We start from the raw sequence: 71,121 nt of genomic DNA, 5'->3' as shown, positions 1-71,121 counted from the left end.
TATAAGACAGGCTTTCCGTTTTGTCATTTTCATGGCTAAAAAAAGAGGGTTTTGGAACTGTTTAAGTAATACTTTTTTTTTAATGAACTGAACTGTTTTTTTTTTCGATAAATAATGAACTGAACTGTTTAAGTAATACTTATCAATGATGGAATGTGATATTTTATCATTGCTAAGTGTGGAATAGTTATAAGGGACTAGTGGAGTTCACAGTCACGCTCGTGAATTAAAGAATAAAAAAATTGATGACAATAGAATATTCTAAATAAAAGGAACAAAGTATAATGGCGTTATTATAGGCAGAAACTTAATTATATGCGCTCATAATCACAGAGCATTGTAGTTAGCGAAATTCAAATTATTAAAAAGGGAATATAAATGAAAGAGACATGGGGTTGGGACAACTCAGTAATGGCATGTGAACAACCATGCCAACAAACTTTGGTTACCTTAGCTACATCCACATATTCCAAAACCGGGTTCTAAAATGTTTTTGTTAATATTTATTAGAAAACGACCCTAAACGACAGCATCTCTCTCTCTCTATCTGTGGGGTTTGGAAGAGGGAGAAAGAAAACAAGGGTGAGAAAATAAGAATGAAAAAGTTGGGGGGTGAGGAATCAAATCTTAAAAGTTAAACCAATAATTAGTGTTTCGTCCACTCTACGTGATTGAGCTCAGCACCTTACAATTACAGTTTGTCACCGAAATATCTGCCCAAAAGCTAGTTTTTTTCTTTTTCCCTGTGATAAAAGTATTTTACCTCCCTTCCTTTGCATTACTTTCAGCTAGTACAAGGTTTAGTAGTTGTGTAATACCAAACCATTTGAAAATAATAATAATTTTATACATTAATATGAAAAATCTTATTTGATCCTCCACGACACATTCTTGGATGTATTTTAAGTGATAAATTTGTAATTCTTGAAGAGTATATATTATTGATTCAAGACGTTCTTAAATGGAAGTAAGAAATGCTTGACCAAATTCTCTTCTCCATTTTTTTTTTTTTAATAAATGTTTTATTAAAACCCAAAAGAATTTACAAGAGAGGAGAGAGCCTAGATCCACCTCTTTCCAAAGCCTGAGAATCCAGTAGGGATAAGAAAGAGACGGGAATTGATCTAGTCAGGGACAGAGCTATGTTATGGCCTGGGGGGGGGGGGGGGGGGCATGGGCATCCAATCCAGTTGTACCGTGTTGCCCATTTGGCTAGGGCATGTGAATTACCTTCTCTAACTACAAACGAAAATGACACAAAATTACAACATTATTGTGGAGGGTGATGCTTGGAATGTAGTTGAACCTTTGGGCAATCTAGATTTTAGACCCCATTGGAGTATCTCTTATTAAGACAATTCAACATATTGAGAAGCTGTTTTGAGTGGCCGCATGTAATAAAAACCGACATTACTTTAGAGACCTAATATAGCTTATCTAAACTTCAGCTACATACAAAGATAGCTCCAAGCCTCCAAGGAGGGAATGTGCAGAATAGCATAGTGAGGAGCGAGTATATCGTAAATTAAGATGCTTTGGAAAGTAAGTTGGAAACTAGCATCTCGAGTTTTATAGACTTGATTTCAATCTATAGATCTCGAGTCTTACAGACTCGAATTTCAAATACTTGGATATCTAAACCAAATCAAAGGAAGAACGATCTGAAGAGGAAGCACGATTTGATCTGAAGAATGAAGAACGAACGATTTGATCTGAAGAACGAAGAACGATTTGAAGCGGCACGATTTGAAGAGGAAACACGATTTGATTTGAAGAACGAAGAGAAGATTTGAAGAGGCACTAGGAAGAACGAAGATCTGTTGTCGAAGGAAGAACGATCTGATTTGAAGAGGCGATTTGAAGAGGCTATTTGATTTGAAGAGGAAGAACGAAGATCTGCCATCGAAGAATGAAGAAGAAGAACAAAGAAAGAAGAACGATCTGACTCTCCGAACATGAGGAAGAAGCGTGAAACTCGAGTGTAAAAAACTCGATTTTTAGAAATCGATACTTATAGACTCGATTTTTATCTTGGAACTCGAGTTTTAAACGCTCGAGATGTTAGTTTTGAACATTGTTTTGAAACAGGTCAACTAACTAAAATTTTTAATATTTAATGTTATTTGGAAATAAAATTCAGCCTCCGAGTCTTCATTTGGGTGAAAATTCAGAGCACTTGACCTCCTTCATAAACCCTATGTTTTGCATGGGACTCTGGCCCACTTAGCAAGACCCATGGTATGGATTTATGAAAATGGTATAAAAAAGTATATTCATATCCTTCAAATTATATCCCTCAAATTTCCATTAAGTCCCACTTCAAAAAAAAAAAAATTTCCATTAAGTCATATGGGCATGGGCCATGTAAAAAATAATAAAATCAAATCAAATACACAAGTTGAACGCAAGAAGCGGTTAAGCTTAGTTGAATTGGGCTTGTGAAAATTCTTCGTACAAAACATTTTTCAATATAAAACATTTTTATGTCAAAACAAATGAAGCTTGCAATTTTGCTTGAGTCCTCCCAAGCACTGTTGCATTAGCAAAATTTCTAGTTGCTATATTAACTTTAAGACTTAGTGACTTTTTGTCATAACGCAAATGAGTTAAAAAAAAAAAAGAAAAAGGAAAGTTGAATCTCTCTCTCTCTCTCTCTCTCTGCAATTTAGTCTGGTAGTTGAGCAACCCAAAATCAAGTATGTGCTAACTTCAGCATCGATAAGATGCCACTATAATTATGGTCATTAGTCTCCTCCACCAACAGTGTTGGCATGAAACCTCATTTTCATTTGCTGCTTTATCAATTTATTAGTCTACTACAAACATTTGTCGAATCCATCAAGAATATGGATATCTCAACTACATAAGACTTAAAATTTCAAAAAATAACATACAAAACCTAGGTTCATTTAAGTGGAACAACATTATGTTTTAAGATTTAATTTATTATCTTTTGAAAACTTGGTTTTTAATATGTTACCTTTTGCAAATGAACACACAGAAAATGTTCCTAAAATGAATAATTCATAAATTTAATTTTCAGACACTAAATATTAAGTAAAGAATTGCTATCCACAATGTATCAAGTATCAACTGTTTAAGTTTACCAAAAAAAAAAGTATCAACTGTTTAAAATCTATTATTAAAAAAGACTATTTAAGATCTATTTCTCAAAAGGAGAAGAATATGTATATATATATATATATATATATTTTTTTTTTTTTTTCTATATGGAATTACGAATTGGGGATATTGGATTTGTGGATATAAGAAGTGGAATTGGGACCTGGGAGTGGGGGACAAGAGAGCGACGGAGGAGCAATGCCGGAAAGCTGGATGACACGTGTGAAGGGCCCATGTGCGCCACTGACATAGTCGTACAACGGTGGGTCCATAGTCCATATTGCAGTTGTTGCAAAAGAAGGGATGTTTTTTTTTTTTTTTGAAACAGCAAAAGAAGGGATGTTGAACAAGAATATCCCCTTCTCTTCGTTTTTGTTTTTCTGTTGTTCTTTAATTGTTAACGTCGTATGGTAATGCAAGTTGGATTGGAAATAGCTTATTTTGGATTTTGAGATCAGTTTATTTTCTTGAAATTGAAATTTGTTGTTGTTAAAAGTACTGTAAATAAATGTAAAAATTAGTTGAAATAGTACAGTAAGACCTATGAATAGTATCAAAAAGTATAGTAAGACCCATAAATAGTAGTAAAAATAAGTTGAATAGTAAGATAAGTTGAAAAAAATAATCCATGCCAAATGCACGCGTTTGGCATTGGCTTAAAAAGCTAGCTTTTTTTTACTATTCAGTTTATTTTTACTATTGTTCATGAGTTTCATTGCACTTTTTGATACTATTCATAGATCCCACTATACTATTTTGACTACCTTTTTATACTGTAGATAGAACTAAAATAGTACAATAAGATCTATGAATAATAGCAAAAAGTGTCATGGGACTCATAAATAGTAGCAAAAATAAGCTGAATAGTAAAAAAAATTGGCTTTTAAAGCCAATACCAAGTGCACACTAATGGTTTGTTTGGGATCTGCTTATTTTGCTGAAACTGAAAACTTTTTATTGAAAATGAATACAAATAAAGGTAAAAATTAACTGCAATAGTACAGTGAGATTTATGAATAGTACCAAAAAGTGTAATAAGACCATGAATAGTAGCAAAAAACCAAAAATAGGAAAAAAATAAGTTGGCAATTGTATATATATATTTCGAAATTTTGTTCCTTAACTAATATTTTTTTATATTTTTAACAGATATATCTAAAATTCCAAATTTCCACATTTAACTTTCAAATTATTAAAAAAAAAAAGAGCAATTTGAGTTTTTTTGCCTAGCTATCACATCATGATATTTCTATCAAGTTATAAAAAAACAAATAACAATAAAAAATAAATAAATAAAAATTTGGTTAGAATGATAGAAAATATTTGTATTGTTCACTCTCTTTGTTTGGTAGAGAAAAGTAGAGTGTAGAAAAATAAAGAAAAAATTACTTTAAGCTCTTATTAATAAAAGTGGAAGGATGCAAAAGATGGCAATTTTATATCTTTCTTCTTAAAATTATTTTATTTTGTCTTTTCCCTTAATTTAGAAGGAAAAAAAATAGTAGGTCTAAGTGAAAAACTTCTTTCACTCTTATTTTCTTTCATCCTCATTTTCACTTAAACCAAACAATAGAAAATTACATTTTTTGTTGGGTAAAACTTAAGTACAGTATTTAAGTGTTATTCCTTAAGTTCTATTTTTAATATTTTGTCATGTGCATTTTTTCTAATAGGATGAAATTGTATTTTTTAGTTAAGTAGCAATATGGCTAAATCTTAAGAGAGGAACCTAACAAACAGCACCTAAAGTACTGAATCTAAGTTTTGTCATTTCTGATTCTCTTTTTTCACCCTAACCAAACATAGTATCAACAATAGAGTCTAGTTAATAGATACTTTTAAAGTATTTATTAATGAACTATTTTAGAAAATTTTTATGAAAGTATAAAAAAATAGTTACTTTTTTCATCCTATAAAAAAAAAGTTACTTTTTTCATATATCTTTTTTAAATTAATGTCATCAAATCGTTAAGGATCTATTTAGTTCATATGTTTAAATAATAATTTTTAATTTTTTAAAAATATATATAGGTAAAAAATTATATAAAAATATATATAGTGTTAATTAAAAATTAAAAATACGTGTTTAAACACATATAACAATCGCGCCTAACTTTTTTAGTGTAATATTTAGGTGGGTAATAATGAGTCTAATGACTAATGAGTAAGAAGCGAAACCAAGAAAGAAAAAAAAAGAAAAGAAAAGTTTGACTAATAGGCACAAGCAGAGTGGCCGTTCGTGAATTGCATGTGCCTTCTCTCACAAAAGCTGCCTCGCCTCAGCTTGAACGAGAATAGCTGCCAGCTGGAGCTTTAAATCGTACTATTTAGAGCAAAAAGCTTCCGTTGAAACGATGACTATGAGTCAACAACCCGTTTGAGGTATGAAAAAATAATACTAATAATAAAAAATAAAAAATGTTCCCTTCCTTTTTCCTATCCGTATTCCACCTTTTTTACACTCCGTGAAGAACGGGGACACCTTCGTAATTTCATCAACGCATAATGGGGTTTCAAGTACTTGCACCAGTGGCCCGCACTAAATCCATGCTTGTCTGTGTGTGCAGACACAGAGAGAGAAGAGAGAAAGAAAGATGTGCAAACAACGCATCACGGACAAACGACACCGAAACTGTGAGCGATAAGAGGTTGAGAGAAAAAGAGAGTAAGGTAGGGGATTGATTGAGAGAGTTCTCTCTTCTCAAGTTCGTCCAAAAACTCCACACGAAGCAGAAGAAATTCGTGTGCGCAAAGCAATGCCTGTTAATCTCAGAATTCGATGCTCTTTCTCCTCTTCTCCTCACGGATTTTGACGTTTCTTTTTCACCTTCCATTCATTATAACATTCCACTCAGAAACCACCACTCACACACACACTAGCCACAACCGAACCAGACAAAAAATAAAAAGTTTTTCGCGGCAGGTGAGAAAGTTAATGTGCATTTACAGTTTTTTTTTTTAATTTTTTTTTTTTTACTATTTCTACATTGTGGTTCTGAAGCTTTGAGTGCTCCACAGGTGTTCAAGCCAAAAGTTGAGTCTACGGCGAGTGAAGACTCTTATTTTCAGAAGCTGTACGTGCATTAAGAGAGTTATTTATTTTTAAAAAATAGTTTTGATTTTATAATTATAGATATTTATTTTCAATCATATTTTTCCTCTTTTGCTTTTTTATCTTTTTTTTTTTTGTTCGTTGAAAAGTTGGTCAAGAAGAGTGACGGACAATCTTCAGAATATTCGTTATCTGATTTTGCTGCAGTCTGTTCTGAGCTCTGAGCGTTGAAGATCTTGAACAACAATGCCATCTCTATGAAGATCCAGCTTCAAACCAAAAAAAATCGTTAATTTATTTATTTATTTTTTGTTTCTCTACAAATTGCCGTTGAATTCATCTGCAGAATGAGCTCTTCATTCAGTTTGGCAATGCAAACGAAGGAACCTGTTGCAATACATTCAATTTCTCTCTAAGTTTGAGACCTTGGCTTAAAAAAAAAAAACTAAAAGATCTCTGAATTTCACCAAAAAAATCTTAACGTATTTTCAGTCAAGATTACTAGTATATATAATACCACAATTTTTGTCTTGTTATGGTTTTTTTGGGCTTGGATTTGTGAAAAATATTGTGTTGTGAGCTGATGTAAGAATGAAATTTAGGTTGGTTGAGAGGAGAAGATGGCTACGTGGGAAGCACTTGGGGAGGTTGCGACGGTGGTCCAACTCTCGGGCCTTGATGCCGGGAAGCTCATTTCCATGATTGTGAAAGCCGCGAACACGGCGCGAATGCACAAGAAGAATTGCAGGCAATTTGCACTGCATTTGAAGCTGATTGGGAATTTGCTTGAACAGCTGAGGATCTCGGAGCTGAAGAAGTACCCGGAGACGCGCGAGCCTTTGGAGCAGCTAGAGGATGCTCTTAGAAGGTCCTATGTTTTGGTCAACAGTTGCCAGGACCGGAGCTATCTGTATTTGTTGGCAATGGGGTGGAACATTGTGTACCAATTCAGGAAGGCTCAGAATGAGATTGACAGATACTTGAAGCTTGTTCCATTGATCACTCTTGTGGACAATGCTAGAGTCAGGGTATTGGTTCTTTGTTTTTGTCCTTATTTCTTTTGTTTTTGCTTTGTTAATTTCACTATCAAGCTATTTGAATTTCATCTAAACCGCTAAACACTCATTATTGAAAATTCCTATGACACTAAATATCTTCAATTATAACAGTATAGGGTTATTTGGAATTTTGAATAAAGTTAGGGGGTTGATTGCTCAGTATTTAAGTGCAGGGAGCACGCTATAACTCGAGCGATAGTTCAGGTTTTTTTTTTTTTTCTCTCTTCATACAATTTACCCTTTAGTAAGAGAATCATTTGTTGAAGCAACAAAGATGGCTAAATCGTGGGCGATTAGGTCAGGTCCGTCAGGCACTTAAGCTTCCTAATGGAAGAATTAGTTGTTTGGAATATGCCTCTTCAATACATGTTATTGTGCTTGCTGATGATGGGTATAATTGTTCAGATTGGGCCACGAAACCTTGATTGCCAGTGGCAGACATATTTGGAGTACTAAATTTGTGCTTTTAACTGAATGAATTTCAAAAGGCTGGCATACAGACTTGATCCCTGGTTCTTTATTCAGGAGTGCTGACGAGTGTAAGATCTAGGTGTAGGCAGCTGAATCATGTGGCTTGGTATAAGGTGATACACCAAGTAAAAAAGGGTTTGAAACTCTAATTATGAAATACTAATTGGCCTTACATCCTTCCTCTAAAGGGTTGGTTTTTGTTGCTTTGTTTTGGCTTGAAAAATGGTTCTATAATTGGAATTGAAGCAATGGGTTATGAGTAAAAAACTGGAGCAATAAATAATCTCAATGAGTCACTGACCACCTTTTTGGATCCCCTACGCCTTGATAAATTTTCTAACCATACATGGTCATGCTAAAGTCTCATGCATTTTCATGTTTCAGCTGCAATTACATATATTTTTTTGGTCTAGTTCATGCAACTCAATTTACTCTTGCTTTGCCTCTAACTGGATCGGAACTGCTCACTGTTCTATATTTATGTGTAGTTTGACAAATTTAATTAATATGTCAGTATAAATAATATAGCTCAATTAGGTTTATACATATTTCTCCCAAATCCACAGGAGAGACTAGAAGATATTGAAAGGGATCAACGAGAATACACATTGGATGAAGAGGACAGAAAGGTGCAGACTGTGATCCTGAAACCATCACCATCACAGCATGATGCTATGGTGTTGAAGAAAACTCTTTCTTGTTCCTATCCAAACTTGCCTTTTAATGTGGCACTTCAAAAGGAAAGTGAAAAGCTTCAGCTTGAACTACAACGCTCACAAGCTAACTTGGATGTGAGTCAATGTGAAGTAATTCAACATTTATTAGAAGTAACAGAAGTTGCTGCTACTGTTCCAGAGAAGAAAGTGGAGCGGAATTATTCAGATGCCAGTGATGACAAGGGGAATTCATCTGATGAAGGCTATCATAAAAGAAGTGATAATCGTACAACTTCAAGGTTAGTTTTCTTATGATTTTATAGCATATGAAGTTGAATGCGGTCACAATCAAGGAAATTGTTAGTTCCAATGCCATATCAGTGTAGCTAAAGATTTCAATAGTGATGCCAACCTCAAGCTACATGCTTGTAAATCCAGGAACACTGAAAATCCCCCCTGACCAGATTTTGCACACTGGAATTCTGGTTTTACCATCTCTAATATTATGTTTTCAAGCTAGAATAGACTTCCAAAAAATATCTTGTTCATGCTTTATGATGCCATATTTATCTGTGCAGAAACACATCTTCTGTTTCATCCGGACATGATCTGCTGTCGACTAGAGGCTCATTCCGACATGAAGAATGGCATACTGATCTACTCGGTTGTTGTTCAGAACCTTGCCTGTGTATGTCCTCTCATCCTGTTAAAATCATGTCTATTAGATAGTAGCAAAATCTCAAGTTTGTTTTTGTTTGTGTAACTATTATAAATTTTTATTTTTATCAAACCATGTACTTAGTATGGATGATCGGTTCTAAATTGCCCATTTCTGCTTCACTCTCACATATTTTATAGTAGAATGTCTCCCAGTTATCCTTCACCCGTTAAATCATTTCCCTTCATACAAAAATGAAGACAAACCCCCTTGTTACCTGTTATAATTGCCTTCCATATGACATGAAAGAACTCTGAAGCTGTGTCTGAAGAATTTTTAACTAACATTTCTGTAAATATATTTAACATCATTTTTTGGATGTGTCTTCCTTTTCCACTTAACTTATGATTCTAGTTATGTTCAAATGTGCAAAAATAACCTAAAATACTGCTTTCTGATCTTGTTTGATTACAATATCCTTTTCTACATTTTCCTTTCTTGTGAATACCAACTGGCACACAAGCTGCATTCATTCTTGACTAGGTCTAGGTGGATCTCAGTTGTAAGTTCTTTTGTAATTCAGATCAAATTTGTCTTGCTCTGTTTTGACTTTTGATTAACAAAGATTTAAATACAGTCCGGTTTTTTGTGTAAGTGGGGTGGGGTAGTAAATGTTGAATGCTCCGCTATAAGTGGTTGCTACATGGGGTTGCTTTGGAAATATGCTTAGGGGCTTGGCTCACAGGATGAGCATGTTGATGCAACAATTTTAGTACTCCAAAATATTAGTTTTATCCAAGCTCTTAACCAGATTAGAGAGTGACAGTTATGATAACTGAGTTTTTTTCCCTATTCTTTTTAAATGATAAGAGTGAATAATATGGTCATGGAGAGGGTGACTCATCCTACAATAAGTCTAGAGACACAATAGATTTCACAACTATTGAGGTGGTAAGTTGTTATTAGTACGTAAAAAAGTAATGTTAGAGGTGGGTCCAAATGAGAACTAATAAAGGCTGGCAAACTCAATTATTGTGAAAATTGTTGTGTCCGTAGCATAGCATTACTCTGCACCATTCCTTTTGGTAGAAATGGTGAGACCATCTCATCATACTAAATTTTTGCGTGACCCTTTACTGAACTGCCTTTGCCCAAAGTTTGCTTGTGTTCTAAATGTAAAAGTCATTTTGCAGGTATCAAGACATTCTTCTTTCCTTGTGGGACATTTTCAAAGATTGCTACTGTAGCAAATAACAGGCACATCTGTAAGTTAGCTAACTTTTACAAATTTCCTAATAAAATCTTATCTAGCTTCTACGCGTTTTAATGTTTCTGTAAATTCTTACTTTAATAATGTAAACTTTTAGCAAATTGAGTAACATGAGGTCTCAATAAGTTAGGAAATTTTAGTAGGATTTAGTTTTAGTCTTCTGGTTGGAAAAATTTGCCTTTTTTTCCTTGTCCAGCATGGATGTTTGGATGGATTATGAAATCATAATTGGGCTATTAGCCTGTTACTTTACTGTGGCCATGAAAGGCACTTTGCATCATATTGAGTATTTCAAATGCCCTGTGGAGGATACAGTTTTCTTCTCTTTCAGAATTGAAGACCACTAGTTGCACCACAAAGTTGGACAAAAATATTTATATATAATAAATGTTTAATTAATAAGTATTAATAGCTAAAATGTCATATTAAATATTTGTATAACGAAAATTACCTAATTTAATTAGAATTTGTTTGCAGAATACTAAACCTAATTAATTTGAAATTATTTAGAGTTGAGATGCTTTATACAAAAAGACAATAACGTCTAATTAGTTTAAAGTAAGGTAGTTTAGTACTATTTGGAACTGTAAAAACTAAATTAAAAATATATACTCTAATGATGACATGAAAACATGTAAGCTTTCACTTGTGTGGAAATATAAGAAGAAAAAAAAAAGCTGTTTTAAGGCTTACACATACTAGCAGAAAATGGGAAGTAAATATAGGAAATTGCGTACTTTGTTGAGTTTTTTTTTTTTTTTTCCACATCATACATAACAAATTCATAAGACAATATGATATACCATTAAATATGAAAAACAATACCTAACTGATACCTTAATTTTAATGGCAACCATTGCAATTGGTGAGATGTCAATTTAGATTTGATTTCTTCAAATAATTTCAAAATTGGAGTATGACATGAATAAATGTCCGCATATGGTATCATAACTCAAAAGCCTAAATTACAAGTATTTATACACGATATATGTTTAATTAATAGGTATTAGAAAATAAAAAGTCAAATCAAAGAATTTGTAGAAAAGAACATATCAAATTTAATTATAAATTTATAATTAACATTAGAGAAGGTAAAATGTAATTTAGTCAAAATTTGTTTAGTTCTAAGTTGTTTTGTCCAAAAAGATGATACGTTCTAATTAGTTTAAATTGATCTATTTGATGTGGCAAGAATCTAATGGAGAGTTTAAATATAGGAGGTTTTATAGAGAATCGTAATAGAATTTTAACCCAATTTAAAAATATATATTAGAAAAATAATGTGAAAAACTTGTAAGGCCTCAAAAGCTTATGTGGTACAATTACATAAGGTCAACCAAAAGTCAAACATCTTCGATTTTGCATAGATTATGGATTATAGATTTGGTCTAGAACAATGAGGTAAATCTTTTATAACAATGTTGATTGTTTGTAAACCTGGTTGTTTAGTATGGATTTTAGTGAATTGGCTGAGTTGTGTTTCCTAGCACTGGAGTAGGCCTACTGTATGATATCCTGTTGTTAATCAGTTGTAAATTTGTGACCTTACACTTAACTAAACTAGCAACAGCGAGGCCACTTATATGAAATTATGAATACAAATCTTCTATTCCACCTTTTGTGTTCCACTTTATGCTTCACTAATTTTGGTATGTCATGTGCCTGATTTTTTTTTCCCATTTTAAAACTTTGGTTATTTTATTAAAAAAGTAAAAAGAATGCATGTCAAGTTGTGATTGATTGAGTATAAAGTGAGACGGAGGATTTGTATTCCATATGTATATATTGGTTTGTGGAATTACATAATCAAGAAATGAGTCGATTGTTTCAGTAGCTGAATATGTTCAGGCTATGACTACTCAATGTTTCAAATATTTTCCTCACTTCTAAATCTATCGAGTTCAGTTGCTAGACTTCTATGTTGAGATTTTACACTTGGATTTTGTATTGTTTGGAAGCTTACCCAGAAAATGTTGGTTCTATGATCTTCAGCTCCAGCAGAATCCTGTAACGAATTAATGGCATATTCATTGGTATTGTCATGCTGTTGCTATACTTGCTACATCAGAAGAAAGCTTCGTAAGATGTTGAACATCACGGTACTCTCTCTCACTACATGATTGGTATCTTTTCTTGTAGTACAACATGAATTTGACACATTAACCCGCTTGGATAACCCTCACCTTCTAGTTTCCTGCATTTTGTTTAAGAATAAGGCTCTAATGCTGTTACCTTCGTTGAAAATTGATAATGATAGATAATTTTCGTGAAATATACCTCTGGCAGTGCTAACCTTATTATAAATAGTTTTAAAATAAAGGTTCGGTTAAATTGTTGGGAACCATTTGATGTGTAGATTTATAGGGTAAGATGAAACACATCCATGTAAGACTAACTTGGTAATATTCAATATCATTTTCTCCCATATCTCTTTTGTCGGAGGGTTGGGAGTTGCGGGCCAGATATATTAATATACTTATGTCTATACCTCTATTGCAATACATAAAATGGACCTGATATTGTCAGTTTGTAAGAAAAATTCACATTAGAAAATGTGTTTGTGCATGGATAAGTTGGGTGCAAGATATATAATTTTACTGTTAACAACTAGTCTTGTTCTCTTGTATTGTGATTTCTCCAAACTGTGCTCTCCTCATTACCCCTTTCTTTGGTAGGGAGGCTTTGTTGATGATTTCCTCTCACATTTAATGTGTTGCTGCTGTGCACTTGTCCAAGAATGGCGAGAAGTCGAGATCCGTGGGGTTTATGGTATGTCTTAAGCTTTGAGCTTTAGCTTAATCTTTTGGAATGATACAGTTCTCTGATATATAAACTTAGTGCTATAATCCCAGAATATTGAGAGGAAAAAAAAAAGTGTCTAGGTGACTCTTTAAGTCTTAAAAAGAGTTTGAGAATGATCAACTATGTTGCATTATGTGTCTCGGAAAAATTTACCTTGTTTTCTTTTAAAATAAATTTATTTTGGTGGATTAGTTTTCAAGTCAGAATAATCTATTTGGTTGGGCTTCCTTATATTACTTAGGTGCTGGCTGATCAGAGCTTTATGCAAAATATTTGATATAAAAACAACTTGCAGGTCCTGAGAAGACAAAAATAAGCCCTCCACCCTCTCAATACATGGAATCCTAAGTGATAGAATGGAAGCGTTGTTCAGTGGTTTTAAAATTTATATACCTTGGCAGCCATATATAGGGGCAACAGTTAGTTGCAAGTGTTACAGGAATTTGTATTGGTATTTCTGCCATAAATTTACCCATATGTAAATTAGCTGTCCCTGTCTTTTAAATTCAGCATATTGTGTATCTTATAGACTAATTTTTAGTGTTGTTTGAGTTGCTTTTATCTAATCTTGTATGATAATTTTGTACGATCGTGCCAATAACCATTGCCTGAAGGATTTTGATGGGATCCATATATTATGGGTTGCCAAAAGCTATTGTTCAGTGACACTTTTAACTGGGGTAAGAGGAGGACCACCTTGCCACTGGTGAACAGAATAGAATTCATTATACTGCTTGTACATGTATAGTTTATTCCTCGTTGTTCATTCTTCATATATTCATTTCAGTACGTCCACACCAATGTGCTGATCTATTCTACATAACTTGTATATGAACAAGTGGGGAAATACACAGCATGATGGAAGCATGGGGCGAAAGTTTATGAAGGTTTCCTTCTTCAGAGACTTCAGCTACATGATGACTTGTGTCATATGCTTGAATATCGCCATGTGAAATACTCACAAACCTAGCGTTGTAGTGTTTAGTTGGGCTAGATGCATACTTTGTTCATCTTCAGAGCCCTCATGAAAACAGAGGGTTACTTTTGGGTTGGTATCCTTGGTAAAAAACATTTGCCCGGATCATGTGAAGACACCGGAGATTAGTGGATCCAAATCCTGGAGATGATTGCATGGCACAAGGTTGCAAAAGCCTTGCCCAGAGCCAGTGTTTCAGTTCAAGGGGGGTAGCATTAAAAAAGAAAAGAAAAAGAAATTTATAATAAAATAAATAAACAATTGTAAATATCTGTAATTGTCATACAAAATCTAATAAAAACGTAAGCTATAATTTATTTAGTAATAGCTAATTTAGTTTACTCAACAGCCCTCCATATATATATTTTTTTCATATTTTGAGATCGATGTTTTTTATTATCAGTAGTGTTTCTTGATATATGTGGCCAAGTAATCATTCATCTTTTGATCTTAAATTCAATTGTGTAATTAATTTTTTACAACATTGATCGTTGAAACCCAACAATCGTTTAATCAATTTTTTACAACATTGATCGTTGAAACCCAACAATCGTTTAACATTTCTTTCACTATTCTTCTAAGTATTCTTTTGATACAAGACAGAATTTCTATTTTAATTTAATCTAAGTGTATGTGTGAAACTCCCCCTTGGAGATTTGAACTCCGGCTCTTGTCCCCTCACACCCCACAAGCATTTATACTTGTGGAGTGACTATCGCACCAAGGGTGTGTGGTGGTTATTCTTCTAAATATTTAAAATTTAGGTTTTTAGCAAAAATCTAAACTTTGAAACTATGAAAAAGTAAGAGGTAGAAGAGGGGAAAAAAAAAATAGTGGAGGCTTTAGGATTTTAGTAGTATACAAGGACATTAAATATTTTGTATAAAATATGGGATTCACAGTTTAGTTGCATTGAGAAAAATAAAAAAATTTGAGTGAGGGGAAAAAGGTGTCTTGAGCAGTGGTCGAAATGTGTGATAGATTTACTAAGTGTCCGTTTGTTTTAGCATTTTCAGTCCAAAACGCGCGTTTTCAAAAAAGCCAGCTCGAAAATAGTGTTTGGTAAGTATAAAACGCAACTTTTTGGAAAAAGTTGCGTTTTATATTTGTGAAGAAACGCGCGTTTGAGTTTATAGAGCTCTGGAGGTTCATAAACAAAAACTTATGCGCATTTTGATTTTGATCCGTTGGGCTCTTCCAAAAATTACCAAATTATCCTTGATAAATCATCAGTTCTCATCTCATCTCTCTGCTCTCCCAACAAATTTCCAAATCCAAACACAAAAAAATCTATAACAAATTCCCAAATCATCTCTCTGCTCTCCCAATAAATTCCCAAATCCAAACACAAAAAAATCTATAACAAATTCCCAAATCAGCTAAGGAAAAAAAAAAAAATCAATCCCTTGCAAATTAGGATTCCTCAAAATGCAAAAAAAAAAAAAAAAAAAAAAAAGAATATAGCAAAATCTTTCAAATGGAGTTTGTACCCATCTTGCGGTGGATGAGTTTCGGTGGAGAAGATCTCCAAGAGGACGGATGAGTTCCGGTGGCTCTTAGAACACGCCGGGAACGCAATTATCAAAGCGACCGGCACCGAAACAGTCCCCGCCATCGCCATCTCCGTCGGAGCGACCCTTCAAATGCCAACAACCACTCGCGACTCCACCACGGCCACCGCCACCTCCACAACCACCGCCGCAAAGAAACGTAAACGACCGTCAAATAGCGAATTCGTGGATGTTGTAAACGACGGCAGGGAAAAAAAATTAAAAAAAAAAACAAAAAAGAGGAAGAAGGAGAGCTTGGAGCGTTCTGGAGTTTGGAAGAATAAACAGAGGAGGAAAGAATGATAAAAAAGAAAAGGGTAAGGGTACGTGTGTGGAGGAGAAAAAAAAAGAAAAAAAAAAAAAAGGAAATGTTATTACAAGATTTTCACTATTTTTTTACAATAAATCTTAAGTGATAGGTTATTATTAGCTAATATTGGTGAGAAAAAAATAATTTTTTTAGAAAGAGAAAAAAATAATTTTAATAGTACGTTAAAATTAAAATCAATATGAATTTTTATCACAATATTTTCACAATACTTTCACAATAAATTTTAAGTGATAGGTTATTATTAGCTAATATTGGTGAGGAAAAAATAATTTTTTTAGAAAGAGAAAAAAATAATTTTAATAGTACGTTAAAATTAAAATCAGTATCAATTTTTATCACAATATTTTCACAATACATCCACAATAAATCTTACGTGGTAGGTTATTATTAGATAAAATTGGTGAGAAAAAAATAATTTTTTTAGAAAGAGAAAAATTGATTTTTAAGTATGATGAAGTAGTTGATTTAAGTATGAAAAAAACTCCTTTATATTTACATTGTCCTTTTTAGTAATTTACCACTCAAACCACCACTTTTATAAATGCCAGTTAAACACTCAGCTTTTTCAAAAAGCACTTTTTAACAGTTTTTACCAAACACTCAGTTTTTTGAAAAATCACTTTTTCATTATGCACTTTTTGAAAACTCCACTTTTTAGAAAAAAGCCAACTCTTAAAAAGCTGAACCAAACTCACCCTAAATGATATGGTCTTTTTCTAGTGTAAGCCAATCTAGACTATCTAGTAGTAGATTGTTATTTAAAGTAGGATATGTTTTTTTTTTGTAAAATTGTTTAGTTTGGTCCTCTCTTTTTTTTTTTTTTTTTTTTTTTTTTTTTTTTTTTTTTTTTTTTTTTTTTTTTTTCTTATGATGATGTCAGATTACTTTGTTCAAAATGGGATTTTTTTTTTCTTCTTTTTTTTTTAAATTACTACGTCAGGGGCTGGTTCAATGGTTTGTTTAAAGTGAACTTGGGAATTGCTTCTTTGTTTATTTTCTTATGCAAGAGGGGGTAAAGACCTTCAGTAAGTTGCAGACCTTGAGGCAAAGGCATGCTACTTAGGGGGTGTTTGGTTCATCAATTTCCATAACTCATATCTCTGTTTCTATAACTTATAACTCAAAAATGGTGTGACTCATATCTAGAAGTCCGTTTAGTACCACCATAACTTTGTTTCCATCACTCAATTTTCTGATTTTTAGCTGAAAACACATTTTGGCTGTTTTCAGTTTCCATAACTCATAACTCAATGGCATTTCCGTGAATAACACTACATGGAGGGACCCACTGTCAGATTTTAGCCGAAACTTTTGACCATCTTTTTTTTTTTCTTTTTTCACTAGGTTGCGTTTCTTCATTTTCTTTTTTTCTTTTTCCTTTCACACTAGGTAGCTTCTTCTTCTTCCTTTTGATCTGTTTTTTTTTTTTTTTTCACTGGGTTCGGTGATACTGGAAAAAAAAAAAAAAAAAAAAAAAACTGCACCGAGTAACAGGTATGGGACCCACAAACAGTGTGAAAAATATTGAGTGATGACAAGTGAGTGATGGTGCCAAACAGGTAGGGTATTTTGAGTGATGAGTAATGAGTGACGGAAATTGAGTGATGGAAATTAAGTGATGAAAATTATTGAACCAAACATGGCCTTAAAGACCTAACTAACCCCTTTGGCTCATTCATTTTCTGTGCATCATCAAATATAATAATTGAGATTAAAATTTCAACTTAGCATTATTTTTTTATTATAATAAAATCAAAAGTATAACGAAATTTAGAATTTGGTGAGAGAGAGAATACTTGTTATGCTACCCTCTCACCTCCCATGACCTATCTTGTTTCCTTTCTTCCCCCAACCAGACATGTGGTTACAATTAAGAGTTACTAAAAATAGTAAAGCCATTATGGAGGTGCATTTGTAGGTTTTGTCATCAACCGTCTATTTCAAGTGAAGAGTAATGTTTAACTTAACTAGTAAAATTTTTAATGGTTGAATAAAAGATTTAGAGTTCAATTCCCGTCTATACCAAAAACCAATTGGTGTCTTAGTTTGATAATAAAGAGCTATCATCAGGAGTGGATGTTATAGGTTAAAACTCTCCCCAAATCTTTGGTTATTATCTGTTATTATTATAACACACATCACTTGAAATTATGTTTAAGAAAAGAAACCTTAACTCGCTCGTGACTAGAGATAGACAAAAAAAGCAAAACCACATATCATTTAATTTTACGAGATCAATCAATATATAACACGTTTTAATATTTTTGGTCAACTTACTCATTATTTTATTTTTAGAGCAAATTTTGAACTTTTGAGTCTAACCTAACTTAGGGTTTTGAAAGGGATCATCATAAGACTTTAGGCGCGCCTGGGGGAAGTATTACCCTTAATATTGTGAGAGACCGCACCCCCGGCCCGTTTTTATAGGATGTTGGGCCAAACCCATGTGAATGGGTGGAGTCGTGTTATTGCCTCTCAAAATGGAGGTTCGACTAGTTATATTTTTCCCTTTAGATTAAAGGTTTTACAATGAAGTCGCCACTTATTTAATTATTGGAAAAATAAGAAAACTATAATTGAAAATTTTCTTATTTTATTAATTTGAAATTGAATTTACATCGATTATAGGAAAATTACATGGTTTTGGTCCTAGATACAATCTAAAATAAAGTACATGACTTTGTTTCCTAGTTACAATCTAAAAATCGAAAATTACATGGATAAACATTTGATCTACTAACCCTTGATTTAAGCTCGGAGGTTATGTTACAAGGTGGGAAGATGTTAGGCACCTTACCCGGTGAAACCGGTCTTCTAGACTATGGTGGTCAACATTCATATCACATCATCCAATATGTTATCAATCAATTTACATGTTGAATTTAATGTGTGTGCATGTGATAAACCCTAATTCAATTTATTAAGGATTGAAAAAATAAATTCTAGTGAATGTGTGTGGATGGTGATAACCTAGATTCAAGGATTTGAAAGAATTATTAAACAAACATGTTTTTCATATTTTTGATGTGGATCTAAGATTAAATCTAGTGATATGCATGAACATGTGATGAACAACCAAGAACATGTGAAGAATACATAAGAACAATTAAGAACATTCAAACATATTCAAGGGAATTATCATGCTTTAATCTTAAATTCTAATCATGACAACATAAACAAACAGTTAGGGAAGGGGATTATACCTTCATGCAAGATTCATATGGTGGAGGAGGGGACTTTTGATGGAGGTCCTAAGGGTGGAGGAAAAGAAGATCTAGGAGAGGGAGAGTGAGTCTCACTCAATACCTCAAGAAGACCAAGATATGACAAGACTACTCAGTTTCACTAGAACTCAAGAGAAGAGAAGAGAGGAGTTTTTTTTGTGTGCTTTGGAATGAAAGAGAGGGGAGGTGTATATAGTAGTGGTGGAGGAAATATGAATGGAAGGCCATTTAATGAGGGTTGACAAAGAATTATGAACCTAGACCTCATTTTAGCTTTTGGGGAAATCTGGTACATTAAATGTGAAGATTGATGAGAGTGAAGAGCAAGCAAAGTTCGGAATTGTCTCATTCTTGTGCTCAAATTGAAGCCCCAGATGTCTAGTTTCTGGGCAAATTAACCTCATTCACAGATTCAAAATATTCTGAGAGGTATCGATGAAATGGTGAACAGAGGTTATTTGTTAGAAAATGGTTTCAGCACAATTAACATTAATAGGTCCCAAATTAGCTCCCAATTAACATTAAATGGCTCCAATCACTCCCATTTCAGACTTAATTGGTTCCAAATTTACTCTAATTAAAAGATAATTGTACAAATTACTCATTGAATAATTAATATTTAACTATCTAATTAATTAGGTGTGTGCAACCCTACCATAAAATGTAGTCCTAACCAATCAAATTATGACACATCATCGATTTCAAATTGATTATACTTATAACCAATTGGAATCAATTGTTCATAATCACATATAGTCAGACTCAATTTGTGATAGTGCATCTCAGCCATTAAAACTTGATTTGATGATAACTTTTAATCTAATGGTCCGATTAGGGCTCATGACTAGTCGATTTGATCGTTACAACATCAAGATCATTTTGGTGAAATGAGATTAAGGATCTAATTACTAGAATCAAGATGCATATTTTCAATATGAAATTACCCTTTTACCCTCCATGTGAAGTTAAATACGGGTTGCAAAATAAGGTGTCAACAAATATGAGCAATTACAGATTGACGAATCTCCTCATGTCGTAAGGACTAACACCTTGTGCTGAAAGATATTAGATTATCGGCGTACTAATTGAAAATGCAATTGATCCAATCCTATAGCCCTATTGCCTATAATTTAAAGGTATTTGGTTTCAAAATATGAAGAATTTTGGAACATGCTTTGTATGGAAGGAGATTGGTAGAGAATGAGGGAAGGAAAAACAAAAGAGTATCATAGTGTCACTCCATCCTTTACAATCTCCTATCCTCTCTTCCTTCATTCAAATATAGGATTATGGTTAAGAGTTACTAAAATGAGTTAGGTCGTTATGGAGGCATATTTGTCACTTTTATCTTTAATTATCTATTTTGTGGTGAAGAGTAATATTGAGATCAATTGATGCACCGCATAGCATCATCTTTTGTTATCATGCTACTATCACACACATTAATCATTTTTATTTTTAATGAAACCTTAACTCACATGTGACAAGAAATAAAAGCAAAACCACATACAACCTATGGGGTAAGGTTGGGGTCCAATGTTCCTGTGCATTGGATCCAACACGATATGGATACGTGACAAATTTTGGACATGTGTCCACATCAAATCGAATCAAATGCAGTGCAGTACTAAACTTAAGTCATGCCCCTCTCTTTTATCCCAATTTTTTTATAGGTTTTTTTTATCCCAAATTGTTAGCCCTCTATTTCAATCTATGATATACCAAAGTGAGGTACACTTATAACATACCCGTTACTATATATAAAAACCCCATATATCTCTTTCACTAAAGTTTAAATGAGATTCCTTAAAAAAAAAAAAAAAAATTAATAGATCTAACAATATGGGGCTAAGAGATAATATTTAATTTTTAAGAGATCAACCAAATCAAACCTTTTTCTAAGTTCTTAAGTGTTAATTACTTAGAAATGTCGCTTTTAAAAAAAAAATTGAAGCAAAATATAACCCATTTTAATATTTTTGAACCATCTAATCATTATTTTAGTTTTGGGACAAATTTTGAACATTTCAAAAATATTAAAAAAATGGGATAATTACAGTAAACCCACCTGTGGTATGGCCCGTTTTCACTTTACCTACCCGTGGTTTAAAACTTTACACTTTATCCACTTGAACTTCAATCCGTTACCCACCTCACTCTCAGACGTCAGAAAAACACCTTTTTATTCAAAATCAGAACATAACACGAATCAAAAACACGAACCATTGAATCTTTTCCTCACGAGCCCTAGAAACATGAAAATCCCTTGTATTGAGTTGGGGTTTTGATTTTTCTGATCGTGCTTTCATGTGAGGGTAAGGTTCTAACTTTGGGTTGTCTTGAGGCATTGAATATTCGAAGATAAATCATCACCAAGTACGACATTTTTGCTTTATGCGGGTTGGGGTTTCAAGTTTTGATGGTAGCTTTAATTCACAGGAAGTTGATAAGCGATGTCTTCTTCGAGTGGAAATTACTCAGTTTCAAGTGAGCATATGTGTACATATGAGACTTGTGTGCTGGGAACAAGTCTGACAGTGGATAATTTTAGGAGAAGATTTCTGGGTTGTAGCTGATATAAGGTAAGTATTCTTTTTACTTAATCTAGTTGATTCACGTGAGATTGGGTTGCGATGTGTTCAATTCAATTTATGAACAGGTTGGTCCCAAATGTCATTTCTTTAAATGGATTGATAATCCCACTTGTATGCGTAGGAATGAAGCTGCCCAATTGGTGCAACAAAAGCTAGATTTACTGCGAAGTGAGTTGCAACTTGCACATGAAAGGGAAAGAGTAGCTACCCAAATAGCAACAGAAGCTACCCAAATGGCAGAAATTGCTCAAAACAGGGCAGCAAAAGCCATTGAGAGGGAGAGAACGTTTTGAGCTTCCTCTGTTCAAGCCAAGGAGATAGTAGTGAAGGCTTTAATATGCGTTTGGTAAACCAAATAAAACCTACTTTTTGGAAAACGCTACTTTTTGAAATGTGAAGCAACTTCACTTTAACACATCACAGCTCTTCGCCAACGCGCTTTCATAAATTTTACCGTTAAGAGACTGTCTTCAATTACCAAATTGGCCAAACATTTTATTGAAAATCCAATTTTGCCCTTTGATAAATCAAGGTCTGTAGCTCACCTCGGATTCCTGTCATCTCATCTTCAGAACAAGCCTCTTCGTGCTGTTGCTTCTTCTTCTTCTTCTTCTCTTCTTTTTTTTTTTTTTTTTTTTTTTTTTTTTTGATTTACGTCTTACATATCTAATCTTAAAAAACCATCTTGCTTTGCTTCACATTGGTTGGTAAAAAAAAGAGCTGAAACATAAGGGACTCAAAGCTCAAAAGACAATCACATATACACAAAACACACTGAAACTCACACACACAACAATGGAGTGTACTTGGCCTAAGAGCTTACCTTTTAGCAAGAAAAAGGCAATAGAAGAGATTGTTCAAGGCCGTGATATTGCAAATCAGCTACGTTCTTTGCTTAATAAGCCAGCTGGAGACAACAACAACATGAAGGCAGCCCTGACTGAAGATCTTGTTCTAAAAATCTTGAAGTCCTTTACTAATATGTGGTGGAGTGTGTGGGGCTTTGTGTGGAGGAAAGTAAAAGAAAAGGAAAATAAGAAGATGAGGGAGAAGTGAACGAGTGGATGAGAAAAAAATGAAAGGAAAAAGTTTAAAAGAGTTTTTGGGTTTGGGTATAGCAACGTGGAAAAAAATATAGAGAGTAGGAACATAGATTATTTCACAACTTCTTTTTCACAATTGTGATGTTAATAAAATTTTATTTTACAAAGATTAATTTTTTATTAGTATTGTGAAAATATTGTGACATTTTATTATATCTTTAAAATTTTTAAATTAGTACTATTTTTCTTTAGAAAAAAAATAGTACTATTGACAAAATATTTTTATAACAATTTCATAATAAAGTTTACATAGTAAGTTATTATTAGTTCTCATCCAGACTTACTAGTGACATTTTTTTTCCTACTATTAACAACTTATCATATAGACTTTGTTGTGAAATTTTTGTGAAAATATTGTATCCATAACTTGCATTAAGAGAGGTAATTAAAACAAAGAATTCTCTTTATATATACATTATATTTTTTTGTAATTTACTTCTCAAACTGCCACTTTTATAAGTGTTAGCCAAACGCTTAACTTTTTCAAAAAAACACTTTTTAACAGTTTTTACCAAACACTCAGTTTTTTTTTTTAAAAAAAACCCAGTTTCATACCTCACTTTTTGAAAACCCCACTTTTTCAAACAGCTCAGTTTCAAAAAGTTAAACCAAACTCACCCTTAGAACAAGAGAGAAGGTGCAGAATTGCACTAATTCTGTCATAGTTTTTTTTTGGTCATGTTGTTTTCATGTTTTGGCTTAAGTGAGAATGTTGGAATGATGAGATTGAGTCTGCCTGGTGGGTTGTAATATAAACTGACCCTCAATTATATTCTAATAGAACTATGTAAGATTTTTTTGAGAATGAGAACTACGTAAGATGGTAGATGCTTTTTGCTTGAAGCCACTTAATAATATAAGCATTTTTAAGATAAAGTGTTATTTATGTTAGATGTTGGTATTTTTGTTTAAAGTGAATTGGCTACTTGTGAGCTATGAGCTGTTGGTGATGGTGTTTTGTTGGATGTTGTGAGCTGTGTTGGTTTGTGCATAAAGTGCATTATGTGAAGATAATTGTGTTGACAGTGAATTGTTTAAAGTCCATGACAACTATCTGTCAACTTGCAAGAAAAGATAACAAATGCACACACAAACTTGCTATTCAACATTGTAAGGACACGATTATTTAACGGCCCAATGACGATGTTGGGCTCGCACGTGTAAGGTCTCTCACAATATGATTTGTAGAGAGTGGGCTTGAAAGGCTAGCGTTGGGTCACAGGGCGTTGATCCAGACCGGATTTTAGGGGAACTCAGGTAAGAAAGGGCTTCAGCCTGGATATCCAAGCCCTACAACTTCGTAACCTGAGGGATTGGACTCCTCGGATCGTGTCCGAGGAGCACTAATGTCTTTTCCCGGTTACCCGGCGGCGTGTTTTTTGTGGTGGTCTGCATTCATTGTCAAGGCATTCTCATTCTTGGAGTTTTTCTCCTCAAGGTGAGATGGGATCCCCCCCCTTTTCTGATTAGTTTACCTTTTCTTTTATATCAGCCTACGTTCGTTGTCCCTCGTCCACATGTAGGGTCAACTTTTCCAGGACTGCTATTTGTCCCGTCAGTCTAATCCCGGAATTGTTGGGGATGGTTGATAAAGCCTAAGAATCTGGTTTAGGTGCAGAGTCTTATCTGGGAAGGGCAGTAAGAGTAACTTTCCCAAGATATTTTAGATCTCTTTACAGATTTGTTCCTATAGCTCTCTTTTTTTACCCCTCTTCTCAAGGGAGCTTTGGGTCTGCCGAGGACGAAACTGTCCTCGGCCGCATCTCTGGGCCATCTTCGGCCTTACATTTTTGAGCTTGGGCCATAACCTTTTTCGGCTTGGGCCTTTGGACTCCCCATGAGCAAGTGGGCCTGGCCCATAAATTATTGGGCCCCACAAACATATACACCTGCTGTATTCAAAAGTGACTGCTATATTCAATACATACATAAACAAACTTATATATGGGCAACTGTAATAATCTGAATAATAATTCTAAACACCTGCCATTAAATTGAGAAATTGTATACATATTTAAGGTGGCATTGAATCGTCTTTCATCAACCACTAGTAAATATATGGCATTTGGTACAACAACAACCAAAACAGTTGTACCTGCCCATTGTTTACAAAACTTACAAAAATAAAAAAAGTGTTTGAACAGCTATATAAAAAGTGTCTTGCCATTGTCTGCTCTGCCATTGTTTACAAATCCCAACAGTGGCTGCCCTGCCATTGTCTATAAATTACATATAACTCTAACACTACATAACCCTAATACATATCAACAAAAGTGTCTTGACTTAGTCTTCATTTACTGCCCCTGCCCTTGCTCCTGCCTCTCCCACAATAGCTGGCCTTTCCACTCTTGTTCTACATTTCTAAGTCCTAGCTGCATCACCCCTTCCTCTCAAAGTAGCTCCTTTGGTAGCAGGTGGTCTTGTAGGCTACAAAGTACAAGAATTCACATGTTAGCTACCAGTATCACAGTTTTATGAATAAAACATCAAACCTAACACTACAGTACCTGTGATGATGGTGCTCTAGTGTCCCATGTTTTTGCAGGGGTGTATGGTGCTAGCTGGCTTGAAGAGAACCAATGAGCTCATTTAACTGTGTACCTGAAGTCTGAAGAGTACCACTGACTTGGGTTCTGTGAGCATGGAGTCTGAGCTGGTGGTTGTGGAGCTGGTGGCTGTGACCCTGTTGCCTGGTTGGATAAAGATAAGGCCATAGTGTAAGGCTGATGTGTTGGTGGGGGCTGAGATGATGTTAAGGGTTAAGATGAGAAACGGGCTTAGGAAGTAGATTGGGCCTGTGATGAAGATGGGGCCTGGGATCATTGTTTGCATGTAGAAGGCCTTCCACTTCCCAGCAACCAAATAAAAGCATGCTTCTACAATATCAATTATTGGCATTTTGCATTTGAATAAAAAAAATTTGTAAAAACTTACAGATTTTCCTTTATGCAATCTTTGCCTTCTCTCCCATGCTGTCTCACCAGTGACATTGGCCTTGCATCCCTTTGCATTATGCCCTTCCTTTTGACACCTTCCACACCTTACTCGCTTGTTTGCTCTAAATACCTTATAAGGGTTCCTTGGCTCATTAGCATCTCTCTTCCTCTTCATGGGTGGCCTGCCTGGTGGCTTATAGATAGTAGGTGCAACAAGCTTGGGTTGGCCACTTGACATCCATTGAGACTGGCCTGGCATGAGAGGTATGGGTGTCTTGTATGTCTCCACAAAAGCATTATTGTAGTAGCATGGATGGGTGTAGTCTTCTAGTTTCTCATGATTCACAAAAATGGTTGCAACTCTAAGCTTGCAAGGGATTCTTGTCAAGTCCCATGCTCTACAACTGCATGTCCTCCCTACCAAGTCCACCACATGCCTTTCCCTCTCATTGTCAACCTTATACACAAACCTCCTAGATGGCATTGCACAGATTCTCTTGGACTCTAATTTTAACTTCTCTAACTTGTCCTGTATGCTTGGACACAACTTGGCACCATACTTTTCTATGCCAATCCTCTTTATATACAGTCTGCTCATAAGCCTAACTCTGATCCGCTCCAGCATTGATAAGATGGGCTTGTCTCTAGCCTTCACAATCATAGAGTTAAAACTTTCACTCAGATTGTTTACCAGACAATCTGTTAAAGCTCTTGGAGAAAAGTGGGATCTAGTCCACTATGCAGGCTTTATATCAGCGAGGTACTTCTAAGCTTCTTCATCCAAACTCTTAAGAAAGTTCATCCCCCTCTCAAATTCCCTGACTGATGTTGTACCAACACACCTCCACAGTACACTCTTCAACTCCATGCTCTTGTGGTTAACCTTGAAGCTGTTATATGCTTCACACAATACCTGCGCTCCACAATTGGGAATAGAGTCTTCATTGCAGGTAGAAGACCCTACAATCAAGTAAGCAAGTAAGCATTCAATGTTAGCAAGTAAGCATGTAAAAAGGTAAGCATATAAGCATTCAAGTAAGCAACTATGCAAGTAAGCAAGTAATGAAGTCATGAACATGAGCCACATGATAATACCTTCTGCCTGTCATTGATGAATACCAGATTGAGCTCCTCTAGCCTGCCAATGTCATCTGCAAACTGCTCCAAGAACCAGATCCAGCTGTCTTTGTTCTCTTGCTCAACCACAATCATTGCCACTGGGAATATATTGTCATTTCCATCCTTGACAATGGCAGACAATAATTGCTGATGAGAATGCAAATTGTCATATTTTTCTCCCTTAATATTTAGTCTTTTATACTTATTTGGTGCCTAAATGTACTCATTATTCTTATATTTTTATTTAGGATGCAAATGGAGGCATTAAGTGCAAAACATAGATAATTGGGCGATTTTGGACAGTTTCGACATCGCTTTGTAATATGGGCATAACTCTCTCATCAGAGCTTCGATTGAGATGATTCAAGATGCTATTGAACGCCAAGAAAAAACTCTACAACTTTCATGTTTTGAGTTTTGAGAGATATTGGTTGCATAAAGGTCGAAATCAGGCTTGAAGTTGCTGCGCCTGCACTGCTAACGTTTTGAACTGTTCCTTTGCCTGAAATTCTAATACCTGATGCGGTTTATTTTCAGTAGCTTCCAGATCTGGTGCAAGAAAATTCCAGCTGAAAAAACACCATTTTCCTAGTTATATTAGGACTTTGTTTTATTTTTAATATTTTCCTTAATTAGTCAGATTTGGATATTATTATTTAGAATATTTTTACGAGATTTTGTAGGCTTGGGAAAGGGGGAATGAATGTGTAAAAGAGGGGAGGAGAAATCAGATTGGGCACACACGCCTCTCTCTCCCCTCTTCTCTAACTTCTCCTTTGAGTTTTCATCATGGCCCTGCTTGGCTAAACCTTTATACTTGGAACTGAAGCCTCGGAATCAATAAAAATGTGAGATCTAATTTGTTTTTATTGTTCAATTTATGCTTTGAATATCGGATATTCTTTTGTGTCTATTTTCATGATTGTCTCGTTTAATTAATAGGAGGCCTACTATTTTATTATTCGTTGCAATCCACTGCTAGGTTAGATATCAAATCCGTAATTGCTTGATCTCTCTAATTTGCGAAGTAATCAAGATTTAATGATTTGCTGTGTCATAAATTATTAGATCTTAGGGAAAACGCTCGACTAAATTAAATACAACCACTTGTGCTTGTGTTGTTTAGTTTCATCAATCTCTCTAATTCTTAAGGCTGCTAATAGATTAAACCTTTAGCGTTTGTCTTGGATTGTTTAGTAGTTAGGGTTTATTAGATCGCTTGTTTTCTAATTAATTGCGACTAAGGAAAAATAGGAAAATAGTTCCAAGGGTGAATATTCGAAGTGTGAATTGATATATGCTTGCATCGATGATCAGTTATAATATTCCGATGGTGGATGTTGACTTAGGCTAAGGTTTGTTCTCTTGATTGATTTTGATACTTCGATTTAAATTGTTCCTTAGTTGTTTTTCTTAAAATTCTTTGCCTTATATTCAAACCCGCCCCCCCCCCCCCAACCCATCCTTATTCACGTAGCATAAAACTAGGCTAGATACTCTCTGTGGGAACGATCCTTACTCACACCACTACATGTATTTTTAGGAGTATAAGTTTTATTTTTGATTGCCTGCGATAGCACACCTATTGCCCACCAAACCTACCCTTCAAGTGGTATCCATCCAGCCCAACAAAGGGTCTACAACCACCTAGAAAGCCAACCTTCTGAGCATTGTACCTAATGTACATCCTTTTAAACTTGGGTTCTGCATTCTCATTTTCCATCTCTGTTTGCAGAATCACCTTACTTCCTACATCTGTCCTCCTTATCATTTCTGCATAATCTTTAAGTAGGTCATACTGAGCCTCTTCATTCCCAGTAATCAGACCCCCAGCTACCTTCCTTGATCTATACACCTGACTAATACTTAAATCAACTGAAATCTGTTGCATCACATGATGCTTAACACTTGAAACCTCCTAATTAGGATTCTTACCAAAATTCTCCAAATACCTGTTTGCCACATAGGCTAATGTAATTTGCCCATTTTGAAATGTTAGGGGGCAGATACACTCAGGATAAAGTGTCTTGATCTTAAATGTGCACTCTCCAGTCACCATTGAGGCATAACACCTCTATCCACAATTGTTCTTACAATGTACAAAAATCTTCTTCTTCTCATTCAACTTCCACTTGATATCAATGTGATGCTGAATCACATACTCCCTCAAAGCCTTCCTGTCACGACCCAAATCTGTATTTCAGAGTTTAGAGCATGACCGGCATGTTAATATCAAGTTTATCTCAATATTAACACGAACCAACCTAATCTGAAGGTACATATCAAGAATTTTTTCTTGAATTCCTGCTTATTTTCTTGCATAAAAGCCAATATATAAACAAAAATGATGGCAACCCTGAAATTTCATTTTCTTCGGACTTGGAAAAATATCCACCTGTCTGAACTTAAGGTATTCAAGTAAAATTTACATAGCTAAAAGTTTAACAAAACTCTTATTACAAACCTAACCCCAAAGACATACAATTGGGGTTCAAAACAAACTAGAGTACCTGTAAGAACCAAGTACAAGACTTCTGGGCCTTAAATTACTTGGGCTCACAATTTATTTGTAGTGGGTTTGAGGATTTCCTATTTTGGGTTGTTCTCGGCAGAGAGATTCAAAGCAACACTCAGTTTATTCTTTCTCACTTGATGATTTTCTCTCAATTTTTCTGAACCCCTTCTTCTCCCCAATTTCTTCTATTTATAGTCAAGGTTAGTGGGGAGATTATGATTACAGCCACCGTTAGTGCTACTAAGGGTCCAATATTATCTGGTTAAAGTGGATGTTTAGGTGAGAGGGCGGTGCAGCATTTATGACCTTGGAACTTGGTTCCGGCTTGATGGATTATGTTCGGCAACTCAGTTTCCTGTGCATATCATGAGTTTCCCGTGCATGTCATGACTTTCCCAAATACGGTCAATTCCCTTGCCCGGGAAAGTTAAACTGATCGTCTGTTGGAACTCAGACCCCAAAACTTGTTTTCACGTTAAGGCCGTTTCAAGAAGGGCGTAGGGTAACTGGACCTTTCCGCTGGGCCTGCATCCAAAACCGGTATGGGCCTGGGCCCAAGACCTGTATGGGCTTTGGGGTCTCGGTGTCGTACAATACCAAATTACATCTGTGCTCAAAGGATCAAGTACATCTTGATCCCTTCTATATAACAAAAGAGCTAACTGCTATACAACAAAACTCTACATTCTAACAAAACGAGAAAACACAGAATCCTTGCCACCTCTCATACTCTCGCTGCTTCCAGGAAGAACCTGTGCACTGAAATATAATAGGGTGAGCTGCGAAGCCCAGTAAGGTTTTAAAGCTCCATGGGCCTTTAATAAGAATGCATGTAAAACAAATAGTTTATGAATATGCCAACTTTGATCAAATAGCCTTCATACTATTCATATTGCTCTTAAATAACTTATGAACTTTTCAAATAAAAATATTTCATTTTCATTTCATATAAAAAATAAAAGGACATAATAAGGAACATACGTATAATTTCGTAACCTTATCTTTAAAACAAAGACTATAAAATGTTTCATCATAAACTTCTTTTCATGAGAGCTTTTAATTTTCATAATGCATTTTAACAAAATCATTCTCTCATGCTCAATAACATAATGTAGCTATTCATAACATATTGGTTAGTCCACCTTTGATAAGCCTGTACAGAGAATGCCTCATCACATTTGGGTAACCTCGTGTGCATGATATTGTCCTCTTTAAGAGGCCTGATGGCACATCTCCTCAAGGTTTTATTCCTTCCCGCCGTCCGTACACATTGGGGAGAAGGCCTTATTCATATTAGAGTTACGGGCAACCCCATGTCCTCTACTTTAAATGGCCTAGAGTTACGGGCAACCCCATTTCCTCTACTTTAAATGGCCAAACAGATAACATTTTTCCATGGAAAACCAATAATTAACCCCTATTGGCTGAGTTCAGAACATAACAGTGGAATAACCCGAACGCTATATTTTTCTAATAGCTATACTTTTACATAATTATTTCATAATAATAGCATATCCACTTCATTCTAAAATATTATGTTCGTGACATAGGTACTAGCATTAATATGCAAAAATTATCCTGTACATAAGATTTGAACAACTCACGAACATATACTTTACTTAAATCATGCTTATATGTAATATCTCAAATCAAAAAGTTTTAATGCATATTAGTTTTCGAAATAAACTTTATACTTATTAAAAGCACACGTCACAAGTCCCTTACCTGAAAACAGAAGGCACGAGAGATTGTATACGAGGAGCTCAGGCGTCCGTGTTCTCGTTCTCGTCACCTAAATGAAAAAAACCAAAACTTATTATGGACCAACTCTTCCTAATATATAAACTTATACCTAAATCACCACCTAACTCTCAAACTCAAGGAAATCCTAATTCCCATCACATAAAGTTTCCCAAAACATATGATACAATCATCAAACATATTTTGCAGCCAAACCATAGAGAAATCAATCCATAAAATTTATATATGCTTCAAACATACCAAAGGATGAGTGTATAAAATTATAACTCAAAACATACACCCTAACTTGAGAATTAAATCCACAAAGTTAGGTGTAGTATATATTGTTCACTGCTCATTACAGCCACGTATGCTCCATTTGTAAAATACAAACGGGCTGTCTACACACCTCCAATTGTCATGAAATTTTACAGTACTACTCCCCTGTATGTCCAGTATAAACCATAAAAATTTCGGAGTCAAAGAATTAACCCATGATTTACTAAAAATCACACAAGACAGTAAACTCAAATCTGTCCTGACAGAATTTCTTGCAACTTTCAAATTAAACCACTAATTTTATGTTCATCCAAATGCTGTGAAACCACTTCTATAACAACCATATGCGTCTTAGAATTCATAAAAACTACTCCTTTCATCCTAATTCACAAAATAAAATTTAATACAGAATTTTCTTGTAGTAAACCTCAACTCTGTCACAGAGACAGCTTCAGTACATATTCTTACAAAATCATCAACAAATAGCAATAGGTCTTAATTTCATTTGGGTATTTTTATACCTATAGTATACATATTAAAATACCCTAATAAGCATTCAATTGATCACAATATCATCAATATTTCAAGTAACTAAAACAGAATCACCAAATCAACTTCCAGAAACAGAATAGAGAACAAAGAGGGAAAATAAACAAACAAATTTTACTATCCAAATACACAAAATCAGATGAGGTTTAACTTACTTACCCACACACTTTGAAGATAAAATCTTAGGGTTAATTGTCTAATTTCTTCTTCAAAGAAACTAGAATTTTTTTTTTTTGGTGAGAAAGGGAGGGAGAGATGTTGCCGTGTAAGGAAGGAAGAAGAAAGAAGAACAAAGAAAGGGGAAATAGAGAAAGAAGAAAAGCAGCTGCTGGACTTCAGAAGCAGCCAAGAAAATCAGAAAAGTAAGAAGACTTTTGGGGCTTGGGTACGTGTATGGCTAGGGAGAAACAAATATCACAAACACCTTTTCCAATTTTTCTTGCATTCACACACACATATAAATATATATATATATATATATATAAACTTTGCATTCACACTTATTTTTTTCTTTGCATTCACACCTATCTACAAAGAATAAATAACACATTACCCACACACACAAATATATATCCTTAATTTTATAAAGTTATAACCAACACATTAAAATGGCATGCATGTTCTATAATATCACAAAATCAAAGTTTCATGCACTTAAAAGTAATTAAAATAATGACATGCATATAAACTCATAAAATTAATTAGGCAAATTAGGTTGGGGTGTTACACTTCCTAAACACCTTTGAGTTTGAGAACTTCATCCTTTTTACCAACTTAACATTTGTCATATCAGTCTTCTCATTGAACTCCAAATTTTCAAGCTTCTACTCATCATCAGAACCATCCACACTTGCAATATCATCCTCTAAAGTTGGTTCAGCCCACTCTTCATCTAAATCTATGTTTAGAGGAGGAACATTGCTTGGGCCAGGTGTATTTGTGTTTGGCTGAGGTGTATTAGTGCTTGGATAAGGTGTATCAGTGGTTTGTTGAGGTGTATCAATGGTTGGAACAGTGTTAGGCTCGTATGACACTGTGTGAGGTGGAGAAGACTCACCAAAAATGTCATCAACAAAGTCTTCTCCTTCTAGACCTTCATTCAACCAATTAAACTCCTCCTCTACCTTGACACTACCATTACCCCCTGTAGCAGCTCCTGCACCACCCCTTACACCAGCCCCTGCACCAGCCCTTGCACCCCCTACAGCAGCCCCTACACTAGCCCTTGCACCAGCCCCTGTTGCACCAACCCCTGCACCATCAAGAACTTCAACTGCAAGTGGAGCATGACCACTCTCCACATATAGTATGATGATGTTTCCTGGCCCTCCCTCATTAACCTTGCACATGGGCACCACATCTTTATCATCTTGTATGAGCCTCAAGTCTTGCTCCAAGTTGCCCCCAAAACCTAAATAATGAACCCTACACAGTTCATCAATCCCCAATTCCTCACATATACCTTGTATTTCAAAATAACTAAGCCTATCAGAATCCCTATACACTATTTCAACTTTCCCACCAAAGTATTCTAAACTAGGGTTCCACAGAAAAGTATCCCCATAATGTACCTCGAATTTCACTTCCTCATCATCCATCTGCAATAAAAAATTACCATTTGATACGTGCACAATTAACAACTAAAAAATTATAAACAATAGACACAAAAGAGTAAACACTTGTATGTTTCTGTTTTGCTTTTGAGATGCAATACACACATCAGAGGGACTACATTTTCTGCTTTGCTTTTGTTTTTGTTTTACTAACAAGCACATGCAAACACTAAAATTTAAACCCAATAGAAACTTGGGTCCATTGTGAGACACAATGACCATGATAGAAAAAATGCCCATAAACAAACACAAATCCAAACAACAGGTGGTCACATTTTTTATAAACATCAACAAACACAACCAATATTTTCATTCCATTACATGTAATATTGACTATTGACTGATTACTCAAAAAACTATAAAACAACCACAAGCCCAAAGTAAAAACCCAAACAGTGACTAATTTCTTACCAGGATTTTAGTCCCTCGAACAACCCGTTGCTCGTCTAGGTTTACACTTGCAGCACTATTTCAATATCAGATGTAGAATGGGGTTTCTATGGGGATTTTTGTGTTTCTAGGGCTCATGAGGAAAATATTCAATGGTTCGTGTTTTTGATCCGTGTTATATTCTAATTTTGAATAAAAATGTGTTTTTCTAACGTCTGAGGGTGAGGTGGGTAATGAATGGGTAACGGATTGAAGTTCAAGTGGGTAAAGCGTAAAATTTTAAATCACGGGTAGATATAATGAAAATGAGTTATACCACATGTGAGTTTATTATAATTATCCTTAAAAAATAAATAAATAAATAAATTATTGAATCACAATTGACCCCAATCAGCGAGAAAGTATATGATGTTTCAGGAACTCCACCTCAACATCTAGTTGGTGTTTCTAAACCAATAAGAAATTGACATTTGTCTTAAAAAAAGAAACATCAGCCTACTGAACCATTTAAATTTAAAAGACGAAATTGACCTTGAAAAATTCAAAGAACCGCCCTCTGTTGTTTTTCCTCTTTTTGCAAAATCAAAATGTTCATCTCTCTCTCTCCGTTTTTCTCTCCACCACCACAACACACCAGCACCTCAATGACTCCATTTTTTTCTCTGTCAACTCCAAACCAAAAACCACTTTACTTTTCCTCTTTTCAAAATCAAATTTCAATGTCTCTCTCCCCAGTCCACACGCCACCATAGCCTTTATTCTCTCTTAACCCCAAATCCCAACAGCCAATGCCCAGCGGTAGCGTCCCCGCCGGCACAACACCGCCGACATCACAAGTTCTGAAGAAACCGGCCTTTGTCTCATCAGAAAATCCCCAAAATCTTCTCTTTCTAGCAGAACCACCCTACACCGGAAACTTCACGCCACTTCCAACACCCGACATTCATAAGAAGGTTTTTTTTTTTTTTTTTTTTTCCTCTGTTTCTTTTCTGCATTTTTCACATTTTTTTGTTTGCTTTTTTCTTCCCAAAATTACAGATGTTTAAAAGAAACAAAAGAAGACCAAAGGAATTTTTGTGTAGAAAGGAAATTTGTACCTGTTTGATAAAATGTCTCAATGAAGATGGTTAATCTTCTTTTTGTTAATGTTCTTTTGGATCATATTAAAGTTGGTTTTTTTTTTTTTTTTTTTTTTTTTTTTTTTTTTCACTTTTTTGTTATAGTTTCATATGTAGAAACATAAAGCTTCTTTCTTTGTTTGACAAATAGCTTGCTGCCTTATTTTGCTCATAAAATGCTTTGCTGATATGTTTATTGAAATCTTGGTCTTGAACAACTTCATTTTTGTGTGTGAAGGTTGTTGACTGAGTATATTTGGTTTCCCCAATTCTAAACTTTGTTTTTTCCGCTGTTGAGTTTACTGAATAACAAACACACTGCAGTATATTTGGGCTCATATTAATAAGTAAAGAAAATTTGGCATACACCAACCGAATGCTGAGTTGAGTTTTTATGATGTTGGATTTGGCACCATATGGATGCTGGGTTGAGTTTTTATCAGGTCTGCTACTCCTTAGTTTACATTCATACAAATATAATTCTTTAAGTTGTTCTCATGTCATAGGCTTGATCAAGTGATAAGTATTGGATTGAAAGTTATATAATGAAAAACAAAAAGGGACAAGAGAAAAGGTTTGAAATTTGTCTATTTGCTACCAGTGCCTTTGGCATTCAATTTTTCTTTTAATAAGCAGCTCCCAACTTAGTTTTGATGGTAATGGTATATTATATTAAGTAAATTCGAAGGATAGATTTATAGTAGTCCCAAATTTTTTATTTTTGCTTCTTTTGTGGTTATTCTTAAACTTTTATTTTTTACTTTTTATATGAAGTCTTGAACTTTAATTTGGTTACTTTGTTTGAAAGTAAAAATCTGAATTTTCAAAGCAAAAATCTGTCAACTAGTATCTAGATTCAATATTGTCTATTGTTAGTGTGTTTTCCATTAAATTTTAATTTAATTTGCTTTAGTATTGGAGCAAAGTGACCAACTAACCAACCTTGAATTGGTTTTGCAGATTGTCTAAAATTGTTTGTTTATAATGGCTGTTAGAAAATAAATTTCAGTAGCATATAGCAATATTGGAGCAGCCACACATAAGCAATAGCTTGAGGAGTATACTTGAAGACGTGCTGAACATAACAAATGAGATTGACCAAGTTTCATTTGGGATATGAGAGATGTAAATCAAGCAGCTCGCGAGCTTGCTAAGTGGGGCTTTGTTAACAATTGGAATGGTTTTGTAAATTGTAGCCTTATTGGCCGGGTCATCTAATATATCATATATGTGATCATGAAGGATACTTTGGATTGTACAATTTGAATTTAGATCTTTTTAATAAAGCTTGGTTTATTGTAAAAAAAAAAAAAAAAAAAGTTATATATATAATGGGTGATTTGGTCACATGTCCAAGATATCTTTATGCAACTTTTAGAAAGAAAAAGGAAAACACACAAACATTGATAAGATTAAAAAAAAAAAAAAGTAGAAATGAATAGTTGTAATTCATTTCTTGGCTTGGCGATACAGGGACAATCATTCTCCCTTGTGAATCTATGAACTTAAAACTATTGTAAGATTTGAGTAAAAAGGGAGCAACTTGTAGCATTCACTATATCATCAGAATAACAAAAAAGAAATAGTCTAGCACCAAAATATTGCCATTTGCCATATCATCCACTTAATCGGAACTTTTCATGAGTGCTATCATTCATCCCTATATAGCATAACAATATAACACCTGCAACAATCTAGTGTTGCAATTCCACCACCAAGCACATATAGAAATTAATATATAAGAATAAAATTTACTATTGCATTAAAAACTTTCATCATTTGCATATAATTAGTCTTTAACTAGAAGCTACTCAAACAAACACGAAATCTATCATGTTTGAGTAGCTTCATTAGTTACAAAAATTTTCCAAAAATGATAGCTATAATTAGTGTTGGCTATGCAATCACTTGTCCAAATTTTTATACTATCTAAAAAATTATCAAGTCAAAAATACTATCTAAGATGTTCCTCCACTGTGCAATAATGTCCGAAATGCTTTCCAAAAAACTATCCAAAAATGCTGTCCATTAGCTGTGCGGTATATTGTCCAAAATACTATCCAAAAGAGCTTTTCATCATACTTCAGAATTTTTTAGCAGAGCCCTAGAAAAAAAGAGAACAATATTAGGGGAAAAAAACAATAAACAAAAGCACATATTAGAGTAATAATAGCATTGTACGAGGATGAAGTTTTCTATTGAAATGAAAGATGGTGAACAACAGACAGTTATGACACAAGGTTGTGCCAATGCCTTTGCCTTTGAACAAATGAGATCATCTCGGGCTTTATCCAATGCTTTTGCACTCAAAAGCATTGCACAGAAAAGAAATTGTGGGAGATAGGTAATTAGAAAGTGCTCCGTATCTAAAATCAATTTTGAGATAATTAACTAAAGCAAATGATAATGGTTGTCAACAAGGCCACATCCTATTTTGAGTGTACTTCTCAAATACAAACCAAAATAAGTTTATATGCTTCTAGTATTTTAAAAAACATACCAAAAAAATCAACTAACACAGCCATATTTCTCTTGCAAAGGCTATCATGCTAAGTAACCAAACAAAGTAACCAAATTAAAGTTCAAGACTTCATATAAAAAGTAAAAAATAAAAGTTTAAGAATAACCACAAAAGAAGCGAAAATAAAAAATTTGGGACTACTATAAATCTATCCTTCAAATTCACTCAATATAATATACCATTACCATCAAAACTAAGTTGGGAGCTGCTTATTAAAAGAAAAATTGAATGCCAAAGGCACTGGTAGCAAATAGACAAATTTCAAACCTTTTCTCTTGTCCCTTTTTGTTTTTCATTATATAACTTTCAATCCAAGACTTATCACTTGATCAAGCTCTAGGTGCTCTTATGGCGCAAGAAAATAAAGAGACCCAAATTGAAGGATATTTTGTGTTCAAGTCAAATCCACATTACCATAAATCCAATCAATAAGTTTTGCAAGGAGATGGTATTATGTTACTATAGAGTATTCTGTTATTAGACAAGCCTATGACAAGAGAACAACATAAAGAATTATATTTGTATAAATGTAAACTGAGGAGTAGCAGACCTGATAAAAACTCAAACTAGCATCCATATGGTGCCAAATCCAACATCATAAAAACTCAACTCAGCATTCGGTTGGTGTATGCCAAATTTTCTTTACTTATTAATATGAGCCCAAATATACCGCAGTGTGTATGTTATCATCAGTAAACTCAACAGTAGAAAAAACAAAGTTTAGAATTAGGGAAACCAAATATACTGCAGTCAACAACCTTCACACACAAAAATGAAGTTGTTCAAGACCAAGATTTCAATAAACGTATCAGCAAAGCATTTTATCATCAAAATAAAGGCAGCAAGCTATTTGTTAAACAAAGAAAGAAGCTTTATGTTTCTACATATGAGACTATAACAAAAAAGTGAAGAAAAAAAAAAAAAAAAAACCAACTTTAATCTGATCCAAAAGAACATTAACAAAAAGAAGATTAACCATTTACTGTATATTGTATATTCTGTTGATTGATAATAGTTTAAGAACAAAGGAGTGCATCCATCTTCATTGAGACATTTTATCAAACAGGTACAAATTTCCTTTTTACACAAGAATTCCTTTGGTTTTCTTTTGTTTCTTTTAAACATCTGCTATTTTGGGAAGAAAAAAGCATACAAAAAAAAAAATGTGAAAAATGCAGAAAAGAAACAGAGAAAAAAAAAAACCTTCTTGTGAATGTCGGGTGTTGGAAGTAGCGTGAAGTTTCCGGTGTAGGGTGGTTCTGCTAGAAAGAGAAGATTTTGGGGATTTTCTGATGAGACAAAGGCCGGTTTCTTCAGAACTTGTGATGTCAGCGGTGTTGTGCTGGCAGAGACGCTACTGCTGGGCATTGGCTGTTGGGATTTGGGGTTAAGAGAGAATAAAGGCTATGGTGGCGTGTGGACTGGGGAGAGAGACATTGAAATTTGATTTTGAAAAGAGGAAAAGTAAAGTGGTTTTTGGTTTGGAGTTGACAGAGAAAAAAATGGAGTCATGGAGGCGCTGGTGTGTTGCGGTGGTGGAGAGAAAAACGGAGAGAGAGAGAGAGAAGAGCATTTTGATTTTGCAAAAAGAGGAAAAACAACAGAAGGTTGAATTTTTCAGGGTCAATTTCGTCTTTTTTTTTGAATCATTTTCATTTAAATGGTTCAGTAGGCTGATGTTTCTTTTTTTTAGGACAGATGTCAATTTTTTATTGGTTTTAGAAACACCAACTCCTGAAACATCATATGCTTTCTCCCAATCAGCCCTTAATAACAAGAGAGTTCAAGTGCCCATAAATAGCGGTTTCACCCACAATCCCTCTCACCTTTTTTTTCTGCGCATAAAAGAGAAGACTCCAGGGCCAACTTCTCGCTTGGCTTTCTAGGGTTTTCCTATTCCCTTTCGTTATTCTCTGCAGGTTAGGCGAACAAAACTCCGTCGTTTCATCGATCGGAACCATGTCGTCGTCGAAGAAGATCACTCTGAAGAGCTCTGACGGTGAGGCTTTCGAAGTGGAGGAGGCGGTGGCGCTTGAGTCTCAGACGATCAAGCACATGATTGAGGACGATTGCGCCGACAACGGAATCCCCCTCCCGAACGTGACGAGCAAGATCTTGGCCAAGGTCATCGAGTACTGTAAGAAGCACGTCGAGGCCACCTGTGCCGACGAGCGCACCTCCGACGAAGATCTCAAGGCTTGGGACACCGAGTTCGTCAGGGTTGACCAGGCCACCCTCTTCGATCTCATTCTGGTATATCTCCCCTTTTTACCCTTCTAGCTTTCAGATTTAGATCTGAATAGATGTTAGGGTTTCGCTATTCTGAATATACGATACTAGTCTAGGGTTTCGTAAATTTTAGGGATTTTTATCAATTTTTGCTTCTTGAATCGTAAGTTTTTAGAGTGCTCTGAATGTTAGGGTTTCAAAATTTGGAGTGCCTGATTGTGGTTATGTTTGTGTATTATTTTCTTGGGGCTTGTGAAAATTGGTTTGTACACTGTTTATTGAATCGTATTCTTTCTTTAATTTGTTGTCAAAGATTGGTCTTTTTAATGCGATGATTAAGGTTGGGCGAGTATGAATCAGAGTTGATATTGAATTTGGTTTTTGATATAGAGTTAGCGTTGTTTTCCTGATTATGCCTATGGTAGTGATTTTGATGCCTATTCTCATTGCTTTGTTGTATTGTTTGCTAATGCAAGTACCAAACAAGTATTATACTTCTAAAATTATTTCATTTGGTCAGTTTTGTATTAGAATATTACTTTGTTTAGGGTCCTCCAAAAGGTTGAATATATATATATATATATATATTATAAAATTAGAACTTACAACTAAGATTTGAGACATTTTTTATTTGTGCAAGAGGCCATATTGTTTATAAACAAAGGTGAGATTCTTACAATATCTTAGGATGTGTTGCTTATGATGTTTTATATGTGCTTACCTTATTTTCAGGAAAAAGAGAGATATTTGGGTTTTGTTGAGCCCTTTGCCAACTTGGGTTGTAGTTTAGCTTTGCATTTTTGGGGGGGGGGGGGGGGGGGGAACTGACATGTGTTATTCGTTGTTTAACATCGACTGTTCTAGTACATTTCTAAGACTAGTGACATTCTTTTTGTTGATCTTCTTTTATGATAATTTGATTATGTTTGTCTTTTATCTTTGAAGTTGCCTTCTCTTTCAGATGGAATACTTGTTCAGTTGTCTTGTACTCATTTGGTAAATTGAGTTTGTTCAATATTGTTGAATTCTTTCAGGCTGCAAACTATTTGAACATCAAGAGCCTTTTGGATTTGACATGCCAGACCGTAGCGGACATGATCAAGGGTAAGACACCAGAGGAGATCCGCAAGACCTTTAACATCAAGAATGACTTCACCCCTGAGGAAGAGGAAGAGGTTCGTAGGGAGAATCAGTGGGCATTTGAATGATGTACTGGTTGATTATGTGGAGTTGAACTCAAACAAAAATGTGTTTTTATGGTGTATTATGTGGGTTTATATTACATTAGTAATAGTTATTCTCTGACTCTCTCTTTTTGTCTGTTTTAAGTACTCTCTCGTTTGAAATTGTGAGCGCCTTAAAGTGTAAATAATATTCAGATTTTGATGGGGGCATTGGTAGCAGTTGTCCTGCTATCAATTCCACTATCATTTCAATGCTTTATATCGATTTGTTGTGATTTTCTGGTTTTGGGAAGGGATGTATGTGTCTGTGGTCTACATGAATCTCTTCCATGAGGTCCTCAAAGACCTTAGATGCCGGGCATTGTAGGTGTTTCATAGGCGTGTAGGGAAACTAGGACTGACATAGGAAGAAGATAATGGCTGGACGTGATTAAGGTTTTGGTACTCTGGGAATATTAAGAAATTATCAATAACTGATGTTATGACTTGTGAACAAGGATCCTGCGGCCCAGGTATCATATATGCCTCCAAAATAAATAGCTTTGAATACCAGAGAAAAAAAAAGTATACATTACCCAAGTGAATCATAGAGGAGAACAAGAGACTCCCATAGTGTTGCTTCTGCTCTTGATAAGAAGACCGGTGCTTTAGGTTATGAAACTAAGGCTGCTTACTTTATTATTACTTTTAATATACTTCCCATAGATTTGTGTTATGAAACTAAGGCTGCTTACTTTATTATTACTTTTAATATACTTCCCATAGATTTGTTGGGAAATTTATGTCAGGTTATGAAACTAAGGCTGCTTACTTTATTATTACTTTTAATATACTTCCCATAGATTTGTTGGGAAATTTATGTCGTCATAGATCCCGTTTCTGGGCATTGCACTTGAACCATTGATGCACGAACTAGTACTATTGTATAGATACCAGCGGTAGAGGGAGAAAGAGAGGCAAGCCCCCTAATTCAAAATATAGTGTGAGGGGGACAAAGCTTCCATTTCCAAATACAATCCTTCGCCTCAAGGCGTTCTTTTTTTTTAGGAATCTGTCAATCGGAGTCAATCGGAGGAGCGCAACCAAGTTTCAAAGCCCAAAGCCCTGCAAGGGATGTGAAGCCCTTCTCAATGTCTTCCACTCGTCCAGTGGATTCAGGAGGCAAGAGGAGTCCATTGATTGAATCCAATCTTATCAAGCATAGACGGGTAGAGTTCACTCATCTGGTAGCGAGGGGAAGATGAACAATGAAGCTATAGCTGCTCACCTTTCTTGCTATCTACCTTTAAGTGATAGGGGAGCTAACAACCCATCAACAAATCTTTCTTTCTATCTTGAATTCTTGATCTTTGGTGCCAGGGGAGCAAAGGAAGTGGGGGGACAAACTCCTCTATCTACCCTAGAAATGGGTGGGATCTATTGAATGAGATTCTAGATAGGGCTGGGCTGGGTATGAGTCAATTGGATGCAGGGAAGCCTAGGCAATCTGTTCCTATCAATCATTCATCCAGAAGCAATGGAAGAAAGAATCGTCTTTTGAAATCTCATTGTTGAAGGCGTAGAGAGGACCAGAAAAATATAGGAGAATTTTTTATAGCCATATTATTATTGTTAATAAAGAATTGTGTAATTAATTAGGCCAACAGCCCTCCATTCAGTAGGCAATTTATGTGCATCTATGGTTTCTTTAGTCCCTGCTATGCGAGTAATAAGGAATCCTTAGAAAATCGAAACTCCCCAATTCGATATGTAAAACCAGAATGCAGGTTTCTTTAGTCCCTGCTATGCGAGTAATAAAGAATCCTTAGAAAATCGAAACTCCCCAATTTGATATGTAAAACTAGAATGCAAGGTGCATTATAATTTTATTCCCTGCAAATAAAAAGTCTCCAAGCTTGACCCCTCCCACACAGGGGCGACTGGCTGGGGAAAAAACCTGAAAGCAATAATTGTAGTATCGACACAGCCTATTTCGAAATTGAGATGAAGGGATGAAAGATTGGAATTCTATATAGTCTTTCAAACGTCTACTACACTCATGCATTTTGGCCCCTATTTGAAACTTCTTCCTCTGGTTTTAACAAAAATAAGATAAAAGAATTTGTTCATTTCTCAGGGGTCGAGTGCTCCTGCACCTTTCCTCGCTTTAGATGTTAAACTTAAGTTTTTAAAATTGACTTGAACCTCTCATGATTTTATTTATCAATGGAGCTGTATACAAATATATAGTGTTATATTTTTCAAGGGACAATATTTATTAGCTTGTAACATTTAATAGTCACATATTGGAATTTAAATGGGATCATAAAATACACCAAATAATGGGAAAATTTCTATATGGTTTGATTGGTTCAGAGGTTTCTATTATGTTAATAAGAAAAGTTTACTGTTTGGTTTAGGAAATATTTTTAGAGATTTTTTAATGAAAAAGAAAAAATAACTGATTTTTTTGAATAGTTTTTTTATACTTACCATAAAAGGGATATCAAAATTTTTCCAAATAATTTATTAACAAATTTCCTAAGAGCACTTATTAAAGAACCTTTCTGTTAATTATGAAATGGATCTTGCATTAACACCATCATGAGTTTTCTTGTTCTTGTTTTCATCTAATGTGTGTCGTGGGGGATTTTTGTTCAAAAAGTAGTTAATTCTTTTAAGCCGGGGGCTTTTTGTTCAAAAAGTACTTAATTCTTTTAAGCCAAAAAATAGAAATGGATCTTGCATTAACACCACTTGTTTTCATCTAATGTAACTGAAAGTAACTGTTGTGGGGGCTTTTGTTCAAAAAGTACTTAATTATTTTGAGTAACTGATGTACTAACAAAAGTAAGTTAATACAAAGTTAATTTTTATGACTTTTTCAAGTTATGGAGTGCCATGTTAAAATAATTATTTTTGAGGTCCACTTTACTTCGTAAGTACTAAATAAGTTCTTGATGTCTCAGATTTGAATAATCCTTTGGCTACTAACGGGTGGCCCGAGCTCATGCTTGCTCCTACATATGCACAAAGAGGGACAAGAGTAACGTCTTTGCTTCTTAGCATGGCTTGGATCAATTCATCCAGTAGCTCATGAGGACAATGTTACCGTTACAAAAAGCAAAAAAATTTAGTATCGAAAATATACGGAAATAAAATGGCAAAATTGCTTCCAAACTATATTTTTTTGATAGGTAATAACAAACTTTATTGATAAAAAAAGCACAATGAATTTACGATTGTAAACTCACTGCACTGAAGTAGCATGCAATTTCAATGAAATATATTTTAACAGAACGTTAATAAAACTAGAACAGAAGTGTGGCCAATCGGTGAAGTAAAGAAGAACATGAGTTAGGGAGAGTAGGTCACAATCTTAAAACAATGTGTGCTTTGAGTGACTTGTTTTTTTTTCCTAGTTGAAAATAGAAAAGTTAACGTGAACCGTGTGGTGGGATAATTGCTTGAAGAAATTGGTGGATTGTTACTTGTTTTAGCTTAAGTCGCTTTCCGTATTTATATTGGAAGAAGGTTGACTCCATTCAGAAGGAAAGTTTGTGTAATTGCGTCTGTACATAAAATTGACAACACAACTTTCTACCCATAGGACAGTGAGTTTGCTTGTGCAGATCGATTTCTTATATCTCAGATGTAATTGAAACAATTGAGTCGTTTGAGTTTGTATTGAACCCATAATTACATGTTCCTTTGGAACACTCTAGTTGCCTTCAAGCTAAATAAATCTCAAACTTCAAATTTGTCATTAGACCGTTAATTTTCCATGATGCAACTTAAAACAGTCACCTACGTAATATTACCAAATAGTAACCACTCGTTATTGATAAATATTGGGACCATAAAAAATGGCACAATCTTATGCCACAACTTGTCACATGGTGAGTTGTAATGACTCACAGACACTCTTTCATCAGTCATAACTCATCACATGACAAGTTATGGTATAAAATTGTGCAATATTTAGTGGTCCTAACACAACTCCCCGTTATTCTATTTTGACAACACTTTTTTTTGAAAAGTATTAAGACATAGCACTTAAAAGGCTAATCTACTGGTAAAAGCAATACAGACTTACAGAGTACATAACTTTCATTTTCAATTGATAGCTCTATTATATCTATATACTAAAAAAGTAAGCAAACTAATTTATTAGCACTAAAAATGGATAATGACAGTGATATTTGGGTACTTCCAAGAGCATCTGTCATGATCAATCAAATCAACCACAAACTGAACCGAAGTACTAATAACTATGTCCAAACCCTCCCCATCTTAAACCAGATACGGTGGTCAATTGGGATATAGATCTTCCATCCCCCACACAACACTTGGCCTTAGTTAAGGATGAACAAGACAGAATACTTCTCCTACCATTGGGTCAGAAGGTCATTAACACTAAAAATGTTACTTCTTTTGCAATACTTGGCCTGAATCGCCTTAGAGAATAAACAATTCTGGTGACACAACTCTCCAAATTGTTTAGCTAAGAGTATTAGCATCAAGCTCAATACATTTTTAGTCAAATTTGTTTTAAAAACCTCACTTTTCCTACTTTAGCTAATCTACTATTCAAAGACAACTACATTAGTTTCAAAACTCCATCCATATTATTTTTTCAACATTTCTTTATTTATTTTTGTAACAGTCAAATTTTATTTTAATAAAAGCTCAAGTTTTCTAACACCCCAATGATTTTACAAGAAAAAAAAAAAACTAATTATCATAATTTTATAATTTCAATAAGTCTTGTATCACCTTTTCTTTACAATATCAATGAATATATACAAACAATACAAAACAAGAATGGACATAACAAACAATGTCAAAAAACCCCGATTAATTTATAAACATCAAAAGTGTAACAAGTTAGAAACATCTTAACAACAAAATCCATACATTGTGCAATAAGTTGCATGACTAGATTGCTTAAGAAATACATTGTAATAATATTCACTAATTACTCCTAACATTCAATGATTTCTTGGCGGAGTTGGCTAATGCATTGTTACTGCACTAGATCCAATTTTGTAGTGTCCATCATAATGATTTCCAAGTCTTGATTAGTTCATTTTAATTGAAGCTTCTCTCCCTTGACACGAACCAGATCTCCAACCTCCATTTGCTTGATCTCCATGAGTTCTTGATATGCTTCTTTAGCTCAACGAGTTCTTAAGTTTGAGAATATGCCCTCTCAAGAAAAACATTTTTCTCATTAGAATTTTTCTTCTTTCATTTCTCATGTCATTCAATATCCCTTCAAGATTTGAAATCATACATCGTTACTTTTTTAGTTCTTTAATCATTCTCTTTCTGCCTTCTGACTTGGTGGTCTCTCCAAGTCTACAAAGGAAGCATGGGAGGCCTCATCTTCCCATAGATATATCAACTTCGGAGTATAAGGACAAGATGTTGCAGATGATCTTCTGTTCATTTGAGGCTTTGAATGAAATTCCAACCATTTTGGTTGATGCCTCAAGATATTCCAACAATGATCCAATTGGAATGAGGTTTTGTGAACCTTTTAATACAGTTCCTTTGCTTTAGTAATCTGAAAAATTGACAAACAGCAGTTGGATTAGTGAATAGATAGTATTAGTTCATTAATGCATTGACACTACTTGAAAACAATTTTTACCTTCTCTTGCTCATTCACACCACTTGGATTACTATACTCAATCGAAGCTAAGCACCCAACAAACTTATTGATGCAAAGTTGAATCAATGATTGACTATTCATTACAGAGTTTGCAGTATGGTCAAATTTAGATGTCTTCTGACTCTTCTCTTTATGGAAGTAGTCCCAAACTCTATTCCAATATGTTTTGAGCTTTTGCTCATTCCCTTGCACCACATTCATGGACATATTGAGCCGTGCCAATACAATGAGGCAGTCTTCTTCTACTGTGAAATTACCACCCCGTTGTGTCTTCTTAACAATGGATTCATTTGAACTTTAGATGGAGACTGTTGGGTATATACTTCATCTTGTGGGGATTCCATCATGAATTCATTATTCATATTAGACTCCTGCTGTAAGAGCTCCGTGAAGTTCCAGTCCCCTGGCATTTGCAAATCCATTCCTTAATAAATAATAAATACTAACAATAACATAATAAGCCTAAAGAATCAAAACTCAGGCTTTAAGTTCTTATTTCAATTAATTGACAAGCCAAACATTTTTCTCTGACTTGGAAAAAAGATATGCATTCCTAAATGGTACATTTACTGACATGACAGACGCTGTAAAGACCATCTTAATTGATACCCAATTAAATAACATTGAGTATTCCAAAACTGGTACTGATAAAAAGTTACATCTACAATGGATGTTCCACCTGACCTATTTTCTGAACCATAGATCCAAAAAGATTGGCAAATTTTAGTTATAGTGGCAGGGTACAAGGCTCTGAAAATACAAAGAGGTGGGGAATAGTTACCTAGCAACAGGGAGGGAAATGAACTTTTTAGAGGATGCCATACCAGCCAAGTTCACAACTCAAGATCTGCAAACCTACTAGCAGCCAGAGAAGCCTTGTACCAAGCAATTTCCAAAGGCTTTAGCAAGATAGTTATCCTAACAGACTTTTGGTACACTAGTGCAGTAATGGCAGGGAGGGACATTCTTCCATGGAACATTTCAGTAGTGGCTGAATATCTTTCACAATGGAAGAAACAGGGCATAATTTTTTATTGTATGGTGGTAGATCAGAGAATTGTAGACCATATTAGACAATGGGCAAATCAAGCAGCAAATGTGTTTTGTTACTAATGTAGGTGCTTGTCATCTATGAATTGTTGCTTTGTTCCTATCTTTTGAGGTATCCCCAAAAAAAAAGTATTTTAAGTGAACAAGCAAACTAAGTAGTACCTCCCATTCTCTAGAAAATGCACAGCAAAGTACTCATGGATTTTAGAATGCGAATATGAGATATGAGAATATGAGAACAAGTTATTACAATGAAACACAAAACAATGAAGAAAGAATGCGAAGACAAACAAGAACAAAAATGAAACAGATCGGAGAAAAGTGCAATATAAACCAAGAAGTTCTCACATTTGGGAGAAAGGTCATGCTACAACATATGAGATAGATAGCAACAATCAAATTCAGCACAACTTATTATTACCAACAATCTCTACTAAATTCTCACTGATACATAATTTATTTCAAAAAATAAAGTTATCAAGCTTATTTTAAACCTTTGTGCCGTATCCTGAAATCAGCACAAATTTCTTTCTTTGTGAACCATAGTTGGGACCCTTTTTAATGAGTAGCCGTTCCATGTCCTAGAACATAAGTAGTTTAAAAATGTAAACAATAAGTACATGCAAACAATTTAAGTAATGATTGTAAAAGATGAGCAACACCAAGCTGAAAGGTTTAAGTTATTTACCAAAGACATTAAATGGGCCCCTAAGAAACCAGAAGACATTTAAGAAATTTCACACACACTTTGAGAGCTTAGTGATTATTAAGTGCCTCTGTTCACCAATACCACCTACTTTAAAAAATTTGAACCATGATTTTCCCACTACAATCGATACATTATCAGAGTTCCAATCCCCTAAAGTTTTCAATTTGTGCTCAAACATGTAAATCAGAATGATCTAAAAAACAAAATAGGAGAAACACAAAGAAAACGTAGAACCCATCACTCAAAACAATAGAAACTTAAATGGAAATCCAGTTGGAGAGAAAAATGTGAAAACCGGTTGAAGACTAACCTTTAAGATGACCAACAATCTGCTTGTTCTCTTCAGTGATAAAATCCCCCAAGTGATGGCTGAATTAAATAGAAGATTCAGTCTTGGGGGGCATCTAACCTATAGAAAGTTTTAGGCAGAAGTTAATTGGAGAAATATTCACTGAGGCAAATGACAAACAACGCGTAAGCCAATAGTTGGGTTGCTAAATTGGGCGGGGGAGAGAAGATGCAGCGAGTGATAATACCACTGCTATAAACTCAACTCCCGAAAGGGTCAAAATTAAACATTCAACATTGTGCTTGATATAGCAAGTAGCACTACTTTGTGCTATCCCAGAAATGCAACTTCTCCCAACAGTTAAATACAATAAAGGTCATTACTTGAGATGCTTGAAACAATCAGGAAATTTCTTGCAGATTCACGTGAAAAAAAAAAAAAAAAAAAAAAAGTCAACAAATATTTATCAAATGTTTCTGAAAAGAGGCAAAAACTGAACAATCATGATCTGCAGTCTAGAATGCAACTGCAGAGAGATTGAGCATAATTGATGCAAGGTATCAATTACTAAACTGTGTCAAAGAAACTGTCATAACTTGTGTGTTGCAGTGGCTATTGGAAATTGCCTTTACAACTACTGAGCCTAGAAAAACCAAATATCATCAGGTTGACATTCGAAGTCAATAATACATGCATTCTTGGCTGAGGCAGTAAAATTTACACTCAATTTGCTGCCACCAAACCACCTCATAAGGCAAGCATTATCATTACCATTATAGAAAGATCTATGCTTGTAGTTGTTCTGTTAATCCGCTCTATTTGAAACCAACTCTGCCGCCAAAGTGTAATGATGTTTTCCAAAAAGGCAAAACCAAACCATTTGCTGTTGTCTTCACTTGTTTTTGATGTTAAATTCCAGTATTTGTGCTGTGTTCTGGTGGTCATTTCAGAGTGGTACTCAACAAGCTTAACTTTTGAGCCTATCCATCATCATGCTGGCCTCCTCCATTCTTTCTCGCCAATAATCTCCTACTTTCAGATTGTGGACTATTTCTTTGAGATCTATAAGATTGCATCCTGGCATCCTTCCCAGCTTTTGATCCTTCATCATCTCTTTTACCCTAGCAACATCCTCCCATTGACCTGCCACAGCATATACATTCAGCAATAGTTGATAGTATGAGGGATTTTGAGGGTCCATGTCGATTAGAGATTTTGCAATTCGTTCTCCCAAAGACACATCTCCTAGGAAACGACATGAACCCAGCAAATTAGCCCACTGCAGGGATTCTGATGACTTGTCCTCATCTTCTGGCATATTCCTTAAGATTTCCTCTGCCTTTTGGATAAGCCCCAACTTGGCATAGAGATTAGCCATGCACCAATAATGTGCAAAATTGGGCTTTATAGTATATACATCTATCATTAGGCTGAAGTAATCTCTGCCCTCTGTTAAAAATCCAGCACGGGCACATGCACACAGAACACCAATGAAGGTTATTTCATCTGGAATAATTCCTTCTTCCACTTTATCTGGCCTCAAATGCTTCCCATGGTTGGTTTCTACAGGTTTTGACCTTGTTCTACCCAACATTTCACCAAATAGGGTAAGCCCATCATCTGGATTCCCATGAAGGCAATGCCCCAAGATCATTGCATTCCAGCAAACTAAATTCCTATTTGCCATCCTCTTAAACACTTCACAGGCTACATCCACTCTTTTGCACCTGCTATACATATCTATTAAAGCTGTATCAATAATTATAGTTGGTCTCAAGAACATCTTAATGAGAAAACCATGAGCTGATCTTCCTTCCTTCAGTCTAGCTGAATGACCACAGGCAGTGAGCACGCCAACCATAGTGGTATCACTACCTCTCAACCCCGTCTTAACCATTTCCCTGAACAACTTCAACCCACACCCAGGATTCCCACCTTTTAAATACCCATTAATCATAATATTCCAAGAAACCACATTTCTTTCATTCATCAAATCAAACAGTTGATGAGCAACACCCAAATTACCAATTCTAGCATACCCATCCACAATCGAATTCCACGAGATCAAATCCCGATTTGACATTTCGACAAACACCTTATTAGCAAGCTCAATATCCCCACAACAACCATACATATGAATCAACGAGTTTTGCACTGGAACCACAGAATCAACTCCATTCTTAATAGCCTGCCCGTGACACTCTAGTCCAGATTTAACACAACCCATCTTCGCACAAGAACCAACAAGTGGTACAAAAGTATAGCTATTGGGCAAAAACCCATTTCTCAACCACTCAAAATAGAAAACTACAGCCTGATACGGAACACAACTCTTAGAGTAAGCCTTGATTACAGTATTGATACATAACCTGTCAGGCGAATGTATATATCGGAAAACCAAGAGAGTGTAATCTATATCGCCGCCGAAATCCGAAGAAAAGTGCAGAACTTTGCCTGCCCAAAAGGGGCTGTGGAAGAGACCGCAAGTGATGAAATGGGCTTGGATTTGGAACAGCTGCCTCATACTCTGACATGCTTCGAGAAGTGCGAAACTTCGCTGAAAAAGAGAGGTTGAGGTTCCTGTGGTATCAGAGGAAGCACAAGAAGAGTAGAATGGGGAAGAGAGATTGGTTTTTAAGGTGAGAATGGAGTTCCGGAACCGAAAAAGTTCTCGCATGGAAGCTCTTGCCATTCATTTGGTATATGGTTTTGAGTGACTCTCCAGCTCCAGATTTGCCTTCTCCCCATTAACGCACATTTCAATCTCGGGAGCGAGTTTGGTTTCTGTGGGAATGGTTATGGTTTTGAGTGATGCAACGAGCTAAATGAGTAGAAAATACCATGCTCGATCGTCTCTCAACTTTGCGAAAGCTTTTGGCTTAAAAGCCACTCCAATGTCCCTTGTAAATTGTAGACAACACAGACTTTTGAATACATATCCCACTTTCTTCGTCCAAGCCTCCAAGGTATCAGGCATGTCATGGACTCATGGATTTTATGAATTGATGCATTAGGAGCATGACCGTATGTACACCAATTAATTAAAAACTTTGTATTAAAAAAAAACTAAATGTATTATAAAAAAATTTATATAAAAGAAAAATATTTTTTAAACTGTAAGGACACAATTTGTGAAGACCCATGATAGTGTTGGGTTCGCACGTAAAAAAGCCCAAACAATATTATTTATAGAGAGTGGGTTTGAAAGGCTAGACTTTAGTCATCAGACGGTGGGTTTTTCGTGGTGTTCATACATAGTTAAGTCGTGTTCGCCCTAGGAGTCTTTCTCCTGAAGGCGGGCTGGGAGGCTCTGGTTTTTGGTCATTTTTCCCAGCCCCCTTCTTGGTGCATTAACCTTCACATTATATAGCCCTACTTGGTTGATCTTAGCCCTCCACTTGTTGGTCAGGCAGGTGCTTACTTCTGTACCCGTCCCATCAGCTGTCCCCTCTTACTTTCTGTTAGTTGCGATGATCGAAGTTACACTGTCCAAGTGTCTTTTCTCATTAACATGGTCAGGACGCTGGCGAGTGCATTTAATGCGGAGGGGACGTATTTTCCTTGAACCAATTTTTCACCGTATCTCCACATGAGCCCCATTCTACTCACATCCCCTTCAGGGGCTGTTTGGGGATAGCCTTCATCGAGACGTTGCTCTTCCCATTAAAGTCCTGGAGTGTCGAGGATAGGGTCGTCCTCAGCTGTTCCCCTTGACACCTCGGCCTTTCATCATTCGTCCTCGGCACACGCCCTCCTCGGCATGGGCCCTGAGCCCTAATAGAGCGTGGGTCGGATCATAAGCTCCCCGGCCCCACATAAACTATTGTGAAATTTAAACATTATTATTTGAAAACTAGTTTCTATTTCAATTTTTTGAAAATTATTTATATATTGTTTTGAAATAAAAAATAAAAAAATCCTTCTATCACTTAAAACTATAATGAAGTTTCATCTAGATTAAATTATTGAAATGTAAACATTTACTTTTGCATAGAGATGGTATGTAATGTTTAATTTAAAATACAAAATTATAATAGGTGATCAAAATAATTAAAATAAATTTTACATTTTATTTTAAATATTTTGAAAAAAATTTAAATAAGAATTTAGTTTTGGTATAATTTATTTATTTTTTATTTTTAACTTAGCTAATAGAGTTATACCCAAAAGGAACAATAATTGAAATATAATTTTAAATTTCTTGAAACCTAGCTAATAGACTTTTGACCTAAAGTGTACTGCCCTAAAAATAAAGTTAGGGGTACAATATTTTTATAACAATTTTTCAACAAAATTTATGTGACAAGTTGTTAATGGTAAATTTAAAAAAAAAAAAAAAAAAAGTGATATGAATGGTTGGTCTAAACGAAAACTAGTGAAAGCTTGCAACCTAAGGTTTATTGTAAAATTGTTGTGAAACTGTTATGCCTATAACACCACTTATATCCTAAGTAATGAGAATTAACCATTTATTGTAGAAAGAAGATTGTCAATTGGGGCAATTACAGCATCTTGACCCAGCTTTATTGTATAGTAAGTATATGAGGTTAACTAATATATGAATTTTTATTGGATTAATTTATGAAAATCTCATTGTTACAAATTTTTAGTTAGTCATATATTAATTACTATATGAATAAAAAAATTATGTTTTGTCCATAATATTACTGTTAAAAAAATTGAAATTTAAACATTTTTATGTTAAATTTATTGTTAATTAAGGGTTTGTTTGGAAATAGTTTTTTTAGCTAAAAAGTATGAATTGAAAACTTTTTATTGAAAGTATAGAAAAAAAAAAGTTAATAGCTAGCTCAATAGTACAATGGGATCCATGTGTTTGGGATCCACTTATTTTTTGAAATTGAAATTTTTTTGCTGAAAATACTGTTGATAAAGGTAAAAGTTAGTTGAATTTTTTTTTTTTGAGAAACCACCCCGTGAAGAGGGGGGAAGAGACAATAGCATTAAGGAAGATCAGAATAGTACACCGATTCACACCCTAGAGGGATTTCCTCCATCCAAACTTGGAATGGGGAGAAGATACATGCTGATCTGGCTAAACAGTGCGCCAGCTTGTTCCCAATCCTACGCGTATGACTAAATGTGAGGGACTGGAAAGCCAAAGAAAGAACCTTAATGTCTTCCAAAATGTGACCGAAGCTTGAAGAGTCTTTGCCACCTGAGGAAAGAGCATTTATTATTATTTCCGAATCGCCTTCAAGTTGCACCCGATTCAGATGAAGATCTTGAGCCAAGACCAGTGCAGTACGGGCTGCTAACACTTCCACTGTCTCTACTGATGTAGGAGTGGAATAGTTTGTGTACAAGCAGCCATGACAAGACCTCTGTCGTCGCGAATGACACCAGCCAAACCAGCCAAGTTTCTATCGCTAAAAGTAGCTCCATCGAAGTTGATTTTCACCCAACCCGACTCCGGAGGAGACCACCTGGAAGCTAAAGCCGGTTTTGGTGGAGGATGGGAAGAAGGTTGGGCAGATTGGAACTCCAATAAGCTGTCAGTAGCCAAGCCTATAATTTTTGCCAAAGGAGCCACGCACTCACCAACCCTCATCTTATTTCTACGCATCCAGAGCTGTGACAAGACCATGGCAAAAAGATCAAAGTAGTCACCGTGGGACTGGCAGCATTGGAATATTTCCAGCAAAGAAGAACACCTTTTGGTTAAATTCATGAGCCAGGTGAACTTGGAAGACCATACAGGGGCCAGAGCAGGGCAGGACCAAAGAGCGTGAAAAATATTCTCACTCTTAAGCTTGCAGCCCGGGCATAGATCATCAGTGATAACTTTCCTTCTCAGAAGATTAGACTTGGATGGCAGCGCATCATTACCAGCCCTCCAAAGCAGCGTTTTGACCCTATTGGGGACGTGAAGTCTCCACACCCCCTTCCAAATGCTTCTGGTACTTGACAAATCCGATGAGGAAGGCTCACCATTTAGGGCTTCCTCCATGAGCCACCTGTAACCAGATCTAACAGAGTAAGAACCATCTGGGTTATTCGGCCAAAACAACCTATCCTCACACGGTCTAAGGTTGAGAGGAGTAGATAGGATGAGAGCAGCTTCATGGGGCAAGAAAAGGTTACGGATTGTTTCCTCCATCCAGCAGCGGAGATCACTATCAATTAATACCGATACCGTTGCATCACGGCCAAGGAAGTCCCTAGGAGACACCAACCTTTTGCTATAGGGGTCAGGCAGCCAATTATCATTGTAAATCCGAATCAAGGACCCCGTACCCACTCTCCATTGGACCCCTTTCCTGATCACATCTCTGCCCTTCAAAATACTTTTCCATGCGAATGAGCCATTGCCTTCTTTTGCATCAAGGATGGACCCGTTAGGGAAGAATTTCGCCTTAAAGAATCTATGGAAGAGAGATGTTTTATTATCAAGCAGCCGCCAAACTTGCTTTGCTAGCATGGCAATGTTGAAACGTTGAAGCTCTTTAAAACCCATACCCCCCCCCCCCCCCCCCGGCTTTTTGGAAGGCACAAGGAGCTCCATTTGGTCCAATGAATCTTCCTTTGATTACCTCTTTGGCCCTACCAAAATTTCCTAATTAGTATCTCAATGTCATTGCAAAGAATGGCCGGGAGCTTGAAGCAACTCATGGCAAAGGTGGGTATTGCCTGGATCACAGCTTTGAGGAGAATTTCGCGGCCCGCTTGGGATAGAAGCTGTTCTTTCCAGCCTTGGAGCTTAGCCTCGACCCTTTCTTTAATGTAGCGTAAACTCGCTTTCTTATCCCTACCAACTAGGGAAGGAAGCCCAAGGTATTTTTCGAATTGCTTGATTTCCTGAACGCCCAACGCATCTTTGATCTGATCTGCGATGAGGAGGGGGTGGATTTGCTGAAAAAAAGGCCCGTTTTACTACGATTCAGCTGCTGCCCCGAAGCCTTTTCATAGCACTCCAACAATCCTTGAAGTCTATGGCATTCCACCAGGGAGGCTCTACAAAAGATCACACTATCATCGGCAAAAAATAAGTGGGTCAAACGGGGACCCTTCTTACAAATAGACACACCCCGGATCTGGTTGGACTTGGCTGCCTGCTGCAGAAGGCTGTGAAGCCCCTCTGAGCAAATGAGGAATAAATAGGGCGACAGTGGGTCACCCTGTCTAATGCCCCGAGACGGTTGGATGATTGGGGATGGTTCACCATTGATGAGGATGGAATAACTAACAGTTGTGATGCATTCCATTATAAGGTTAACCCATCTTACGTCAAACCCCATTTTCTTCATAATCGCTTCTAAGTACGCCCATTCGACCCGGTCATAGGCCTTACTCATGTCCAAGTTAAGGGCCATGAAGCCGGATTTACCATACTGGTGGTGTTTCATGAAATGAAGGGTTTCAAAGGCCATTAGGATGTTGTCAGTGATTACCCTACCCGCCTGAAAGGCGCTCTGGTTTTCAGAAATAATCGAGGGGAGTACAACACGAAATCTATTGGCAAGGACCTTAGAGACTATTTTGTATATCCCATTACACAGACTAATCGGCCTAAAGTCAGTGATAAATTCAGAGGATTTAACCTTAGGAATCAGGGTGATATTGGTACTATTAATCTCTGAAGGAATTTTACAGTTATTAAGGCAGTCTAACACAGCAGAGCAAATATCATCATCAATTAAAGACCAGAAAGTTTGATAGAACAGGGGAGGCATACCGTCAGGACCCGGGGCAGAGATAGGTTTCATTTGCTTGATAGCCACCTCCACCTCTTCTCTGAGGAAAGGCCTAAGAAGCAGGGCATTCATCTCCACAGAAACCGAAGGTTTAATAATATCCAAGACCCCTGAGAAATCCAAAGACTGTGATGATGTGAATAGGGATTGGTAGTAGTCACAAGCAATACTTTTAATCATATTGTCCTCAGTGCACCACAAATTGGAGGAGTCTCTCAAACCAGAAATTCTATTTCTACGGAATTTGTGAGAGGCCTTACTGTGAAAATAACTTGTGTTCCGGTCTCCGCATTTGAGGAAGAGAGCTCTGGACCTTTGCTGCCACATCTGACTTTCCTTGTCCAGGAGATCATTAAGCTCGGTTCTAAGCAGTAAGACTTGATCATAGCCAATTTTCCCACCCGCCGCATCGCATTCCGCTTTGGAGAGGAGCTTACTTTTCTTTTCCACTTGGTGTTTAACACTGCCAAAAGACTGCTGACTCCAAGCAGTGAGCTTCTCCCCACATAACTGAATTTTCCCAGCTATCAGGAGCATATTTGCACTATTGGAGGTAGTGCCCCACGACCGCACCACCGTGTCACCACAGCCACCCTCTTTTAACCACATTTGCTCAAACTTGAAGGGGCGGTTTGGCCTAGGGAGAATACCATCCGGTTTGACAAGAATGGCTTTATGATCGGAGGAATGAGTGCGGAGGTGCTGGACCTTGGAGCCCGGGAAGCGGGAGAACCATCCGTTGGATGCTACCGCCCTGTCCAGCCTTTCCAAAACTAATCCACCGGCTCTTTTACCGCGCCAAGTGAATTTCTCCCCAACATAGCCAAGGTCCATGAGACCACACTCGTCTAAAACGTCACGAAAATATTTCATCTTACATTCCTGTCTGGGAGCTAGACCGAGCTTTTCATGGGACCAGAGAAGCTCGTTAAAGTCACCGGCGCACATCCAAGGCAGAGCGGAACGGCGGTGAAGGCCTCTCAGCAACGACCAAGTTTCCTGTTTCCTGGCAGCCTTGGCGAAGCCATAAATCCCCGTGAACCTCCATTGCTCACCCGGATTCACCCCAACAATAGCGTCGATGTGGTTCGGAGATGACGCTATCACTTCAATAGAAACAGAGCTCTTCCAAAGCAAAACCAAACACCCTGTTTTTCCTGCGCTTGGACCAACCCAGCAGTGATCAAACTTCAGATCAACACACAAACGGCGGAGCCTAGCATCTTCTGCCCACGTTTCGGCAAGGAACATGGCAGCGGGATCTTGTGCTCGAGTCACCACCTCGAGCTCTCGGAGTGTGTGCAGGTTCCCAAGCCCACGCACGTTCTAGCACAGCCAACTCATCGTCCCCGGCAGGGCTGAAGAGCAGTCGCCGCCGATGGTGGAACATTTTCTTCTAAGGCAGCGCCGTTGAGGGCTCTGCGTTTTGAAGGGATAGGAGAATCAAGTGAGTTGAGTGGGGATCGCTTACCTAAGACCACATCAGAGGCCGAAGTATCATTTGAATTTCTGGGCCGTTGGATCCTTAGCCATTTCCCTTCGGGCTGGGCTATGTGATCGATTTGATCCACAGCCATATTCGTCCGGTCACTTAGTGGGATGGGCTTGGCCCGTTGTATTGGAGGATTTCGTGCGTCTGGGCTAGGCGGTAAGGATGACTGGGCCGAATGAACTTGGGCCTTGGCGGGAAGAATAACATTTGAAGCACTCTCCCCAACCGTGTCCTTTTCAAATCCGTGAATGTCTCTGTCCAGTTCACGAAGTGTCTTCTCAAAGTCAGCCAATTTCGGGGGAATCGGCGCTAAGATCTCCTCAGATTTTTGAAAACCCACTTGGTGAGTGGGGGTTGATATTCTGTCAGAGTCTTCACCTTGAATCGTGGGATTTTCATTTAATGCTCTCGGGGGAGGAGAGCCGGGTTCCACAGTGGCCGTGTGCACCGTCACTGGGAAGATGGGGGGTGGTTCAGTGCCCGGAGAGGCAGGGTTGGCCACCTTCTTCTTCGCAAAAAAACCCGGGACAGAGACCACTTTCTTCCTTACCGAGTTAAATGGGGGGGCTCGGAGCCAAGCCCCGAATTGTTGTTCGTCGGAGTTAAGAGTTCCCTCGCTCTCAAGCCATGTTGCACAGTCCCTGTCGCCGTGCGTGAGGCAGCCACACCAGTAGCAGAGGTTGGGGAGCCTCTCATATTTGAAAGAGACCCATTGTTTCTTACCATCTTCCAGAGTAATGAGTCTTCCTCTGCAAAGGGGTTGTGAGATGTCCAGCAACACTCGGACACGTATGAAGCTGCCACCGTCATATTCCATCAGTTCATTGGCGGAGAGGATCGCCCCTAGAGGCTGGCAGATTTGTTCTGCAATCGCCTTGTGCCTGAAGCGAAGTGGGATGTCATATACTTGGATCCAAAATGGGACCATTTTCAGTTCAGAGGCTTTGAGCGTGGTGTCCTTATCGTATCGGGTAAGCACCATAATGTGCTTGTCAAAGCTCCACGGCTCCGCGGAGAGTATTCTTTCAACATCATGCTTACTATCAAAAGAGAATAGGATGAGATGGTCGCCGATATTTTTGATCTTGAAGCCTGCCTTTGTCCTCCATAACGGGGTGAAGGTATTGGCGATGGCTTCTATATTTAACGGGCGTTTGGTTAGAAATCTTGCAACTATACCATGCTCCGTGATGGCTTGGTCACTCCTTAGGTGTAGACCCTGACCCTCTAGCTCCGAAAGAGAAAGCGAGCTCCAGTGTTTCGTCAGGTCGTCCATGCCCAGAGCAGGGTCCTAAGAACTAACAAGGTGTTTCCCAAGTCCCTAAAAGAATAAGACCACTAGCCTGACAGTAACCGTGTTACCACCAGGGACACACTCACCTTCCGGGGAAGGGACAAACAGTGCTACGCTCTGGGGAGGCTTTCCTAGAGAGAAAAGTCACTCAGAAGCGAGCAACCTTTGTATTCTCTCTAATACAGTGGCATTTATTCCCCAAAAGTTAGTTGAAATAGTACAATGAGATTCATGAATAGTACCAAAAGTGCAATGGGGCTATAAATAGTAGCAAAAATAAGTTGAATAATAAAATAAGCTGATTTTTTAATTTTTGCCAAACACACACTAAGTCTCCGATCATTTTGATATTTTTGTAAGCATGAAGAGTATAAAAATATAATATAATTGAATGGTTGATTTGTCAAAATAATTGTTCAATGAAAGCTTATACCAAATGTAATTTGAACGATTGAACATGATCTTCTCTATATATACGCGTGTGTGTGAGATTAGGAACATTCAACCTTAAGGTTTTGAAGACAATCTTTTATTGGCAAGCGGAAACAACAGATGTTATATAAAACAAACTTAATTTTACATACTCAATGATCAATTACTAATAATGTCTAATTAGTTTACTCAAAAAAAAAAGAAAAAAAGAGTAATTAAAACTGTGTCAAAAAAATAATATAGTGGAAAATTTCTGTAGTGAGACAAAAGTTGAATATTCTTCTGCTCTTTTCATTATTTCATGTGAATTTTCTCATGACATGCAAAAGTTGATAGCAAGCCAAAAATTGATCACACTTGACTCGGGCAGCTAAATATTCAGGTCAATTTGTTTTCTACAAGCCACATGTCACAATTTTATTGGGCCATCCCTGCCACATCAACACTACTTTTCACAATCAAGAAATAATGGGTCTTAAGAGTTAGATTTCTTTAAAACACTAAAAGGCCCATATTTTATCAACATATTTTTGGATTTGGGCTCATGCCCATAAATCTCTTCCCTTCGAAGGATGGACTCACGGCCTACATCTTTCTTTACATCACATATAGACACAGAGCTTATCATATATATCGGCTTCAGGGTTTGGGCACCACTCATATCGCTGGGTGTATAATACTGTACAAAGCCTAATATTACCCCTATTCAATTATTGCATTTTTTTTTGAGAAGATATTCAATTATCGTATAATTATGTAAATTTATAAGTTAGTTACAATAATCATATAATTTTACATGTTTTTTTTTTTATTCTTTCTTTACGTATCTTTATGGTGAAAAAAAAAAGTGGATGATAATTATTGTGTGTAAAAACAGAAAAATAATTTTAAAAAATTAGGGAAAAAATTACATGTTAAATATTTTTTTTTTTTTTGAGAAACAATATTTTAAAGAAATGTAATATAAAATAGATAGTGTGTTTTGTAAAGTAACTATCTTAAAAAGAAGATTCTTATGTTAAAACTAGCTTTTGAGCATGTGCTCACATGCGTACTCAAAGACTCTTCTATTTTTTTGGATAAAGGTTAATAATTTCATCTATTATAATTTAGAAATATATATTTTTATTTTTCAAAAAAATAAAAATGATAAAATTTGGAGATAAACGGTAATTGTAATTTATTTTTAAGTGAAAGGAAAAAAGTCCTAAATTTTAGGAGTCCTCTTATATATATATGAGTTCCCTTATATATAAGAGGAGAATCCCTTTATACATAGTGTCCATTTGACATGATTAATTTTGCCAATTTATTTAACTATTAAGTTTATTTTTGTTATTATTTATGGGTCCCACTGTATTTTTTGGTGCTATTCATGAGTCTCACCGTACTATTTCAGCTAACTTTTACCTTTATCTATCGTAATTTCAATAAAAAAATTTTAGTTTCAACAAAATAAATGGATCTTAAATAGACCCATAGTATAGATAAACAAGAATTTTTGCACGAGTTAACGTAAATGCTAAGGATGTGTTTGGATACCGCTTATTTTGCTAAAAACTGAAAATACTGTAGTAAAATAATTTTTAAATGTATAAATAGTTCTATGGGACCCATTTTTAATGAAAATTTTGTTAAAAAAAAAAAGTTTGTGGGTCTTATGAACAGTGCACTGATCCACTAGAAAAACAAAAAAATGCTAGTACATGTTCTAAAAAAAGAAAAGGAAAACGCTGAAACACAGACACAAGTCTGTTTTAGCTATACTCAAACGGGTGCTAAGTATTTATTTTCTTGGATCGAGTGAGGAATTTTTTTTTCAAAAAATGTTATTTTTACAATATTTTTATAACAAATAATAAGTAGTAAGATGTTAAGAATAATTTCAGTATATTTAAATTAAAACCGATAATAATTTTCCTTTGTCACGAAAGTTCTGTGAAAATATTTTTCTCCGTAAACAGGTCCGGTCTAATTTTGGCAGGTCTAAAGACTCTAAACGCTGCTGAATTAAGCTGAGCACCCAAAACCCCTTGCGAGAAAAAGAAGAAAAAGGGGAGGTTGTTGGAAATGAAATGGTGAGAGCAAGCCTAATGCTTCTCAAAGATGCGGGGCGTGGATTCTGCAAGTCTCTCTCTCAGATGCTCGTCTGCCCACTCTCCAAGCAGCCTTTAAGGTTATATTATTTCTATTTGTTTGTGATTTTTGTTTGTTAAATTTTTTCTGTCTAATTTGGTTCTGGGTTTCTTTCTAGATATTCTGAGGAAACAAATTCTCTAATCAGTGACGCCATTGGCGTTTCTTTTCCTGTGAGTTCTATTATTTCCTTTACCCTTCGTTTCAATTTCACTTTTCTAAACTATCCTTGTCATTTGATAGTTTATCTCCCCGAAATGTGGTTTCTTTTCTTGGAATTTTGCCTACTGGTACCTGATGTTTATTTTGCATCAACATTTGGATTCTAATATTTAGTTTAACTTTTAAATGACTTACTGAGAGTATGATATAGCAAAAAATTTCCCCTATTGAGGATTGATTTGAGCTTAAATAATTCTCTCAAAATCTTAAGCTGATAGGAAGTCGTAAATTTAATCACATAATTCTAACACTCGGGATAAATGAGCGGGAGAAGTAGAGTATAGGAGACAGTGATCAAACTCAAGATCTCTTGCTTTCATGCCGTGTTAAATTATAGATCTCTCAAAAGCTTAAGCAATTAGGAGATGGTAAATTTAATTATTTAATCACATAATTCTAACAGATTTCAAATGACCATATTTAAGATGTAATTGCAAATCCATTATATCATAAGTATTTTTTTTTTTTTATTGAGGTTTTGAACAATATCTCCAAAGCTCAAATCATGATGTGTTGTTAAATTTATATCTGGCAATTTATACTGACAATTATTTTCCAAATCCACTGTTTTTAAATTGTCAAGTTGAAACGTGACTTTCATGGAATGCAAAAGTAACCCTTTTGTTTCCTTTGTCATTTGTGAACTGATGCTATGCAATACCAGTGATACTAATGTCTACATAAACTGATCTCTAAATTATGTTGCATTCATATGGTTGCATTGGTACACGCACATTAATACCTTAAACATGCTTCTTCATGTGTCTGAAATGTATTCTACTTATAAATGTTATGTGTATGATTTATTACTTGTTCATGTATCTGATAGATAAAGGATGGCATCCCTTGCTTGGTTCCGATGGATGGTAAGATAATTGAAGCTGATGACATGCCAAAAACTGATGATGCTGCAGATTTATCTTCAAAGAACAATCAATAGCTCAGAGGTAGCGCCTGTGTTGGATAGTGAGAATATATGTACTGTGGCCCATAAGTAGAACTATGTTTGTCAGGCTTAGAAATATTGTTGCCGCCATTACACAATGCCTAATTATTTTTGTAGGCAACAGTTGCATACTTGCATTTATGCAAGAAAGTCATCATTGTTCTTTAAGTGATCTTGTTTATTTTGGAAAGATAAGATGTTGAAGACTTATTTTATCTTGCTTGTTATTTTTGTATCCAAAATTCTCTCAAATCAAAGGATGAGCATTTTTGCTCTACAATGTATGTTTGCTAATGGCTTTTTTCTTTTTCTTTTATTGATAAGTCTTAGATTTATCCATTAGTAGCGGTGAATTATGTTTTATACATAGGTTGCTGCATGTGCTTAGTATTAGAGAACTACCAAAACAAGGGAAATTTGTTTGGGCGGTGATTTTTGTTGATCTGTTAAATAACTAAATGCTGTTTTCCTTCTCTTCTACGTGATTATTTCTCAAGCAACTAAACTTGTGCCTTTTAGAATTGTAGTAGCCATGGTATGAAGAATTGTTTCATAATTCCTCACAATCGTTGTTCTGAACACTCTTTGTGGCTCTCTTGGGTTGAACTTTTTATACAAATGCCTTGAGATACAACCTTGTGGTTCTTACATCCAAGGGTAAGGTGGAACTGGTTTGAGTTTGTTTTATATATGGGCCACAATGAAACTCTAGAGGGCACAATCGGTTGGGGACTACACCTCATTAGATGGAGGTCACTTGTTCAAACTTCCCTTCCCCCTTCACTCCCCTCCCCTTGGGACCAAGGTGCCTCACACATTAGGTTGTCTAATTGCCTCACTTTTCCTTGTGTTTAGGATTCCGCACAGGATGGAGGTTCCTAATTGATCTTATTTTCATTTGATCTTTTGAGCCATATTTGGTAGAATGAAATTACATACAATTTCCAGCCCTGTTGTACAGGATTGAGGCCTTCAATTCCAGCCATTTTATTCAGAGGTTCATATTTTTCTTCCATATATCACAGCAAAATTCTCTCTCGTGGCCAGTCTTGAAATATCAAATAAGTGGGTTATAGTTAAAATTTAAAAAATATTGTATTGTATTGTTATCTAAAAAGGCAGTTGTGAAGCAGTTTCGAGAGGAATATAACCACAATTTATTGTGTTAATAGTTCATATACATGTTTTTCAGATACTAGATAGTTCATATACATATACATGAACCATTTGATGTTTTGCAGAGTAATATTGATGAATTTGATGTTTCGGTTTTGTTCTTCACTTTTTGATGTGAGACCAAGAAAATTAAAATGGTCGTGTTGATTGTAAGGTTATAATCGTTCTGTCAAGATATTTATTTCTGGGCCCAGGGCTATCCTATTTTATGACTAATTTTTTACAGTCAAGGGTGACCAATTTTTGACAGACAAGGCCAGGGTGAGTAGATATTAATGTTATGAGAGGGTGATGCAATATGACTACTAAAATCTTAGCATAAAACTTTACCTAGCTTGCCAATGGGCTTATAGACCTGTGGTAGTGGGTTTGATCCTCCCTCCTATGGGCGCAACAAGTTTCCTCAAGTCAATTTCAGTTTGATTGAGCTCTAAACCAACTTTGGGTTTTAGAATTCCAACATCATTGGGGAACGGAGGCCCGAATTGTAAGGGATACAAAATACAGTGTCTACACTTCTTCTTTCTATCCAAAATAGAAAAAGAAAACAACCAACAATACAAATGAAAGAAATGAAGCTGGAGTTGAGGAGAGGTCATAGCATTTTACATCATCTGTTGGTCTGTTTATTAAGGAAACAAAAAAGGTCAAAGAGTAACAACACTCTGTTTAGGTGTAATTGCCCTCATTGTGCAGGGCACTTGAACAATCGTCTCTACCACTTGAACAATCGTATCTACCAATCAAGATGTAATGGAAATGTTAGGACTTAGGACTCGTCAAACGAAATGGTTTTCAAGAAGTTAAGTGTCCTTTATCTATAATCTTATTGGTGATCTAAGAGCTCAGCCAAAGTTCAAGGCAGCTCAACTTCCACACAAGCTGATTGGATCGGATATTGTTATGCAAAAGGTGAGGGTGAGGTTGAGGGTGAGCTGTGTTGTGTGTGTTTGTCAAGATTAAAGCAAGGACAGAAAATTTTGGAGGAGAGGAGAAATTAATGTCATACACAGTGCTGCACTTCACATGAAAAATAAATAAAAATTTGAATAGACTCAAAAATTATTCCGTTGCCGGGAATCGAACCCGGGTCTCCTGGGTGAAAGCCAGATATCCTAACCGCTGGACGACAACGGAATTTTGATATTCTGTTTAAAGTAATTATAACTTGATGACAATCTAAACCTCAGATAATTAATTTGTATAGGTTCAGTTGTATATCATATTCAAATAATATACACGATATTTTTTTTATTGGTCCGTTTGGATAGGTATAATATATTATAATCAATATATATATAATACATACACTATATTTTCTGCTAACACTACGAGCTTGTACATAGGGGACAACTGCTCATAATTAGTCCTTGGTGGTAACTGCTAAGGACTCCCGTGGGCTTAGGCTAATTCGAATGCCCCCAAGTTTAGACCAACTCCTAAAAATTGCACGTATACGGTATACTACCAAGAATTGTCAAAAGATTTTGCGCATTTGACTGTGCTTATTTGCTTAAATATGAGATAAAAATAGTTACGTAAATAATAATAATAATAATAACTAGTCGCTAACCCGTGCGTTGCACGGAAAAGTCATTGGATATGAGATTTTAAAAACTTTTCATTAAACTTCCCACCACAAAAATATATAAGAAAAAAAAAAGGAAAAAAAAAAGTCAAAATGTCAAAATTGTTGTGAGAGAATTTCACTCTACAATAACCTAGTGGTATATTGCACGGAATCTCCATTCATGAACGGGTGATGTTTAAGGATGTAAAAACCAATTAACTAAATGGTTTGATAAATATATACATTACGATCTATAATATAAGCCAAGAAATAGCAAACGAAAAGGAAACATAGAATATAAAGGCATCTTTAAAGATTTTGCATAAGTACCAAGAAATATATTCACACAAACTATTAAAGAAAAAACAAACACAAACACAAACACAAACCACTATTAAAGAAAGAATACAAAAACTAAAGAGAGAAAGCTATGAGGAGAAATTTTCGAACCTTGAGAAAGAAGTGTTCGTAACAAAAAAATAGTTTGCCGTAACACACGTAAGTTTATATATATATAAGAGAATAAGTTGACACCTCCTTCACTGTGAAGGAGTTTGTATTGCATACAAACATGATTTAGAGACTTCTACGCCACTTCAATAAAATCCAATTCCTAATGGGACTCTTAATTCGGTTATATATATATATATATATATATATTTTTTTTTTTTTTTTGAGAAAGCGGTTATATATATATATATATATATATTGATAAGCTTATTATTTGTTTAAAGCTAATTTATTTACATCAAATCATTTGTTTGTCTAAATTTTAAATAAATAAGCTAGCCAAATGCCATTTATAAATAAATAAAGCTAGCCAATCAGACATTAGATTTGTATTAATGGGCATCACATGGGATAGGCTTGGGTATGAGCTTGAGTTTGGTCAGTGGGCCTCCTTCTCTACAAAGTTCAAAATGGGTCAGGTGGAAATTAATAAATAAAGAAAGACCTAGTTTTTAATTTGTCTGGGCCTTAGGGTGGGGTGGGTATGGACTTCATTTTGGCCTTTTTCTACAAAGTTGAAAAAGGAAGAGTGATCCTATCAAAAAAAGAAAAAGAAAAAGAAAAGGTAGAATGAAGATGACAAAATTAATAAATAGACAAAGCCCGAGTTTTTAATTTGTCTGGGCCATAGGGTGGGAGGGTAGGGGCTTCATTTTGGGCTTTTTCTACAGAAGAATGAAGATGCCATAATACGAAATTTTAAAAAATTTATCTGGGCCTTAGGGTGGGATGGGCTTATTTTGGGCTTTTTCTACAAAGTTGAAAAGAAAGAATGAGGGGCTGGGGCCCATAAACAGTCGTGCTTCTGCCATAAGGGCAGGTATGTCGGTAAGAAGGGATCTGATGTGTCAGGATGCTTTAAGGAAAAAAAAAAAAAAAAAGATGCCAAAATACAAAAAATCTAATGTGTCAGGATGCTTTAAGAAAAATAAAAAAGAAAAGAAAGAAGATGCCAAATACAAAAACTTCCGTTGCCGGGAATCGAACCCGGGTCTCCTGGGTGAAAGCCAGATATCCTAACCGCTGGACGACAACGGAATTGATGTTCTTTCTTGTTTAGGAAATATTATTTATAAATATGTTAGAGAAGGGAAATATAAAATTCCGTGCATCAGATCCTTTTATCACGACGCTATCGACTAACTTCACAAGGATTTGTTAGTATTATAGAATATATATATATTCCGGGTAAATTAAATATTTGTCCAATAAATTATTAGGAATTTAGGACAATATTCTCTTCCGGGTAGAATTAAACATTTGTCCTATAAATTCCAGATCGTGGTATTTTAGATATGGTAAACGTATTTCCACTTTGTTCCTACTTACTCTTTCTTAAAATAAAAAAATAAAAAAAAGTGGGGAGAAATGGGAGTTAAAAATGTATTGCTAGTTCATTCCTACTTACCCTTACTGGTGTTAAATGGTAACTTTTGAGTTTTTTCCATAATTCTTCTTAGTATTTTTAATGGAAATACCAACGGTTCAAATCCCTCTTCCTCCATTATGATTATCAATCTATCAAAAAAAGTAATATTAATAATAAAAAATAATTCAAGAAGTTATTTAAAATCACTAAACTTCCTAAAATAATTGACCTTTTTCAAATTAATTTGGTGCATGCACTTACGTTCAACGTGATCAAATAAAATTATGACATATAATTAATTATTTAAAGAAATTTAATCATAATTGCATGCATAGTTGTCAAAACGTGAATCGTATCGTGAATCGATTTTTAATTTTTTCATATCGTATGGTGTATCGTAAGATACACAAACACTTAATAAAATTTATAAAAAATTATAAATATACATATATAAATGGTATATTCATTATAAATTTTGAATATATTTAACTAATTTATTCATCACTTATGTAATAATATTTAACAAGCTAACTAAATAAATCAAACTAGCATTTGTTCATAACATACACATTCAAATTACTTAAATTCAAAAGTGATAATATATTACAAATGACCCAAAAATAATAATTTATTTTCATCATATTTATTAACTTACCTAGTCAACCCCATCTAAGTCAACGCTATCATCATGTTTATAATTTTGTAAATTTATTTCTTTATTAAAATTTTCTTTATCGTCATTAACATTTACTATCTCTTCTTGTTCTTTTTATTTTAATAATTTTTTATAGTTTTTTTTTTTTTTTGGCATTCTAGTTTCTTGGACTTGTAACAATAATGATAAAAAAAATTAAAATAAAATTTTAAATATTAAAGTGAAAGATAAGTGTGTACTGTGTAGTCCAATTGTAGGAGAGATGGGAAAAAACTTATAAATATGTTATTTTAATAGGCAAAATTAAGTAAACTAATAATTGTGTGTTAAAAAAAGTCTAACAACTTATTAGATTCAAATAAAAGTACAAATTTTAACAAAAAATCTTATTTTAAAGCATTTGTCTATGTATCGTACGATATGTATGATTTTACGATACGATACGATTCATACGATACGCATACTGTATCGTACGATTCATGAGCACTTACGATACGCTGATACGATACAGAATTTTTTACACACGATACGATACGTATCGTATGATACGTATTGCGTATCGTACGATACTGACAACTATGATTGCATGTGATAAATTCTAATCATGAAAATGCATTTTAATCATTAAAATTTATTTGACTATAAGTTTTGATCTTGTGGTCAGATTTAAGCACACACTATTTGCAATTTTGATCATTTCAGCTTCTAGATTTATTTTTAATTAAGTGTTAGAAAATCTAGAGGTCAAAATTACGAGTTTTCTATTAGATTCTAAAAAAATTGTTTTGCTTTTGGGATGAGGGTTAAACAAAAGTTGCAAAATGGGATTTCTACGGTAAGATTCAAAATTAGACAACTATAAATCTATAAAAAAGAAAAAAGAAATTTGGTATAATTCGTGTAAGGTCCATATGTTAGTGTGTCGGCAAACTATGTTAAATTGCAACTTAAATTGTAAGACTTGAGTCATTTGTACGTTTTATAATGTCAAATTGATGTATTTAAAGATCAAGGCAAAGACATAAGAACAACTCAAGAAAATATAAGTTTATGTCTCATGAATACTCACCTTAATAGCCTCCTCAATAGACTCTCAAGTCTCAACTGATTGAGAACTGCAAAGATGGTTCTGGTTTGACGTGTTTTACAATAAGTTGACTGTTGAAGTGGATTTTTATAACCCAAATTAAAGTACCTATAAAAGGGCTCATTATGGATAGTTTTTACAAGGTGGTAGGGGCCAATTTATCAATTCTGTGTTGTTTTGCCTAGAACGGCCAGAAATTTCCATTTTGAATCACCCCTTTATTCTTTTTTATCCTTCATTTTCTTCTATTCCAGCCTGTTTCCGTCAATTCCTCTAAATTACGACCGGTACAGTGATTTCAACCGATATGACACCAATCATTATTTGGTTTCTAAAACCATTTTTCCATTGAATTTATTATTGCTTTCGTTAAGAATGTGTGTGCGCTTTTTTATATATATATACTTTTACTTTACTCACATACAATTTTTTTTTTTTTTTTTTTAAGTTATTGAGAATATACATATACACTCATAATCTCATATGTGAGATATTATGTAATAATGATATTAAAGATGTATATTATTTCATTTTTAATTAATAATTTGATATGACATAACAATATGAGTAATACTATAGTCACAAACTATTTTACAATATTTTTACAAAATATTGATATGATCAACCTTTTATTGGTTTAAATCTAAACCCATTATTAATATCACTTCTTCATTTACTAATAATCAGTCACCACATCAGCAGTTTGTAAATTTTTTTTATAAAATAGTTTGAATCTCTAGTATTATTCTAACCATATTTGATGAAGATTTAGGTGTATAATAACTTTAGCAATATTCTTAAAACGGTGTGCTAAAATAGATTAGCACTGAAATTTTTTGTCCCAATGGACAGTCGAAGTGGTCACCAGAACAAAATTAATAACTTTGGTAGAGGTAGAAAAGCTTTTACTATTTAGAGAGAAACCCTGTTCTCCACCTATTCAACGTGCAAGTTTAGAAGCTGCTAGAGAATAATAAATATAGTGTTGTTTTTGCAATGGTACAAATCAAGACTGAAGTCACACAGCCATACTAGGGTTACCTTTAAGAGATTCTTAGAGTCATAGACAGAGTTCATGTAGAAAATTGATGATAGAAAGAGTCTAACCGTATTAAAGTTGTGTGTAGTCATGTGAGTAAGTCATTACTAGAGGTAGCAATACAAGTTAAGATTATTTTATATTGCAATAACTTCAATTCTAATAGTAGATACTCCTTGGGGTTGGTAATTAACTACCCTAATGGTTTTTTTCTCTTTGATAGTTTTTCTTGAGACTTTCACTGTCACCATATTGTTATATCTTTTATTTAACACTTTATTGCTTAATCGGTGATGTATTTAATCTGTGGAAATGAACTTGGAAATCAATTTGAATTAAAAATTAGTTAATTTAACAAGTCGTAATGAAGGGGTGAATTCAAACCCTAATTCTTTTCATAAAGTATAGTCAATGCCAAAAAGAAGGAAAGACTCTTAGCAAACGTACATTTCTTCTTCTTTTTTATCCTATCTTTGTCATCTGATTAAGATATTAATGGGTTTTTTAGACGGTTCAAATTTAAGTTTCTGTAGAGACTTAAAAACAAAAAACTTTACTAATTGAAACGAGTGGATCTACTATTACATTGTACCACATGCTACTTTTGAATATGGATGAACTGGGACAGAAATTAACGGGATAGAAAAGGCCACCAGAAACAAAACAAAATAAGGCATCAGTGACTGTAATAATAACGAGAAAGAAAAGATTGT

General features: G+C 35.3%; 5 protein-coding genes, 2 long non-coding RNA genes and 2 other non-coding genes across 15 annotated transcripts; 4 read left to right on the top strand and 5 right to left on the bottom strand.

Moving 5' to 3' along the window:
• The first annotated feature begins 5,681 nt into the window (after positions 1–5,681).
• Positions 5,682–14,398, top strand: LOC126690558 (protein MID1-COMPLEMENTING ACTIVITY 1). Of its 2 annotated transcripts, none has more exons than XM_050385752.1 (9): positions 5,682–6,046; positions 6,142–6,197; positions 6,778–7,203; positions 8,271–8,659; positions 8,939–9,048; positions 10,212–10,283; positions 12,281–12,387; positions 12,964–13,057; positions 13,878–14,398. In XM_050385752.1, the coding sequence occupies exons 3-9, from the start codon at positions 6,796–6,798 to the stop codon at positions 13,922–13,924; spliced, it is 1,227 nt and encodes a 408-aa protein (XP_050241709.1). In that variant the 5' UTR covers positions 5,682–6,046; positions 6,142–6,197; positions 6,778–6,795; the 3' UTR covers positions 13,925–14,398. The 2 variants fall into 2 exon arrangements, with proteins under 2 accessions (XP_050241709.1, XP_050241708.1); XM_050385751.1 differs by lacking the exon at positions 13,878–14,398 and adding an exon at positions 13,386–13,651 and having other exon boundaries at positions 5,684–6,046.
• A 10,428-nt stretch (positions 14,399–24,826) lies between these two features.
• On the bottom strand, positions 24,827–32,446 carry LOC126690557 (uncharacterized). 6 transcript variants are annotated; one of them, XR_007644661.1, is made up of 6 exons: positions 32,166–32,446; positions 31,164–31,230; positions 26,900–27,046; positions 25,803–26,764; positions 25,376–25,663; positions 24,827–25,295 (listed from the first exon to the last, which is right to left on the bottom strand). XR_007644661.1 is itself a non-coding variant. In XM_050385750.1 (6 exons), exons 4-5 carry the CDS (start codon positions 26,463–26,465, stop codon positions 25,458–25,460), a joined length of 921 nt encoding a protein of 306 aa, XP_050241707.1. In that variant the 5' UTR covers positions 26,466–26,764; positions 26,900–27,046; positions 31,164–31,230; positions 32,166–32,446; the 3' UTR covers positions 24,827–25,295; positions 25,376–25,457. The 6 variants fall into 6 exon arrangements, 3 of the variants coding, with proteins under 3 accessions (XP_050241707.1, XP_050241706.1, XP_050241705.1); XR_007644660.1 differs by having other exon boundaries at positions 25,376–25,558; XM_050385750.1 differs by having other exon boundaries at positions 25,376–25,715.
• A 2,040-nt stretch (positions 32,447–34,486) lies between these two features.
• LOC126689622 (uncharacterized) lies at positions 34,487–36,368 on the top strand. The gene is made up of 2 exons (XR_007644556.1): positions 34,487–34,962; positions 36,088–36,368. It is a non-coding gene; the product is annotated as an uncharacterized LOC126689622 (long non-coding RNA).
• A 496-nt stretch (positions 36,369–36,864) lies between these two features.
• LOC126690556 (uncharacterized) lies at positions 36,865–39,430 on the bottom strand. Its single transcript, XR_007644658.1, has 2 exons — positions 38,852–39,430; positions 36,865–37,231 (listed from the first exon to the last, which is right to left on the bottom strand). It is a non-coding gene; the product is annotated as an uncharacterized LOC126690556 (long non-coding RNA).
• Positions 39,431–39,435: 5 nt separating this feature from the next.
• Positions 39,436–41,320, top strand: LOC126690555 (SKP1-like protein 1B). Its single transcript, XM_050385747.1, has 2 exons — positions 39,436–39,901; positions 40,912–41,320. Exons 1-2 carry the CDS (start codon positions 39,608–39,610, stop codon positions 41,083–41,085), a joined length of 468 nt encoding a protein of 155 aa, XP_050241704.1. The 5' UTR covers positions 39,436–39,607; the 3' UTR covers positions 41,086–41,320.
• Positions 41,321–45,883: 4,563 nt separating this feature from the next.
• On the bottom strand, positions 45,884–51,761 carry LOC126690554 (pentatricopeptide repeat-containing protein At3g51320). The gene is made up of 4 exons (XM_050385745.1): positions 49,537–51,761; positions 48,787–48,885; positions 46,697–47,120; positions 45,884–46,609 (listed from the first exon to the last, which is right to left on the bottom strand). The coding sequence occupies exon 1, from the start codon at positions 51,455–51,457 to the stop codon at positions 49,733–49,735; it is 1,725 nt and encodes a 574-aa protein (XP_050241702.1). The 5' UTR covers positions 51,458–51,761; the 3' UTR covers positions 45,884–46,609; positions 46,697–47,120; positions 48,787–48,885; positions 49,537–49,732.
• Positions 51,762–61,626: 9,865 nt separating this feature from the next.
• Positions 61,627–63,296, top strand: LOC126690553 (uncharacterized). The gene is made up of 3 exons (XM_050385744.1): positions 61,627–61,874; positions 61,953–62,007; positions 62,886–63,296. Exons 1-3 carry the CDS (start codon positions 61,774–61,776, stop codon positions 62,994–62,996), a joined length of 267 nt encoding a protein of 88 aa, XP_050241701.1. The 5' UTR covers positions 61,627–61,773; the 3' UTR covers positions 62,997–63,296.
• A 1,947-nt stretch (positions 63,297–65,243) lies between these two features.
• Positions 65,244–65,315, bottom strand: TRNAE-UUC (transfer RNA glutamic acid (anticodon UUC)). Its single transcript has one exon. It is a non-coding gene; the product is annotated as a tRNA-Glu (tRNA).
• A 1,909-nt stretch (positions 65,316–67,224) lies between these two features.
• Positions 67,225–67,296, bottom strand: TRNAE-UUC (transfer RNA glutamic acid (anticodon UUC)). Its single transcript has one exon. It is a non-coding gene; the product is annotated as a tRNA-Glu (tRNA).
• Positions 67,297–71,121: the final 3,825 nt, after the last annotated feature.

The sequence above is a fragment of the Quercus robur genome, chromosome 6 (assembly GCF_932294415.1).
Source record: "Quercus robur chromosome 6, dhQueRobu3.1, whole genome shotgun sequence".
NCBI lineage: Eukaryota > Viridiplantae > Streptophyta > Magnoliopsida > Fagales > Fagaceae > Quercus > Quercus robur.
This window is presented reverse-complemented; position numbering and strand designations above follow the sequence as displayed.

Coding starts and splice junctions, on each gene's coding strand:
- LOC126690558 (XM_050385751.1), top strand. CDS start 6,796: ATGGCTACGTGGGAAGCACTTGGGGAGGTTGCGACGGTGGTCCAACTC. Junction 10,284..12,280: donor AGCAAATAACAGGCACATCT/GTAAGTTAGCTA, acceptor TATGATCTTCAG/CTCCAGCAGAATCCTGTAAC. Junction 12,388..12,963: donor GTAAGATGTTGAACATCACG/GTACTCTCTCTC, acceptor TTTCTTTGGTAG/GGAGGCTTTGTTGATGATTT.
- LOC126690557 (XM_050385749.1), bottom strand. CDS start 26,465: ATGATTGTGAAGGCTAGAGACAAGCCCATCTTATCAATGCTGGAGCGG.
- LOC126690555 (XM_050385747.1), top strand. CDS start 39,608: ATGTCGTCGTCGAAGAAGATCACTCTGAAGAGCTCTGACGGTGAGGCT. Junction 39,902..40,911: donor CCCTCTTCGATCTCATTCTG/GTATATCTCCCC, acceptor GAATTCTTTCAG/GCTGCAAACTATTTGAACAT.
- LOC126690554 (XM_050385745.1), bottom strand. CDS start 51,457: ATGGCAAGAGCTTCCATGCGAGAACTTTTTCGGTTCCGGAACTCCATT.
- LOC126690553 (XM_050385744.1), top strand. CDS start 61,774: ATGGTGAGAGCAAGCCTAATGCTTCTCAAAGATGCGGGGCGTGGATTC. Junction 61,875..61,952: donor CTCTCCAAGCAGCCTTTAAG/GTTATATTATTT, acceptor GTTTCTTTCTAG/ATATTCTGAGGAAACAAATT. Junction 62,008..62,885: donor CCATTGGCGTTTCTTTTCCT/GTGAGTTCTATT, acceptor TGTATCTGATAG/ATAAAGGATGGCATCCCTTG.